Genomic DNA, 72089 nt, shown 5'->3' on the forward strand with positions numbered 1-72089 from the left:
GGCGCTCTGACCGCGCTAACCCGGGCAAAAGCATGGGTGCCTGATCTTGACCCGACGGACGTGGCTAAAGGCTACCCAAGCTTGAAAGAAGGCGGATCAGAATTTTGCACTGAAGATCTCCGCGCCATAAACCGGAAAGTACATCCACTGGCTTGTCAACTTGCTGAAGAGGCTGATCTTTCACATTATCAGGCGAGTTATGATATCAATAACAAGCGGGTTGCTGCACCAGCTCCTGAGGCTCAAAACCTGATCCCTCCAATCCGTAAGCACACTTATGCCCCTGATATTGAACCGTCCACCCTTATAAGCGACGAAGCTGTGTTCCAAGCTTTAACTGGGATCGATTGGACAATTGTTGACTTCCAGCCGCTGGGTAGGGACGAAGAAGAAGAACCGGTGCAAGATGACCCACAGCCGTCAGGTCAAGCTGCTCAGTGATCATAACCCGGGGGCCGGTTTAATCTTCTATACTGCAATGTTTATTGAGAAACAATTATTCCTTTGGGCACTGAAATGCCTTGTAATAGGATAGTTAAAACACTTGGTCTGTTATGCCTTCGTGCATATTTATCTGCAACTGATGCGTGTTAATCCGCCATGCTTGAGATATGATGTTCATAATCCATAGATATTTATTCCAGTTGTTCCTGCAGATAAAAAGCTTAAAGTGCCCTGGCGGTTTACCACCGGGCGGGTCATGATACCCAACTATATATATGCCCAAGCTTTATAACCAAGGTTGTAAAAGATAACCAAGTATGGAAATATATGATACCTGTGACCTTTAGGCATAGTGTTGGCTGACCAACCTTGTAATGAAGGTAATAACCTTAATCTGGAGTAAGTATCTCCTGTTATATAATGCCGGTTTACAACAAAACCGTTCCGGGTTGTGATAAACACCGGCTTATTCCATACTGGTGACTATGAGTCAAAACTAGACCGGGCTGATAGTCTCCAGATTATAACTTGGTCATATACTGACAACTTGTAGTTGACAGCCCAACCGGGTTGATAAACACTGGTTTGAAAACATCACCAATCTTAGCAAAAGAAAAAGAAACTTAGCAAAAGGCAAATAAAACCGTTGTAGTCGAGGCTTTTCACGGGCTGCCAGGCCCCAAATTTGATCAAGAGGTGTTGCTATGGTTCGGGTTCGACCAAGCCCCCATGTGATGCTGTGGCATTACGCCGATCAAAAGGCATTGCTATGGTTCAGGTTCGACCAAGCCCCCAAGTGATGCTGTGGCTTTATGCCGATCAAGAGGCGTAGCCATGGTTCGGGTTCGACCATGCTCCCAAGTGATGCTGTGGCATTACGCCGGTCAAGAGGCGTGGCTATGGTTCGGATACGACCAAGCCCCCAAGTGATGCTGTGGCATTGCGCCGATCAAGAGGCGTGGCTATGGTTCGGATACGACCAAGCCCCCAAGTGATGTTGTGGCATTGCGACGATCAAGAGGCGTGGCTATGGTTCGGATACGACCAAGCCCCCAAGTGATGTTGTGGCATTGCGCCGATCAAGAGGTGTAACTATGGTTCGGATACGACCAAGCCCCCAAGTGATATGATATCAAGCTTTAAGAAGCTAAATCAAGGGGTAAACCGGACGCCGCTTTGTAAGCTCCATGTAACCACACGTGATGTAAGAAAACAACAGATACCCCGCTTTAGCTGAGGTTCCGGTTTATTATATTGATCATAATATATACAATGTCATAATATGTACATAAGTAGAGCCTGTAGCTCAAGTATAGTAGGGCCGAAGATGAGCAATATTCCATGGCCGGTTGGTCTCCTCCTCCGATTTACGTGAGTCTTTGTGCTCTCAAACATTCATTAGGTAGTACGACCCATTCTGCAGATCCTTGCTGACCACAAAAGGTCCTTCCCAAGGGGGGGATAGCTTGTGCATATCTGTCTGATCTTGGATGAGTCGAAGCACCAAATCTCCTTCTTGAAAGGTTCTGGTTCTAACCCGGCGGCTATGATAACCACGTAGATCTTGCTGATAAATCGCCGAACGGGCTGCCGCCATGTCACGCTCCTCATCTAACAGGTCAAGAGCTTCCTGCCATGCCTTCTCGTTATCCGCTTCAACATATGCTGCTACACGAGGCGAGTCATGACGGATGTCACTAGGAAGAACCGCTTCCGCTCCATAAACCATGAAGAACGGGGTGCAGCCTGTCGATCTGTTGGGTGTGGTATTGATGCTCCATAACACTAAAGGTAACTCCTCAACCCAACAACCCGGCGTCCGTTGCAAAGGAACCATAAGCCGGGGTTTGATGCCTCTCAAGATCTCTTGATTGGCCCTCTCCGCTTGACCATTGGACTAGGGGTGAGCCACTGATGACACGTCAAGCCGTATGTGCTCACGTTGACAAAACTCCTTCATGGCACCCTTTGACAGATTGGTACCATTGTCTATTATAATGCTGTGTGGAAAGCCAAACCGGAAAATCACCTTTTTGATGAATTGAACCACCGTGGCCGCGTCACACTTACTAACTGGCTCTGCCTCTACCCATTTTGTGAACTTATCAACCGCCACCAAAAGGTGGGTGTTCTTGTCCTTGGACCTCTTGAAAGGCCCAACCATATCTAGCCCCCAAGTTGCAAACGGCCAGGTGATTGGAATCATCCTCAATTCTTGAGCTGGTACATGATCACGCCGTGAGAATTTCTGACAGCCATCACATCTTTTAACCAAGTCCTCGGCATCAGCATGAGTTGTCAACCAATAGAAACCATGACGAAATGCCTTGGCCACCAAAGATTTTGAACCGGCGTGGTGCCCACAATCTCCTTTGTGGATCTCACGCAAAAATTCACGGCCTTCCTCAGGAGATACACAGCGTTGAAACGCCCTTGTCACACTGCAATGATGTAACTCTCCATTGATAATAGTCATGGACTTGGACCGCTGGGTTATCTGTCTGGCCAAAGTTTCATCCTCTGGTAACTCGCCCCGGTTTATATACGCCAGATACGGAACCGTCCAATCCGGGATAACATGTAGAGCTGCCACCAACTGAGCCTCCAGATCAGGAACAGCCAAATCCTCTTCACCAGGGAGCTTGACGGACGGATTATGCAAAATATCCAGGAAGACATTAGGTGGAACCGGTTTACGTTGGGAACCCAGGTGGCTTAAAGCGTCTGCTGCTTCATTCTTCCGCTGGTCCACTTGATCCACCTGATAACCTTTGAAGTGACCTGCAACAATATCCACCTCACGACGATATGCTGCCATTAGTGGGTCCTTGGAATCCCAAGTGCCGGACACTTGTTGAGCCACCAGATCTGAGTCACCAAAGCACTTAACTCGGCTGAGATTCATCTCCTTAGCCATCCGAAGACCATGGAGTAAGGCCTCATATTCAGCTACATTATTAGTGCAAGGGAACATTAAACGGAGAACATAACAAAACTTATCACCTCGTGGAGAAGTTAACACGACTCCAGCCCCCGAGCCCTCCAATTGCCTGGACCCATCAAAATGAATAGTCCAATAAGTGTGATCCGGCTTCTCTTCTGGCGCTTGTAATTATGTCCAATCATTGATGAAATCCACAAGTGCTTGAGATTTGATCGCCGTTCGGGGTATGTATTTCAACCCGTGAGGCCCGAGCTCGATAGCCCACTTAGCAATTCGACCAGTTGCCTCCCTATTCTGGATTATATCCCCCAAAGGAGCAGAGCTGACCACCATGATGGGATGACCTTGGAAATACTGCTTAAGCTTCCGACTTGCCATGAAAACCCCATACACCAATTTTTGCCAATGCGGGTACCTCTGCTTGGATTCAATGAGTACCTCACTAATATAGTAAACCGGCCGCTGAACCGGATATTCCTTTCCTGCCTCCTTGCGCTCCACCACAATAGCCACACTAATAGCCCGAGCGTTAGCTGCCACATATAGCAGCAATGGCTCTTTGTCAATTGGAGCAACGGGAACCGGTGGGTTAGCTAGCTGCCGCTTTAAGTCCTCAAATGCTTCATTAGTGGTGTCACTCCAGACGAAGTTATCCGTTTTCTTTAGCATCTGATACAAAGGGATGGCCTTCTCGCTGAGGCGACTGACAAAACGGCTCAACGCGGCAATCCGGCATGCCAGGCGTTGAACATCATTGATACATTTCGGTTTAGCCAAGGAGGTGATGGCTTTGATTTTTTCCGGATTAGCTTCAATGCCCCTGTTAGACACCAAAAAACCCAAGAGCTTGCCTGCAGGTACACCAAAGACGCACTTGGCCGGATTAGCATCATTTTATAAACCCGCAGGTTATCAAAGGTTTCCTTCAAGTCATCAATCAATGTCTCCTTTTTCCTTGATTTCACCACATATTATCCACATAGGCGTGAACATTGCGGCCGATCTGTTTATGAAGACAATTCTGCACACACTGTTGATAAGTTGCCTGTGCACTCTTGAGCCCAAAGGGCATGGACACATAGCAGAAGGCTCCAAAGGGAGTTATGAAGGTCGTCTTCTCCTGGTCCTTAACTGCCATTTTGATCTGATGATAACCTGAATATGCATCCAAAAAACTTAACCGCTCACAACCCGCCGTAGCATCAATAATCTGATCAATACGGGGGAGGGCAAAAGGATCTGCTGGACAAGCTTTGTTGAGATATGTGTAGTCCACACACATACACCAAGTGCCATTCTTCTTGAGGACTAGCACCGGATTAGCCAACCACTCAGGATGGAATACTTCAACGATAAATCCAGCCGCCAAGAGCCTGGCTACTTCTTCTCCAATAACTTTGCGTCTTTCTTCATTGAACCGGCGAAGAAACTGCTTGACCGGTTTATACTTAGGATCAACATTGAGAGTGTGCTCAGCGAGTTCTCTCGGTACAACAGGCATGTCAGAAGGCTTCCATGCAAAGATGTCCCTATTCTCACGGATGAACTCGATGAGCGCGCTTTCCTATTTCAAATCCAAGTTAGCGCTGATGCTAAACTGCTTGGACGAATCGCCAGGCACGAAGTCAACAAGTTTAGTCTCATCAGCCGATTTAAACTTCAGGGCCGGATCATGCTCCGTAGTTGGTTTCTTCAATGAAGTCATATCTGCCGGATCAACATTGTCTTTGTAAAACTTCAACTCCTCTGTTGCACAAACCGACTCAGCATAAGCCGCATCACCTTCCTCACACTCTAGATCAATCTTGCGGCTTCCATGCACGGTTATAGTTCCCTTGTGACCCGGCATCTTGAGCCGTAGATAGACATAACAAGGCCGTGCCATAAACTTAGCATAAGCTGGCCGTCCAAATAGGGTATGATACGGGCTTTTGATTTTCACCACTTCAAAGGTCAAGGTTTCTGATCTCGAGTCATGCTCATCTCCAAAAGCCACCTCCAGAGCTATCTTACCAACAGGATATGCCGACTTACCAGGCACCACACCATGGAACACCGTATTGGACGGTCTAAGATTTTTATCTGTTAGCCCCATGCAACGGAAAGTTTCATAATAAAGGATATTGATACTACTCCCTCCATCCATGAGTACCTTAGTGAACTTATAACCTCCCACTTGAGGTGCCACCACCAGAGCCAGATGACCCGGATTGTCAACCCGGGGTGGATGATCATCTCTACTCCACACAATGGGCTGCTCGGACCAGCGCAAATAACGGGGCACCGCCGGTTCAATGGCATTCACCACCCTTTTATGAAGCTTCTGATCGCGCTTGTCCAAGCTAGTGGTGAAGACATGATACTGTCCGCTATTCAACTGCTTTGGGTTGCTCTGGTAACCCGACTGCTACTGTTGCTGCTGCTGATTGCCCTGATGATTATAGCCACCTTGGTTACCTTGATTATTTTGATTGTTATGTCCACCCTGATTGCCATGGAACCCTGAACCGGAATTTCCTCCGCCTGAACCGCCTCCTGATCCATGATCATACTGGAAAGAGTCAGAATTTTTGAACTCTTGCATGATGTAATAATCTTTCCAGACGTGTGTGGATGGTTCCTCCTTCGTCCCATGCTTTGGACAGGGCTGGTTTAACAGATACGACAAACGGTCCGGGTTAGGATTTGGCATTCCATTGCGCCGGGGCGGTTTACCCTTACGCCGCTGGCCCTTGTCATGTGTATTAGTGTTAGCCACAAAGTCTAAACCGTGGTCCGCTTTACGCTTGCCGCCGTTTCCATGACCCGCTGGGTTGTGGTGCTGCCCCTTGGCGTTGCCGCTCTTCTTTCCCTTCCCTGTCTTATCATCGTCAGACTCGGGATCCTTGGTACTATCAGAGTCGGCATACTTCACTAGTGAAGCCATGAGGGTTCCCATGTCATTACAATGACGTTTAAGCCGTCCCAACTTCAACTTCAATGGTTCAAACCGGCAATTGCCTTCCAATGTTAAAACTGCGGTGTCAGTGTTGATGCGGTCTGATGAATGCAAAATCTCCAAAACCCGGCGCACACAATGGGTTGTTGACTCTCCTTCCTCCTGGACACAGGCAACTAGGTCCTCAATTGACATGGGCTACTTGCAAGTATCCTTGAAATTCTGAATAAACCGGGCTCTCAACTCGGCCCATGACCTGATAGAATTAGCCGGTAAGCTCTTTAGCCAAGTGCGGGCCGTTCCTTCTAGCATCATGGTGAAGTACTTCGCACATGCCGCATCATCCATGTCCAGCATCTCCATGGCCATCTCATAGCTTTCGATCCATGTTTCAGGGGATAAATCGGCGGTGTAATTCGGCACCTTGCGCGGGCCCTTGAAATCTTTGGCCAGGCGCACATTGCGCAACGCCGGGACAAGACATGGCACTCCCAATGAACTAGAGGTAACTCCTGGTTCCACCGATATGGTTGGACGAACCGGAGTAAGCTGACGGGCCTCGTGCTGCGTCGCTAACTCGGACTCTCTGCGTGCCCGAGCCCGGTCCACCACCTCCTGAGCCTCACCGGCACCACCCGCCGGGTTATGGCCACGGGGCGGATCACGGTTCCACGCATTGCTTGATACTGCCGGTTCATCCATACGCCTGTTGTAACTCCGGCTTGGACGGGGAGTGGAATGAACCCGATCGCGACTATATGAATAAGCCTCCTGTTGAATCAAGGCTGTCTGAAGATTACTGGTTCCTGCTCCTGGGGTGCCTCTGGCCGGTTTACCACCGGCAGATTACTGGTTCCTGCTCCTGGGGTGTTAAAGAGATTTCTAGCCTCATAAACCGGCGGCAGGCGAGATCGGTGCCTCCTCTTCAGGACTTCGTTCAACGCACTCTGATCCAGCATAATGCGATAAGCTTGTGCATCCAAAGCGGCCCGCTCCACTGCTATCCTCGTATCCTCAGCTGCTAAGTCGGCTTTTGCCTGGGTGATCTGATCTTTCACTTTCGCGATTTCTGCATTGTGTGTATCCTGATCCGCCGGGTTAACCTCCACCATTAGCGTTGCCAACATGTCAAACAAATCAGATAAAACCTGAGCCGGCGGTCGCACAGGGCCTCCTACCCCAGCCGCTGCCGCCGCTGCTAATCCGGAAATCAACACCGATGCGGTCGAAGAGTGGAGCGCTGGTTGTGTGCCGGCCATGAAGATCGCCACCCGGCTTGGCAGATCATAGGGGTCCGGATTACTGTCGCCATCGGAACAGCCCCGAATCCGGCCATCTTGTAACTGATATAACGACTCGGTCTCTCCAGTCGATGACTCGTCGCCGGAATAAACGACGGTCTCACCACCAGATTCCGATCTATCCTCAGATTCCCCTCCATGGATAACTCCCACGAAGGCACGCTTCATGACAGGCTTGACCCGGGCAGATCTCGCACGCTGAGCCGTTTCGACAAGGTCGGTGCAGATGTCCGGCTCAGGGCCCGGTTCGCCGATCTTGCCAATGAAAACGTGTATGCTACCAAAGGGGACCCGGTACCCGTACTCGATTGTGCCGGCCTCGAGGCCCCAGCCTGCATCGTTGATGTAGAGCTTGCCACGACGACTCTTGGTCATCCAGCCCACAGCGTAACCCTTGATCCTTCGAAGTTGCCCTCCAAGAAATTGAAACCATCGTGCGATAGCACCACGGTGGGCGCCAACTATCGTGGTTTTGTCACGGCAGATGTCCTAGAGAAAGGACTTAGTCGTGGAGCCGTCGCTACAGGTTAGATTGAAGGGGTTAAAGCGGACAAGGGACGCAAGAGAGTTTTACACTTGTTCAGTCCCTTACGATGAAGGTAAAAGCCTACGTCTAGTTGTGATGGAATTGATGGGGTTTCGATGACCAGGGAGCGAATACGCTTTGCCTGAGTCTCGAGTTGTTGTCTGTTGTCCTTGAACCGCCGCCGGGTCGTCCCCTTATATACATGGGTTGACGCCCATCGGTTTACAGACTCCGAGGCCGGCTCATAATCGTGTCCGGCTCGGTCTCTGCTACGCATATCTTACAACACAAGTTTACATCTCGATACCGGTTTGTGTCTACATGCCTTAAACCGGCTTTGGGCCCTGGGCCTTCATGAAGCGTCACCGTCTGTCTTCATGGGCTTCAGATATAGATGAACTACTTATGAAGTTAACCCAGCCTCTCCTGGCCGGTTTACGCCTCGTGGTAATATCCCCAACAGTGCCCGAGTGCCTCCCTCATGACGTTGGCTAGATCAGAGGCCCTCCAGAGGAGAGCCCCCGAGCCCAGCTTGAGAGGGGCACTGGGCGCGCCTTCCTATGCGAGAGAGGGACGCGCCCCGTCAGTGGGCGCAGGTCCTGAGGCAGGGCCACCGGCTGCCCCATCCTCCTGAGGTCCATGGTGGAGCAACTGCTTCTTCTTCTTGGGGATGGCCTCAGGAGGATGGACAGCGCCCTCATCATCTGGATTCTCGACCGCCGCAGCCTAGTAGGCGCGCTCGAGAGAGCACACCGTGTCCTTCTCCTTCAAGCGACAGTGATGATGGCGTAGCTCCCTGGCATCTTGAGGACATTGTAGCCATGGTGGGTCACGGCCATGAACTTGGCCAGCGCGAGGTATCCGAAGATGGCTTTGTACGGGAGGTGAATGTGGGCGACGTCGAAGTCGATGAGCTCTGTGCGGTAGTTGTCGCACTTGCCAAAGGTAACAGGGAGGCAGATCTGCCCTATCGGGGTGGTGGAGCCGTTGGTCACTCCTGAGAAGGGCTTGGTAGGCTGGAGTTGGCTGTACGGCACCTGGAGCCTGTCGAACGTCTTGACACATAGAACATTGAGCCCCGCGCCGCCATCGATGAGCGTCTTGGTGACGAGGACGTTGTTGATGATGGGCGAGCAGAGCATCAGGAGGGCGCCTGCAGTGGCCGTACACTTGACCTGGTCTGAAGAGCCGAAGGTGATGGAGTACTTGGACCACCTGAGCGGACGCGTTGCCTCGAGCTTGGGGAGGGCCGCGTTCACCTCGCGAGCAAACTGCTTGAAGATGCGATGGGAGGCAGGGGCCTGAGCGACGCCTAGGATGCAAGCGATGGCACGAGGCTCTTGGAAGCCCCCAGCCCCCACGTCTTGGTGGTGGTTGTCGTTCCTTCTTCGTGGTGGCGGCAGCGGAGGAAGACCAGCGTTGCCCTGAGGGCGGTCCTCGCGAGGCTAATCCGTCCAGGGACCCTCGCGAGGCTAGCCCTGCCAGTGGTCCTCACGAGGCTGATTGCGCCATTCCTGGCGAGGGTCGCGGCCGCCCCAGCGTCCTCCACCTCGACCACCTCCACGGATGTAGCCTCGGTCATTGCACTCGGGGCGACGACCGAGGCGCCTGTCATGGATGGCCCTGAGCTCCTGGCAATCATTGTTGTTGTGGTTGTGCACGTTGTGGAAGACGTAGAAGGGGCGGCTGCCCTTGGATGACTCTGGGTGATCGCAGCCGCGCTTCATCTCTCATTCGGTCACGAGCATGGCCGGTCCCTTGCACTTCACGTCCCTGGCCTTGTCCTTCTTGTCTTCTGGGTCAGCCTCCAGAAGTTCCAGAAAGGAGAGGCGACCTTCCTCAGCTGTCGCACACTTGGTTACCATGTTGAACATTTCCAGAGCTGTGCACAGGTCCTCGTGTATGACGAGATCCTCCTTCATCTTGATGTCGCGGACGCCATCAGTGAACGCCGAGATGATGGCATCATCCGACACCTTGGGGATCTTGAGTCGAACACTGTTGAAGTGCTGGATGTACTTCTGCAAGGTCTCTCCTGGCTACTGCTTGATGCGCTGCAGGTCACCCCGCAGCTGGTGGACGATCGCAAGTGCCCTGGAAGTTGGCGACAAAACGCTCTCGCATCTCGTCCCAGGAGGAAATCGATCCCACGGCAGGTTCAGGAGCCACTAGCGCGTGCCGTCCTTGAGGGCCACGGGAAACCAGTTCGCCATAACCTTCTCGTCGCCGTTGGCCGCCTCGATGCTCAGCTCGTAGAGCTGCAAGAACTCGGCAGGGTCGGGGGTGCAGTCATAGCGTGGAGGCAGGTCAGGCTTGTACTTCCCCAGCCAGACGATGCTGCGCAAATCCGGAGTGAACGCGCGGCATCCAGCTGTGGTCACGGGAGCCCGCCGTAGAGGTGGAGCCTGGTCTTGGCGCTAGCGCACCAGCACCGCGGCCGGCGCGCGGTCTTGATGTGGCGGTGCTGGGAGCACACACGCCTCTCCTTGCGGCCGCTGCACCACCTGGCAGCTTGCCTCATCGTGCGCAGGTGCCCTGCGCTGCGGATCGCACCGAGGAACCTCCCGCCTTGGCTCAATGATGGAGTCCTGCCTAGGAGGTGGAGGAGATGCTCCGTGAGCTGCGTCACCGGGAGCAGACGGTGGGTGAGGTAGCAAGCGAGATGATGCAGGAGACTCTCCGACGGCGTTGACGAGCTCGGCGATGTGGTCCAGCCAATCCTCGTAGAGGTCATCGACCGAGCGGTAGCACAGGAGCTCGCATGCCATGAGCAGCGCAGCCTGCGCGTTCACCGGACCTCGACGAGCATGGGAAGACGAAGCAGCCGGAGTCAGCGGCGGAGTGGCGATGCGCCCGTCTCGCCGCACAGAAGGATGCAGCAATGAAGCTTGCTGCTCATGGCCCGCGGGACTGGTGGAAGCGTTCGCCACTTGTGATGGGGGTTGGCGAGGGCAGCCATGGCCCCTCGGCGCTGTCTGAGCGACGTGGGCGGCGAGGGCGGCCCGACGCTCAGCACGAGCTCGACGAGCGTCAGCCATGGGATCGGTGAAGCGGTGGAGAATCGATAGGCGGAAGAGAGGCTCTGACGCACCCCTACCTGGCGCGCCAAATGTCGGATTTCGGGTTCCGAAGACCCTTGAGAGGTTCGAACTCTAGGGTGCGTGCGAAGAACTCAACCTCCCCAGTCTGCCTACTCGCCAATCCCACGGCCTTGCTATTTCTTGAGAATCATGTGGGGAGGGTGACACTGCACTCTTGAACTCTGGGGTGACTGTCTCATCATAAGTGATTGATGAGGGATACAAAAGAGCATTAGTTTGATGTACGAACATGGTTAATAGACATATGTAGTATGTATCAAAAAGAGGAAGGCATGTCATTATCAAAGGTATAATGCGTAAAGTAAGTAGATGCAATTTAACCAAATTGGAAGCAATACAAGCTAGACACCATATGCAACATGTAACACATTTGACAGCGCGAAGTTAAAGCAAGCACCTGGGATGGTTGTGTGTGGCAATTGAGATCATCAACTATAGAGCTAGGTTTACTGTCTCCATTTGCTGACACTACACCCTTTAGAGCGCTAAAACGCTTAATGCTTATCTTCGAATTACACTGGAGCGACTTCTGTCTTTTCTTTTGTGTATTCATAGACACTGCGTCAGAGTTTGAAATACACATGCATAAAAAACAATAGTGTGAGTATGGGTGAAGTGTGTTCACAAGTAGTACAGTGTGAAAGTAGTAGATAGCAGGTCGGTGAGAAATAAATGACAGGAGACATATGATAGCTCTAGAACATGCATGGCACACGACATTACTAGATTCTAGGATTTTGAAATATGAGGACAGGGATTGCTAGGAAATGCAGATGCTCCTCCAGCACACCACAAGGTGTGGTCCTATGAAAATAACAGTCGACTGAAAACAAATAGGTTAGTCCATTTTTTCTGCATCGTCTGATGTACAAAGAACAGGCAGATCGCCTTCATCTACCTCCAGCCAGTCAGTGCTGACGATCTTCCTTGAAACACCAGCGACCACCAGCCCAGTCCCCTGCCTCCACCCTCCCCTGACCTCACCGCAATGCCGTGCTTGGCACCGCCCCGACCATCCCTTCAATCCCCGCCGACCTCCAGATCGGGCGCAACCGGCTCCTGTGCCCCACACCCCTATCATAGACACCGATGCGCCGCTTCCCCAGCGAACATGCTGACTAGATGCTCCGCGCAGCTAAGCGGGTGCTGCTTCTTTTAATTGCGAATCAACTGACCCTAAACTGAAATCTAGGCAGGCTACTGACCTCTAGCCAAGGTGAAATAGTAAATGGGAGGAAACCTTGTGCATTTAGTATCACGAAGAAGATGGAGTAAGAAGCGCTCAACTAGTTTCTTTCGTGGGATGAATACGATGTGAGCAGAGACGTAAGATTTGCACGAATAAGGGAAGAGGAGTATCTCTTTCTGCTGGTAGTGTTGTGTCCTCCTTCTGTTTTTCCAACGATCTTATTGTGGTTCGCTGGAAACGAGAAGTTGTGGAGGACGGTGGAGTCTTGGATGAACCCATGGCCAAGTTGTTGAGTGTGGTGCTGTGGCCGTCTGTCGGCGGCGGGGAACCAGATTCGAGGCGGCGAACAACGGCGTAGCGGGAACAGCTCCAGTGCGGTGGACGATTGTGATGGAGGAGCGGCAGCGGTGAGGCGCAGGACGACGTGGTCAAAGTGGTTCTGGTACGGCACATGTCGGCGTCGGCGTCGTGGAGGCAGCTATGCCTCGGCTTCAGCTGCTAAGTCCTTGAGGGCGTTACGGTTGCGGTTGCGTTGGACGACGACGTTGGGGTACCGGCTCCGGCGTGATGGAGGAAGGCAGTGGTGGATTGGGGCACGATGGGGTGGAGGACGAAGAAGGATGGGGTTTCGTGGCTAGTGGAGAGGGCGTTTTGGCGCCCACAGAGTATGAATGGGGAAATGGAGGGAGGGGGAACTAAGGGGGAATAATGTTTCGGTTTGGGACACGCTTGTTTGAAATTTGGGGGAAGTTACAAACTTTGCCCCATCTAAAATTTCAGACATATTGCGGATTGGGGGTAGGACAGTAATCTCAGGTGTCCCAAATGGTGGGCGGGATAGATTTCGGTCGAGCGCATGGGTGTTTAGGCGCCCATGGCGTATGAATGCTTCTTGGAGGTGGTTGAGACTGGCGTCTTGGTGAAGTTACAAACCTACCCCGGTTTAGACCTTTGGACATCGGGCTGATAGGCTAAACGTGCGAGAGCTAGGACAGTAATTTCCTACCACCAAACATTAGTCTCGCACGGTTTCGGGTGACCAGAGGCTTATTTGGCGCTTGGTTCACTATTTGGGAGTGGAAGCATTAACGTTTTCGGTTCTCTTGAATTGAACTTTCAGGATTTATCGAACTTCACAAATCTTGACTCTTGAAAATCCTAAAACTACGATTATTTATGAATGGAGGGGTACATTCGAATATACATTGTACACGAGTATATATTAAAAAATATGCAACTTACCTCAGTTCATGCATGGTTCTAGATATAATCTCCTTGGTTGCACAAAAATAGTTAGACATGCGTATGAATATATAGCATGTTCAAACGCACAACAAAGATTGATGCCCCCTTTTAGATCTGATTTACAAATGCCATTATCTTGGATTCAAATAGATGAATGCACTTCCTGTGAATTCAAATCTTCGAAACCCCCTATATGTTGAATTCAACATGTATTCTATTTCGTAGCTAGCAATTTGGAATGTATCCATGTAAGTGATAAATGTATAAAGTGCTTCACACTAACAACATGGAGTGCACTAATAAATGTTTATATATGAATTGCAAAAGCAATGCATTGTCTCGATTTCAAACCACTCTCACTCTATGGATCGATAATATGAAATAAACGCATGCACATGCTAGAATTCAATAGAGTATGAGTGTCTGATAGAACAATGTTCGTTCATACACAAATCGCAAAATTCATGATCTCATCCAAAAATAATAATGCTATTTATATTTTAATTTAATGCGTAGAACCGCCTTTTACATGTAGATGCACTATGCCTCGGCCCGTTCTCACACACGCGCTATATATCTCTCTATCTAACGCATAAGTGCACACACTTTATATACATCGGCATTTCTCTCTCACACATGCTCACAATCTCTCCCGGGGTGTCTCACGCACACACTCTCTATATATCTCCCTCTCTCTTTCTTACTACTATGTACCACTCTTTTCACTAATCTCAGTTGGAAAACACTATTTCTCTCACATGCATATATACACACGCACGGTCTCTACTAGCCCTCTATAGGCACATATATGTGTCTATGTGTCTCCCGCACGCACATTATCTTTAGGCCTCTCTCGCACACATTGCCCCCCCCCCACACACACCTCTCTCTTAGTAGTTGGCAGATATGATTCCATCAGATCATTCGGTATGATATCCCTGACTGTTAGGCTGGATGGTAATACGAGGCAAAGTTCTACCCAAGTCCAGGCCCTTGCAATTGAGGAAAAAGCCTACTCCTGGTACTATATATTTGTGATAGGGGCGAGTACAAAGTACATGTGAATACCACACATTGTGTGTGTGTGCATACTACCGACGAACTAGCCCCCGGGCTTCTATAACATACTCGGGGCCTAGGGTTGCAAATCATATATAGTCGGCTTATCATCAATGGGGATAGAGTCCTCCACGACCCTGGTAGCTTCGTCTTGTACGCCGAGTCCTCCACATGGGTCTTCGTATAATGCGTCTCGGTCCAACCTATGTGGCGCAGGATGGAACCGACCCATGAGTCCTCACGTTGACCCACCACAACTAGAAATGATGTGCCCACCACACCCCACACGCAATCGGCCACTAAGAAAATAAGCATATACAATAGTACAATGTTATACACGCAAGTTAATTGCATGGTGCATCCAATAATATTTGTTCTGCATTGTGAATGTTTATATTTTCTCCTAAAATATTAGTCACGGGAAAGAGAAACGAAGGGCATATCTCTCCTTGTCTCCACCAGACACCCCCTCTTTCTACACCACTTTCATGTACGCACACAAACTATCTCTCGGTCCTCTAAAAGTATGCATGCCCCTGACACATTCACGCGTCACGATCACTGTATTTCAAGTGAAAGCACTATATGGTCACTTGACTTCTGAATATGCCATTACGGCCACCGTATACATTCTCGTGGTGATCATACGGTATCTGGCTCACAATACGTCTCTGTATTTTGATGATGACACTGACGGACATTGTATTTGATGCGTGCTCTATATTTTGTCGATGACACTTGAGGTCATTGTATTTGAAGCGAAATCATGATATGGTCATTGGACTTCAGAATAAGCTCATCACGGTCACCATATACATTTTGTGGTACTAACCAACTTGTGGTTGGATGGTTAGGAGGACAGTGGTTTCCCCAGCCCACCAGGGTTAATGTCCTGGTGCTCGCATTTATCCTGGATTAGTTTCAGTATTTTCCGGCGATGTCCGTTCAATGGGAGACATTCCCCTCGACTACGAGGCACCTATGGTGACTTCGTAAAATCTCAAGATCATATGCTGGCTCACTCTCTCGAAGGTGCTCATAGCGGTGAGTGTTTGTGCGTATATATGAGCGCTTGCGTCTGTACTGTGTTAAAAAAATACATGTCGTGATTATACGGTCACTGGCTCACCCGTACAACTCCGTAATTTATTGATGACATGATCAATTGACCAGTCAAACATTCCACGTGGCGCTACTAGTGTTGCACCATCAGCGCGCGTAACCGTGGGGCCCACTTGTCAGCGCATATATAAAAGAAAGAAATGGTAGTTTGTGTATGTACTGTGTTAATAAAATACTTTTTATGGTGATCATACGGTCACTGGCTCACCATAAAGCTCCATAATTTGTTGATGACACGACCAATTGACCAGTCAAATGGTTCACATTCACTAGCGCACATTACCGTAAGGCTTACCCGTCAACGCGTATATGAAAGACAAAAATGGTAATAAATTAGTGGTCGATGGGGATTCAAAGTCGTGAGACCTCTGGTTGGCAGCCCGCGCCCCCTAACCAGAGCAGACAAGGATCACCTTGTGATGATATGCTGAGCCGGCCGTTTTAATTGCACGCACGCACGAGCCACTGTGGTGAATACAAACTCATTACACATGCGCACAAACACGCCCGCAACGCCCGCATGCATGCATGCATGCAGTACTCACACGTACCGATTTAGCTACACTTCAGTCGACTGGATCGACTTTTGGGTCTGTCGATTTTCAGGGGGGGCTCGCCGGAGTTAAGGAAGAACCAGCCGCAGCGGGGAGGGGCTCGCCTGAGAGGTACCCCACTATCTATCTTAGGGTTCGGGGTAGGGGCGGTGGGGGGCACGATGGTGGGGTGGTGGTGTGGGGATCGCCGGAAAAAAAGCTAGACACGGGGGGGGGGGGGTAGAGGGATGGTCGGGGCGGCGGCGGACCGGCGGTGGGGAGTTGTTTAGGGGAGGGCGGGGTGGTGGGGGCCGGCGGTTCGGCCGGTGGTGGCTGGCGGCTTAGGGGGTGGAGGTTGAAGATGAACTACACACCCTTGATTTCGTATCCAACGGCTGGAAAATCGACTGACAAGAGATGAACAAGTCAGTCGACTGACGTGCAGCCTCACCCTGCACGTACACATGCACGCACGCATGCTGGCGTGCAACACTAACACGTACAGATGCACTCACAAACACACGCACGCACACATGCATGCAACAATAAAACGTACACGTGCACGCATGCAACACTCGCACGCCTGCATGCACACAGCACACGACGCAAGACACACGCTCAACCTATACGTACATGCACCCTTTGTTAAGGACATGGATTGTTATAGGTATTAATCAATCTTATCTGTGATAATCAGAAAGTTGATGTTTGAAGCGGTCTTTATGAATCACAACGTATCGAATGGGCTGTCAACATATATATGAAGATTTTAAAATTCTCTTACATTATATAGTAGGCTTATCTACATGAAATAGATGACATCACACTCAATGAACAATCATCGATTTATGAAATGCCCGCTTCTGACCGCCCTGGCCCACCAAAAAGCTCATCTGTCGTGCGCTGCCTGCGTTGGGTCACTGACATGCAGGCCAGGTACCCAACGAGCCCACACGTCAGTGGAAGAACGGCGGGGTGTCGTATGTCAGAGTCGAGGGCGCCGTTCACTGCACGCCCGACTGAACACACCTCCTTGCCGCATTCAAACGCCTCCATGCAACCCGTGTGGAAGCTGAGAAACCCACTCTGGACACACGTTCGTTCATGACCGGGCCGGCATTAAACGCAACGCCGGCCGAGCTCCTCCCGTTTGCTGTCTATTTAATCTACTATTTAAACGAGGCCAGACGCCGTCCAAGAATCGCACACCTCCGCCGCTCCCCTATCTCCTCCTTCACCATTTTCTCCACTCTTACAATGGCTTATGAAGAGTAGTTATCCGGCATTCAAGTCGGCTGGTGGCCCACCGAGCCCGCGGGATACGAGCTATGCAGCTCGCTGATCCACCTCCCTCCCCTCGCACGACGGAGCCAGTTGTCGTCCCAAGCCGGCGCACAGTTCAACAACTCGCCGCTCCAGGCCAGCTCGACGTAGAGCGGTGAGCTGCTCCAAGCTAGCACAGGAGGGGGGAGCACGGGCGTCGTCGCTGCCGTCCACGCCGCCGCGTCATACCGCGCCTCCCGTGTCTGCGACCGCATCTCCCGTTTCTGTGGTCGAGACTCCCATGCCTGCGGCCGCGCCATGCAAGCAGAGATAGAAGCCGGTTGTGCGGAGAACAACGAGTCGGTGGCCAGCGCCTTTGCGTCCGCCGCCATCATCAAGGAGAAGTAGAACACGGGAGGCCGCCGCCGCTTGGGTCCCATGAAGGCCACCGCTGAGGCGACGCCGGCGTACACAGCAGGTGTCTTGCCGGATCCTTTGGTTGCGAGGACCTTCGTCGACCCCGCATGGGCTCCACGGAAGCGGAGAAGCCCCCTTCAAACTCCATGTTGGGCATCAGCCAACGATGTCAGTTGAGCGATGGGGAAGCGAGTCGTCCTTTGCGCTGATGCATATACCTATGGGGCTCCCGGCAGTCCGGTGATCATGCTGCCGGACATGAGGAAGACAAATGGATCGGCGGGCGACCATTTTTTCTAGGTATTATTATACCTGTGTTGTTCAGGACTAGCACCGTTTAGTTGATTTGAATGTAATGAGAATCCAGTATTTTATATGAATTCTGTCGTTGTCTATATGAAATATCGCCGTGTTTGCATGAATTTCGTCCAGTTGGTTGAGCTGACGTCAGAATGTGTGCGACTGCGGTTGGATGGCGTAATTTGCGTGTCGCTGGTCGGTCTGCGGCAGGCTTAGGCAGCGTGCGCGCACTGGAGGATGCATGAGCACCCGAGCTCTTCCTCGTTCATCGGTGGCAAAGGCACGGGTGGACAAATTGGCGACCACGGGCAAGATCCAAACAGCCCCTCCCAGCCCCACCCCTCCCTGCACATTCAAATCCCCCGGTTGCCGTGAAATTTTGCCATGTATTGTTTTCATGGATATTTTGCCGTGTGAAAACAAATTTAAATATAAACGAATAATCGGTGTCCGCGGTCTTCTACCGAGACACAGTTGGATGGCCTCATAGTAGTAGTAGTAGTGTACAGTACTACTAGTACTACTAGATAGTGAGTGTTTACTACTGTATCTACGTATTAATTGCAACGCATGCATGTTTTAGTAGTATAATGACTACGTATGGATTTGATGGTAAGATTTGTGTAAGTTGGATGTCATATTATTGCTCTAACATGTGGTCAAAGTTAGCCTCCAAAACGCATTTTATACCCTATATGGATTGAGGAAGTACATGCATTGTTGAGGTTTCTCTTAATCCTTGCGTGCAAAATTTTTATTGAGGCTTGAAATGTGAACATGTGAATGGGAGGTACTGCTACAACCTTTCCAAAAGAACTATAGTACTAATGGTATCGTACTCCCTCCGTTCACCAACTCACATGCTCAGTACTTTTGCGAACTATGGATGTAACAAACTTATTCTACCACTCAACATCTACTATGGGTGCATTGTGGATTTTAAATAGAGTCATATAGACCGGAAAGTAGGCACCTAGGGCATCCCACAATGTATGCTTTTTTGTTTCCTCTAAGCCCTTTCTCCTCTTAGAGGCAGGCCTCTATACATTGCATGAATGCCTCTAACAAAAAATTGGCTAGTGTCGCGTCTAACCTTAGATGCTGTCTGTAACAATGTAACAATCCATCTGGTTCCAATTGTCAGCCTTAGGAAGCATAAGAAAGTAGGAGTACAAGAGAAATAGTACTGATTGGACAAATGTGTTGCTAATCAATACTTTTTAAATTTCTGCTAGGGCCCACCTTAGAGGCTGGTTAGAGTCTCTATACATTGTGGTTTTTTCATTTGATAAGAGGCAAACCATGTGGGGCCTACCTTAGAGGCAAGGCTCTATACACTGGAATGCTCTGTACGTATTACTTTTGATGTGTCCCGTCAACTCGCAGAGTGAGGAGAAGCTTGCTTAGTACACCGTCTCCCCCACCCACGGGCGCGGTGGCTCGCAGAGTCGCAGGACGAGGAGAAGCTTGCTTACTACGCCTACGCCCGCTCCCTCGCCCACGCGCGCGGTGGCTCGCAGGACGAGGAGAAATTTTTTTTACTACTCCCTCCATTACTCCTCGTCCCTACCTTGGTTAGAGAGATTATCATATTGTTTGAAATATATGTCTTTTAGTAGTAGGAGTAGTACAGCGGTACATAGGAGTAGTACTACAACAATTTCCTTGGAGTTCGTGGTGCAGCAAGCTACCGTAGGCTATGTTACTACTCCCTCCATTCCGGTTTATGGCACAATTTTAAAGTCACTCCAACCAAGGTAGACGGTGAGTGGTGGAATTAATTTCATAGTTTGCACAAGTAATTAGTACGCTCGTTTTTTTCAACAAGTTATGTTTACCAATGCATTAATTACAACGAATGCATGCATGACCACTAAATTTCCATGAACTTCTACATGTATTGGTGAGTTTTCTCTTGATACTGCTTGCATCGGGTGATTTAATGCACCTCGAAATCCAAACATGTAATGGTACTACTAGTAGAATTGAGACTTATAAAACAGAAAAAAGAATTTTTTTAGATGAGCCCTATAAACTGGAAAGGAGGGAGTAGTAAGTAGTACTACCTCCATAGTGGGTACGTACTCTGTAAAATTAGATTTTCCCAAAACTAAGTCGCTCAACCTTTATTTGCTTGTTTCCCTTCCTGCGTCGTTGCCTCGAACAGACTATGCCAAACTCCCATGCCTGTCACGCGAGAAATGACTCGCCCTCGCCTTTTTTAGTCCGGGTTTGTATCGATGGATCACACAAAGCAGCAAAAACCAAGTCATGTCTTGTACTCCTCCGTCATACTAAAAGAGTGGAGACTCTCGCTTTCATGAATTCTGTACTTTCTCTCGCCAACATGTGGGACATATAGCAACCGGCTCGACGTGTGATGCACCAAATAACAGTGCAGAACAGCAGGGGGGACGCACCCCAGTCGTAGCGCCCCAGTAGTAGTAATGAGCAATGAGACGTCAAATCACAATGCCGCACCTTCCCTGACGGACGAAACAACCATTATTTCACACTTTGCTGAATCCGATTCGCCATCATCTCCTTCAAGAAAACCACGTATTGCTTCTGCCATTGTACCGCCTCAAGAGGGACGCGCATCGCCTTGGTACATCATGACACGTGGGACCGCATGACAGGCGATGCTCCCCGCCCACCGCTCGGTAAAATCACCTCATTTTTACTACTTCCTCTGTCTCAGTTTACAGGGCATGCATGTCGTTCTAGGTTGAGAATTTAACTAGCTATATATGTGATGAACAATATATGTTGAGAAACTACATCCGCTTAAGAATCCAATGATATACTTTTTGTGACATAGTAACTCATATTTAGTTAGTCAAATGAATGACCTAGAACTACGTGCAGACCCTATAAACTGAGACGGAGGGAGTAGTATCTTTTTAGATCATTATAGTCGGGATTCACCAAGGGCAAAACCAAGTGGTAGGCTGCTCCTGTCGTGTTGGCGTAGCAACTCAAGCAGGGTCAGTCCACACACTTAACAGGACCCTTTTGGCCAACATGTGGCTCATCCACCGTCTTGTTCCTCGTCCGATGCACCAAATTACAGTTCGGAGCAGCGGTTGGACTTGGAGGCGCCCTGGTCGTAGCACCGCAGTAGTAGTAAATGAGCGATGAGGGGTCAAATCACAAAGCCCCACCTTTCCCGCATTAAGCTGGACGGACGAAGCAACCATCATTTCACTCTAGGGCGCAAGCACATAAAGAAAAGATAAAACCAATGATGCGTGCGGCAGCTACCTAGGGCACCCTAGGGTAGGAGCCTCCACTACAAATCCGCTTCTCCCTTGTCCTCTTGGAGGAAACCGATGATGCGTGCAGCGGGTAGGGTATGTAGGGGTACTACCGCGTGCGGGGCCACGGCGTAGTAAACAGGAGAGAGATTGAGTTCGAGTCGACGCCTTAACACGGGTGGGCCGCTTGATTTTATGGGAACGAGGCAGCATTTTGGGTTCCGGGACCAGTGGAGATATACGTACTACAAAAAATGGATGTAGGTTCGACCGAAAGGCAATGACGCATAGGCCCCGCATTTTTATATACCCGTGGACGCGTGAAATTTTCTACTCAAAATAATGCATAAAAGTTCCTCCAAAAACATCTATAACTAATGGGAAGTGAATGTATGCTTAAAATGAAAATGTAATACAAAGAGAAAAAATGAATTGCAGTTAAAAGAATGACATTTCTAACAAAAAAGTGAATCTGAACTACATATGTGTGCACCTGACCAACACATACATTGTCAATACAAAATGTAATGCAAGAAATAACTTATGAGTAACATGCACGAATTGATGATATGGCGCTTGCATGCATGGAGTACAAAAACAATGTGATTTATGACTTGCATGCATGACGTGTTCTTGTGCCATAGTTGCATGTCCAGGAAAAAAGTTACTCGTGGCTTGGACTAGCTATTTAGGAATAGAAGATGTATACATGGAAGTTGTAGGGACAGAGATGGCATGTATCTCAATTCCTATGAGTAGGGATTGGAAAAGAGTTCATTTGGTTCACATCATAGGAACTTTTCTATTGAATCTAGAGATGACATGTATCTCAATTGCTATGAGGAGGGATTAGAAAAGATATGTCATTTGGTTCACATCATAGGAACTTTTCTATTGAATATATGCTAATGTTTATTTTCCTTTGAAATTGTGGGAGTATAGGAATCCATTCATATGAACCAAGTGGCTCTAAAGATATAAAATGATATCATGTTTATTTTCCTTTGAAATGTGGAGTATGTGAATCTATTCCTATGAACCAACTGGCTCTAAACAAAAAATCATATAAAAATCATATCATAGAGAGTTCCTATGATATTCCTCCACACCAAAGGATGGTTGAAATTGTTGCAGGTGATACGACGGTCTTTCTTTGTACACTCCTCCATCATCTTTATAGTTAACTCTCGAAGATGAATGAAATGATATATACTGGGTATTCTATATGCGCATGTTGGTATACGAAAACTCGGTAAAAGTTTGTGAGGTTCGAATTTTCAATAAAGCTATATGCATTGCATTTTGGAACGGAGGGAGGAGCATACGGCAGTTGCTAACACTCACGTGGAAGATTTGTGTGTCGAAGGAGTGGATGTTCTGTTAAACGGCTTTTGGCGAACGTTTGTCACATATGATTTACGGGCACATGCATTGCATTGATACGTGCCCCTCTCTCTCACCCACACACGCACCCTTACGAGTCAAGACTCTCCCGAGTCCTCTCGCACCAACCGTCTATCTGTAGGTAGACATCACATATATATGTGTTCATCACACCCTACCCTCAGAACTTCTAAAAAATAAAAGACGTCGCGCACCTTTTATTTTTAACTCACAGGACACACACTTATACTATTACTCTTGTGGCGAACGTTCTTTAGGCATAGTATATTGTACTCTCACAAAGAGAAGCGGTGCACGCACACACTAGTTCTCTCACACCCACTCGCCGGTACACGTAGGAGCGCATTTTTTTAAGCTAGGAGCGCATTCGTTTACAAAGAGGCATCCCAATTGACATTTTGACTAGTCTAGTTTTAAATTTGATGGAGGGTCGGGGACCGCATGTGAATGATACAGTATTGTGTGTCCAGGACGCGGTGGCACGTTATTGATCGAGTTTTATTTTTACTTGAACTTTAAATGAAAATAGTGGTTCACGTGTATTCAATTTAATAATGGCTGGTACAACAAAATCACTCCACTATATATATAAGCAGGAGCCTCGGTGCTTGCTTTACTAGGGTTCCTCTCTTTCACTCTCTCGTGCTTTCCAGATCTAAGCAAGACATAGGTGGCCACACTCTCTCTTTGCTCACGGCTGGTCATAAATCCGGCCGGACCACCTCGACCGGGGCAAGGGTGTAGGTGCATCGTTCACGCGGTCGTCGGAGGCGAGGGAGGAGACCAACAGTTGTCCGCGCGTCCCGATCGGCGGCCGAGCCATTCTCTCTGAGACAACGCCGGCTCGGGAGGGCCTCCAACCCCTTCTTCCTCCCTACGGTATTGTGGCCAAGATCCGGCCTCCCGACGCCGTCTTTGCCACATGCCGACGGCCCTCAGGTATATATTTCTTCGAAACCTAGCTTGCTCTACTACCCCAGCTCCCCACGTGGCTACGTGTGGCTCTTTTTCTACTTCCGCCGGATGTTCCAAAGCCACCAAGACTTTTACTATTATTAGAGGTAAAGCTAGTTCATACAGTCGAATCTAAGAGTTGGTTCAAACAAGGAAGAAAGTGGGAAAGTTGTAGCATGAATCTAAGACTTGGTTCTAAGAGGAAACAGGGGAAAATGTAGTAGATACTGGCTACCCAACCGGTCTCTTGGCTGAAAAGGCGAAGAAAGTGTGGTGGATGGCGAAGGGTGGGGAAAGTGGACCTGTCTCTTGGTCAAAAAGGAAAGAAAGTGAGGGGCGTTGGGAGACAACGCAAATGAGAACGAATAGGTCTAGATTTCCTGTGCTCACATAGGAAAATGTCGCGAGGAGATAAAAAATGGGACAAATGCAGACATGCTGCCTGAGTGTTTGCCGCTCTCGGCAACCACATCTGCCTCGCCACGTTATGCCCCTGCTGTCCCTATGCCCATATCGCTACCGTTAATGTAAAATCACATGAGGCATTAAGAAATGCCACCTAATGTCACTATTGAGTAATGGTCTAGTGCTGTCGATAAATTGAAGCAATGCCACCTAATGTCACTCTTAAGTAATGGTCTAGTGCCGTCGATAAATTAAAGCAATGCCACCACCATTTTATGAAGTGCTTACATATTGCTTTATTTCCCATGAATTGTGTTTTTGCAGTTACACTTAAATCTCACACCGCTAATGTTGCTTCATCCCAATGGAACTGCACAAATTTAATTGCACATTTACTGAGCATGTGCTACTCTCATGAAAATAATACTAAAGCTATTGTTCTGCATGTTAATCTAGTGGCAGTGTTGATGTGGTGTGATGCTACTTACTTAAGGGCACTTTCATACTGTCAATGTAGTGCCAATTATAACACAATAGATGCTGCTGTTAATTATATGCCACTACAAATAACTGTCATTGTTTAAATAACCATATTTCATATCTGCGCAAACAGGGATGTCTGTCTGCATATCATTTCTATCTACGCAATCAAAAGTACACACCTCAGTTTTAGTAGAACTGCACAAAATGAGATGCTTAAATTTAAAATGAGATGCTATTCCTAGCTGTTGTCGTCTAACCACCCGTCTTCCAGGTATTCCTACATTGGTAGTAACTAGGTAGAATGACCAACGCAATCTAAAAGAAGCTGAGTCGTACGTTTTACTTCCTGATTGCAGTGCAGGGACGAGCGAAAACAACTGCATTCTAGTGGGGAATGCACTTTCTCCCAGTTCATCCATGGACCGAGGACTAGCTGGCATGGTTGCACGGAGGTTTTTGGGACAGGTGCGCGTACAAGAGGCATTGTGGTCTGGTTATTTCTGCAAATAGCGGTGCTTAAATTTAATGGAACCGCACAAGAAGTTCAGATGGTCAGTGTCGGTGTCAAAACCGGCAGATCTCGGGTAGGGGGTCCCGGACTGTGCGTCTGAGGATCGAAGGTAACAGGAGACAGGGACACAATGTTTACTCAGGTTCGGGCCATCTCGATGGAGGTAATACCCTACTTCCTACTTGATTATCTTGGATGAATATGGGGTTACAAGAGTTGATCTACCTCGAGATCGTAATGGCTAAACCCTAGATGTCTAGCCTATATGATTATGATTGCCTCTACAGACTAAACCCTACGGTTTATATAGACACTAGAGGGACCTAGGGTTGTACAAAGTCAGTTTACAGAGAAAGGAATCTTCATATCCGAACGCCAAGCTTGCCTTCCACGCAAAGGAGAGTCCCATCCGGACATGGCAGGAAGTCTTCTGTCTTGTATCTTCATGACCCATTAGTCCGGCCCACATCACATAGCCCGGACGCCCGAGGACCCCTTAATCCAGGACTCCCTCAGTAGCCCCCGAACCAGGCTTCAATGACGATGTGTACGGCGCACAGATTGTCTTCGGCAATGCAAGGCGGGTTCTTTCTCCGAAAACTTCGAAACGTCTAACCAAAGAGCTATACTCGGCTTTTCATTTAATGTCATACCCTTTCGCTTCTGCGCCTCCGTTGCTTCCGCTTCCATGTGCCGAGCGAACAAAAAAGGTCAGGGTATCTTTTGCACATAACACCCTGGCCATATAAGGAAGGCGTCTATTTAAAGGGATTGGATCTCAGATGCCATCCCACACCAGGCGGAAAATCCTCAGAGCTTGCTAGGAGAAACCACTCAAACATGGCTAATGCTCCCAGTTCTTCCTCCCGCCCCCACGGATCCGAAAAAGGCGATTGGGAGAGATGTTCGGTATCCCACGACCAGCTGGTTAAGCTTCAAACGCAGGGATTCCTTCCCCCCGTGGATCTAGTCCCCGTTCGGGCAGGATTAACCTCTTTCACCGGCGAAGCCCTAGCAGAAAATTTCCCCAATCCAACCAGGGGGGAACGAGTGTGCTTCGTCTCATTTTTATTAAGAGGCGTCGGATTTCCAATCCACCCTTTCCTCCGAGGTCTCCTGGAGTACTACGGCCTCCAGCTGCATAATCTTACGTCGGCCTCTATCCTGCACATTGTGGGATTCGTCGCTCTTTGCGAGCTATTCCTGGGCTGCGAGGCCCATTTCGAGTTATGGAGGATGCTTTTCTGCCTCGTCCCTCGCACCCAAAAGGGTTCCGTGTTCGAGGTGGGCGGCGCTGAAATATGGCGCATAGCCGGGACCGGATACCTATCCGGCACGCCGAAGAAGGCGTCCGAAGGGTGGCCCTCGGAGTGGTTTTATATTGAAGATGTCGCTCTCCCCGACCCAGTCCGAATGGGCCTTCCCGAATTTTCCAGCGCTCTGTTGATGAAACGCCATAGCTGCGCCCAGTGTGGATTATCAATAATCGAGGTAATGGTGACCTCCATAGTGTGAGGTATTCAACCACTCCAATTCAGAGGGCTCCCTATGTGGCACTAAAATGGGGAAGATGACGCCTCACACTGCGGACGGAAGGGGCCGGACACCCTTGCCGCCCTGGCCACAATATTGGCCGATCTGTATAAAGGGGAGAAAGCGGAGTTTACTCATCTTAAACGCCGAGAGGGATTCTCCATGTACAATCCCCCTAGCTGTGTGAGTTTTAATCCCACCACCTTACTCAATCCTCTCCCTGACTCATGTTTAATTGACATTAACCCGTCCATTTTTAATAGGAATGGTGGAAGGCTATCACGGGGATTTATAGCCCCGCTCCACAGCCGTAGGACCATAACCGGGACCTCGATCCCGGATTCGAAGAGGATCCGGACATATTTGTAGAGCTCAAAGAGGGAGTCTTCTACTAGGTGAGCTATGATGGCACAGAAGTGGCCATCATGGCCGATTATCCTGGCCTCCTTCCTGCCTCATATGTAAGTAGCCCAGAGACATCTCCTTCAAAAGAGCTTCCTCATTATGCCTCACCCACCTCACTGTCTCATGCTCCAAAGGGGAGGCACTCGGCGTGTCATGCTGCACCAGAGGCGTCTCATAAGAGAGCGGCGCCTGCGCCGGGCGGGTCTTCGAAGAGGAAGGCAAATGACAACAAGGCCGAGCCTTCATCAAAGAGGTATGGCTTTAAATATGCCCCTGGTAGTCACATCAAACCATGACATTGTCCACTGTGTTTTATCAGGAAGAGTGTTCACCGGACTATGTCCGGGGATCCTGCCGGTCGCGCCTCCACCAATCAGGTTCCAGACCCTGCCTCCAGGGCGGGGGCTGACACGGGAGCGACGCCGGATTGTTCTCCTTCAGAGGATTCGGATAATGTATCTGTCACGAACTCTGAAGTGGAGAGCGCCATGAATCATCGGCACCGTAGGGCAGCTCTTCGCGACCCTGGCTTTACTAAAGAGGCGTTCAATGCATGGAGACCAGGCGTAGGGGTCATAGTTGCTTGAACAGCAAGTTGTATTCGACTAGTTATGTTATATTACTTATTGATTGTAAGAAACATCTTCCAGAGAGAATAGTTTCGTTAAGGGTTCCTTTCCCTGGGTGAACATGCGTTAGTATGCATGCCCAAACTGTGATTCGAAAATTTGAAGTATACATAATATCTGGGGGTTCATAGTGCAACACGGGTAAAACGTCTTTAGTCCGCCGACCGATTATTCCCTTAAGAACGCTAGCTTTCAGCTTCATCCAGTCTGAGGTACAAGTCCGGATGACCCGGCTGTAACAATCGCAGACGTGCTCCCTTTATGCCCTAGCCGAACAAACGGGAACGTAGGGCATAAGCACAGGAGCCGGGCAACCCAGCTTGGCAAAATCTTAAGTCATAAAGGTGCATATAATGGCGAAGAAAAGGTATATATGAGAAAAGGACACATATGTGGTGAGCTTGATGCTCGGAAAATGATAATAAGCTTCTGTAAAAGAAGCCCCCAGGTATTGTGGGCGTATACATTTAAGGATGTGTACCTCATAAGTGTGCGGTCTAGCCGTACAAGAGCTATAAAGCCAAAGAAAAAGTTAAAGACAGAGAAAATGGAAAAAGGAGAAAAAGAAAACGAACAATGAGTCCGGCTCTAGGCATAGAATCTTCGGAGTCCGGCGGCATTCCACGGGTTCGGCTCTAAGTGATTATCCGATGCATCACGCAGACGGTACACACCTCCAGTGAGAACTTCATCTATAATGAAGGGACATCCCACTTGGGCTTGAGTTTGTCCTTTTTCTTTTCTGGCAAGCGTAGAACGAGTACACCAACATTGTAAGTCTTGGCCCGCACTTCCCTGCTTTGGTATCTGCGAGCTTGTTGTTGATAGAATGAGGAACGGGCTTTTGCAATGTCACGCTCCTCCTCCAGGGCATCTAAACTATCCTGCCGATCAAGCTCGGCTTCTCTCTCTTCGTACATGCGCACTCGAGGTGAGTCATGAATGATGTCACAGGGCAAAACAACCTCCGCACCATACACCATGAAGAATGGTGTGTAACCGGTAGTGCGATTGGGCGTGGTCTGCAGCCCCCAGAGTACGGAGTCAAGCTCCTTGACCCAGTGTTTGTCTGATTCTTTTAAAGATCGAACTAGTCTAGGCTAAATGCCGCTCATGATAAGACCATTAGCTTATTCGACTTGGCCGTTTGTTTGGGGGTGATGGACGGAGGCATAATCGAGCTTGATGCCCAGGTTAGCACACCGGGTTTTCACTTTGTAGGCTGTAAAGTTGGAGCCGTTATCTGTGATTATGCTGTGTGGGACACCGTAACGGTGTACGACACCGGATATAAAGTCTATCATTGGTCCGGCTTCGGCCGTTTTAACTGGTTTGGCCTCTATCCACTTAGTGAATTTATCTACCATGACCAGCAGATATTTTTTATTATGGCTTCCCCCTTTAAGGGGTCTGACCATATCAAGCCCCCAAACCGCGAAAGGCCAAGTAATGGGGATTGTTTGTAGGGCGGTAGGCGGCATATGGCTTTGATTGGTGAAGAGCTGGCATCCCACACAACATTGGACAAGGTCATGTGCATCTGCTCAGGCCGTCGGCCAGAAGAAACCGGTACGGAAGGCTTTACTTACAAGAGCCCGAGCCGCGGCGTGGTGACCGCCGAGACCAGCATGGATTTCGGCCAGGAGCTGCTGTCCTTCTTCTTCGGAGATACATCTTTGAAGTATTCCTGTAGCGCTCTTCTTGTAGAGCTCTCCTTCATGAACCTTGTAGGCCTTTGAACATCGAACGATGCATCGAGCCTCATTCTGATCCTCAGGGAGTTCTCGCCTATTAAGGTAGGCGAAGAAGGATTCGGTCCATGGGGCAATTACTGCCATTATTAGATGGGCCGATGGTGTTATTTCGGTGGATGAGCCCCCGATGATATCAGTATTGTGTTCGGAATCTGGGGTATAATCGGATCCGGACTAGGGTTGCCGCTCTCATCCTGCCACACCACGGATGGCTTGAAGAGCCTTTCCAAAAAGATGTTGGGCGGGATGGGGTCACGCTTGGCACCCATACGAGCAAGGACATCTGCCGCTTGATTACTTTCTCGAGCCACATGATGAAACTCGAGACCCTCAAACCGAGCCGATATTTTGAGTATGGCATTACAATAGGCCACCATCCTCGGATCTTTGGCTTCGACGTCTCCATTTATTTGGGACATTGCGAGATTTGAATCCCCGCCCACCTCCAGGCGTTGTATGCCCATGGAGACAGCCATCCGAAGACCGTGTAATAAGGCCTCGTATTCGGCCGCGTTATTGGAGTTGGTGTATAATATTTGGAGTACGTACCGGACCGTGTCTCCTGTGGGGGACGTTAAGACAATGCCCGCTCCTAAACCGGCCAGCATTTTAGAGCCATCGAAGTGCATGATCCAGTTGGAATATGTGTCATACTCTTTAGGGAGTTCGGCCTCTGTCCATTCGGCGACGAAGTCGGCCAATACTTGGGATTTAACGGCTCGGCGTGGTTTGTATGTTATATCGAATGGCAAGAGCTTGATGGACCACTTGGAAATCCGGCCTGTAGCATCGCGGTTGTTTATCATGTCATTGAGTGGTACTTCGGAACCCACCGTGATCGAGCACTCTTGGAAGTAGTGTCGTAGCTTCTGGGATGCCATGAAAACCGCATATGCTATCTTTTGGTAATGAGGGTACCGGGATTTGCATGGTGTGAGGACAGTGGATACATACTATACCGGTTTTTGAAGTGGGAATTTATGTCCGTCCTCCTCTGATTCTACGACGAGCACCACACTCACCACCTGGTGTGTTGCGGAGATGTATAATAACATGGGTTCGCCGACGTTCGGCGCGGCCAGGATTGGGTTGCTCGCTAAAAGATCTTTTATTTCTTCCAGTCCGGCCGTTGCCGCGTCCGTCCACTCAAAGTGGTCGGTGCGTCGAAGCAGGCGATATAGTGGCAATGCCTTTTCTCCTAATCTGGAGATAAAGTGGCTTAAAGCTGCCACACATCCGGCTAGTTTTTGGACCTGTTTAAGGTCTGTTGGTGTAGCCAATTGTGAAAAAGCTCGGATTTTGGCTGGGTTTGCCTCAATTCCTCTATTGGAAACGATGAAGCCCAGCAGCTTCCCGGCGGGGATGCCGAAGACACACTTTTCCGGATTGAGCTTGATGTCATATGTACGGAGGTTGTCGAATGTGAGACGCAGGTCGTCTACTAGTGACTCGACGTGCTTAGTATTGATGACGACGTCATCCACATATGCTTTGACCGTCTTGCCGATTTGTTTCTCCACGCATGTTTGAATCATGCATTGGTAGGTGGCGCTGGCGTTTTTTAGCCCGAAGGGCATAGTGTTGAAACAGAAAGGCCTGTATGGGGTAATGAAGGCCGTTACGGCTTGATTAGACTCCTTCATTTTGATTTGATGGTATCCGGAGTATGCATCGAGGAAACATAGTGAGTCGTGTCCTACAATAGCATCAATGATCTGATCGATGCGGGGGAGGGGGAAGGGATCTCTAGGGCGGGCCTTGTTGAGGTCTTTGAAATTGACACACAGGCGCCAGGATTTATCCTTCTTTGGTACCATCACCAGGTTTGCTAGCCAGTCCGGGTGTTTTGTTTTCAGCGCGGAGTGCTATGTCCAGATCACTAGTGAGAGTGATAATACCGTTAGGCCCGGGCATCTTGAGCTTCATATACCCGTAACAAGGTATGGCTTGAAAATGCGTGAATGCATATCGCCCCAACAGGGTGTGATACCCACTGTTGAAAGGGGCCACTTGGAAGGTTATCTCTTCGGACCGATAGTTCTCCGGCGTGCCGAATACCACGTCGAGTTTAATCTTTCCTGCGCATCTTGCTTCCCGACTGGGAATGATTCCCCGAAAAGTCGTATTGCTTTGCTCGATGCGGCTTCTGTCTATTTGCATTTTATTGAGCGTGTCCTCATAGATGAGGTTCACTCCACTACCGCCGTCCATGAGCACTTTAGTGAGCCGAAAGCCATCCACAATTGGATTGAGGACTAAGGCGGCTGGTGCCCAGATTGACCGAAGTTTTGGTTTGTCATTGGCATTAAAAGTTATGGCCGTGTCATTCCAAGGATTTATTGCTGCAACTTGGCAGACTTCGGCGAGGTCACGAAGTGCCCTCTTGCGCCGACTGTTTGAGGCGAAAGTCTCAAAGACCGTCAATACACTGAGGTTGTCGTCTTCTGGAGAGTACTGCTCTCAGGATATCCTCGCCACTCTTGGCCACTTGCCGGAGTATCCAACATGCTCTAAGGTTGTGGGTTGGTTCGGAATCCAGTGTCGTGTGTATCTTGCATGGCTTATCGAGCCATCCCTCAAGAATGGTTCCACGTCCCGTAATGGGTTTAATTTTCTTGCCTACGGGGTCGGGTGCATCCTTTTTGCCCGCCAGGGACGTGGCATGGAGGCTGGTGGTTCCCAGCGAGCGGTCTGAGTTTTCCAGGCGCTTTCCATTGTGCAGTACTTTTGTATTATTGTTGCCAAGTCAGCGAAGTGTAGTATGCGACGACGGTTGAGGGCGTTGAGAATTCCTTAGTCCGTGCAATTATTGCAGAATACTGAAATCGCGTCCTCGTCGCGGCAATCTTTAATATTGTCCTCGACAAGGAGGAATCTGGCCCAGAAGTGATGGACTATTTCCTAAGACTGTTGACGTACGTACATGAGGTCGCATATATCCGGGGGAGCGGAATTGCTTGGCGAATATTGCTTGTGGTGGGTGGGTGGCCTTAAATCCGAACCCTGACCCCATGTGGAGTCCGGAGTTTGGAAAACTTCCGAGTTTATCAGTGGCTCCGTGATGTCCAATGATTCTTTAGGCTCAACACCCGGTTCTAAGTTTGGAGGATTGGGAGTGTCCCCTGGCAGACGGGTATCCGGCTCTCCGAGCTCGGAGATCCGAACATAGTTTGTTTTCAACATAGGGGAAGAGTCGTTGTTTCGCTCCTCTACGACCGCTATATGATGGGTGATTGGCGGAGATTTGATTTACCTCTGATCGGGTTTAAGCCCAATCTGATCATAGTCTGAAGCGACCCCTAGGGCGGCGATGCGATCCAGGAGTTCTTTTAAAGATGACAACCGCCGGATCCATCCGTTTGGAGTATTCGGGGTCAACACGGAGGCGATTTTCGATGACTTGAGAGGTCATCATCGGCTTAAAGGCCGAACGGGCGACCATGGTAAAGCTGCCCAGCCAGAGGGTTTAGCCTGAGGCCAGGGCTTCCCTGGAAGTGATACTGTCCTTGATAACAAGGCGAGCCATCAATCCTGTTGTCGACGCCACAGAGGAACTCTCAATGAAAGCACCAATGTCGGTGTCAAAACCGGCAGATCTCGGGTAGGGGGTCCCGAAATGTGTGTCTGAGGATCGAAGGTAACAGGAGACAGGGACACGACATTTACCCAGGTTTGGGCCCTCTCGATGGAGGTAATACCCTACTTCCTGCTTGATTATCTTGGATGGATATGGGGTTACAAGAGTTGATCTACCTCGAGATCGTAATGGCTAAACCCTAGATGTCTAGCCTGTATGATTATGATTGCCTCTACAGACTAAACCCTCTAGTTTATATAGACACCGGAGGGACCTAGGGTTGTACAAACTCGGTTTACAGAGAAAGAATCTTCATATCCGAACTCCAAGCTTGCCTTCCACGCAAAGGAGAGTCCCATCCGGACACGGGAGGAAGTCTTCTGTCTTGTATCTTCACGGCCCATTAGTCCGGCTCACATCACATAGCCCGGACGCCCGAGGACCGCTTAATCCAGGACTCCCTCAGTCAGTACACTACATGGTTCAGTTCAGCATTCCAACTGAGAACACAATTATAATTGGTTATTCTGGAATGAGAGAACCTAACCCTGGATGGTGGCAAAAAGAAAAACCAGAGTGAACTCCAGGAAATTAAAGCCTGCCTAGGGAGGCCCTTTGCTCAGAGAAGCCTTGCTTGATTTTTCCTGATTTGTAAACCTTCTCACAACTTTGTCTTTTGCTGTGAACTAGTATATGTTTCTTATGTTCTATGAATCATTGAGATGTATAAAATTGCTTAACTTATGCTTTGAAAGTATTTTATGAAGCAGAGTTTAATGTGAATGTTCCACATGAATGTTGGACTAGCGTGTGAACGTTTGGAATTTACATTGTGGCCTCATTTAACTACATGAACCACTGTAACAAGATACGTAGTTGCTTATATGTCAGACAATAGATTATTGATTTTTAGCTGGTCGATAGCTGACTTTTCTAGTGTTGAAGCGAGCTGAGCCAATGTGTCGTGTTTTGCACAACTGCTTACATGTGGGGTAGTACCAACAGTGTTTACAAGTACTTAACCAGCCTTATGTACCCTATGTATACGTCGGCGCACAGTTCTCAAATGAGTACTCTATTTCATCAAACACACACTGCTCGTATGATAAACCGTGACAACTTATGTCTTACATACCATGCCATATTACATGAAAAAATTAGTGAGGACGCATCTGTTTCGGCAACAATTAGGATGGTTCTCACATGATTCACGGGCACACAAAAGTAGCAACAGTTCCCATAGACGGATTCAAACAGAGCACTAGCCCAGAGGGCTCAATAATATGCAAGGTTCAAATAATTAGACACAATCCAAACTACTATTAAACACTAGCTCGGGAAACTATTTCATGCCTCGATCTAATTTGGGATGAACACAAGACGGACCTTGCCATGAACATCATCGAGGACCTCCGGCAACATCTCAATCCTGTGAACCTTCCTAAAGATAACCTTGTGGCCTTGCCACTCATAAACTTATTTGTGGAGGCAAGCCACGTCATCTTCCCGCGTAAGCTTGACAAGAACAATATGCCTCAAAAAGAAGGAGTAGCTTTGAACTTCTTGTCCTTCAGTACACTCTAGACCACACGCCTGACAACAGTGAGGCTAGAATACATCTCGACATTGGTATAACTGCAAATGGCTTCCAGGATCCAACAGTCTAAGAACTCTGTTTTCCTAGTGCGTATATTCAGGTCATCCGCCTCATAGCAAGTGACATGTACAACCACACAATCCTTGTCTGCATCGGGGCTCTAATTGAAAGAGAAACAAATTTTGAATTAATTTCCAATATAAGAAACACAAGTTATTTAAACCACTATGTAGAGTCAAAAGTATGCATGACAGGTAAGGTAGCATGACATCCAAGCTAATAAATTTTTCAATTATTTATCACCACATACTTACATAAAAAACCACAATCGAGATTGGCAAAGAAGAAAATCACCTTGAGCAGCTCAGCGGGGGGGGGGGGGGACACATCCTCGAAGGGGGAAAACTGCTCCTGCAGGGCCACGGGGGCTGTAACCTCAAACGGGGCGTTGACCATCTCAGTAGTGGTCGTGAGCGTATCTGGGGTTGGCTCGGTGGCTGCCTCCATCTTCTTGGAGCTCTCTGTCTCGTGGGGATCAGCCTCCCGCGTCTTCTCCAACATCGGCAGATCTTTGCCTACTTCTCCTTGGTCCATCATGAAACTGGCGAATACTAGGAGACCACTGAAAGGAAAAACAAATCGCAATGACAATGAAACAAAAAAGAGAGTGAGGATCGATTACTGCTTTGCAAAAGTTTTTTTTCTGAACGAAAATATACCAACATCACGGATCCGCTTACCTTCCCTTGGTTGTGAGAGAAGAACAGTGGCAGACGCAAGTGTTGGCTTTCTTGAAGACGGTGAGGGGGAAGGGGATTCAGCGAGGAGTGAAATGATGGTTGCTTCGTCTATCAAACTTAGACTGCGGGGAGGTGGGGTTTTGTGATACGACGGCTCGTTACTGCCGTGCTATGACCGGGGTGACTCTCCGCCTGCATACTGCCTTCTAATTTGGTGGATGGCATTTGGGCCTGCGCGCTGCATGGCCTGCATGTTGCTGAACAAAAGTAAAACGACATTCAGTAGAGGGAGACGTTTCGATGACCTCGGAGGAGCCAGAAGCGGTAGTGTATCCATTGTACTAGTAGTAATTGTTTTTCTGGGTAGCTGTCGAGTGTCTCCACTGTACTGCTAGTAGTAATTGTTTCTCTGGGTCCAAGACAAAACAGCCCATTCACCCTAGTAAATAATAAAATCAATTCAAAAGCCCATATATTTACATAGTGAGAAGCGCTACCCACACCCAGCACACCCGCCCCGCCCCCCAAAAAACCTGGGTGCTCTTCTTCCTCCTCACTCCCACCCACCTCACATGATCTCGCTCCACTCATACCCCAAACTCCTCACCTCACTCCTACAGAAAACCCCAGCTCCCCTTCTTCTTCACTCGCACTACAACTAGGCTCGTCAATCGTTACTCTGCTCAAATCCGTGAGCTCTACGCGACGCCCTCGAGGAAAATGGAGTCGGTTGACCTCAGCCCCAAGAAGATGAGGCTCCCGCTAGTGGCGACACCGGTTGTAGATCCCGCACCCGGTAGCGCGGGGAGAAGCGGCGAGCCCGCCCTCACCGGATCCCAGGAACCCGTAGAATCTCAGGTGGACTGCATCAGCGATCTCCCGAATGCCATCCTTGGGGAGATCATCTCACTTCTCCCCACCAAGGATTGTTGCCGCACCCATGTCCTCTCAATTCGGTGGCGCCCACTATGGCGCGACATGCCCCTTAATCTCGACTGTCGTCAGCTATCTCTCTTTAATGATTTTGAACTCCTAGAGCCATCATCTCCTCCCACCAGGGCTCCGTTCAAAGCCTCTGCATCCTGTCATGGTACCTGAGCAAGCATACCATGCCCTACATGATGGACGCCTAGCTGAAATCCTCTGAATTCACAGAACTACAACTGCTTGAGTTCTACTATTCCCTAGGAAATCACCTAACAGATACCGAACGCCATGTACAAGTGCCCTCAACACCGATGTCCATCTCGCGGTTTTCCTCCTCTCTCCACACCGCCGCCTTTGCGTTGTGCTACCTACCAGACAATCTGGTACTAAACCTTCAACTCCCATTTCTCAAAAATCTTTCACTTGTGCGGGTTCATATATCGGAGGCCTCATTGGACAGCATCATCCACTCGAGTTGTCCTGCCCTAGAGTGCTTGGTGCTTGTTTTCACAGTTAGAATCAGTTTTCTCCAAATAAAGTCACCTATGTAAGAATTGGAATTTCTTTTGTCGGAAGGCATCTCATCATCCAAGATGCCCCTTCACTTCAAAGGTTGATCCTTAATTCTAGTTATTCACCGTCGCAAATAACCGTCGTCTCTGCGCCTAAACTGGAGACCTTGGGTGTAATACATGATCTCTCTGCTCATTTCAAGATGGTGTTTAGCTCCATGGTTCTTCAGGTACTGTATATTATCATCTACACTTGTAACCATAAGCTGCATTTTAAATTTCTGCGCATAAGTTATATATCATCTTGGAGTACACATTTTGTACTAACATTATGTTCTATGCTCAATGAAGAGTTTCTCCATGGATAGCCTATCAATGGTCATGGATTCTGTCAAGATCTTATATATCCAATTGAATAGTTTTGATCTGAACAAGATTATTGGCTTGCTGCAATGCTTTCCATGTCTGGAGAAGTTGTATATAAAGGTGATAATTTCACGCACATTGGAAGCCCGCATATAGTGTACTAGAATTAACCGTTCAACTATTGCTCTTTCGACACTCTTTTTTTAGACCTTAACTGTTTTCAACCTTCATGTCTATTTAGGCAACAGGACGGGGTAAGAAATTTATAACCAATCGGTGGATTCGTAAGCACCAAGATTTTCTCACTTCTCATGACATTCGATTGAAGACAATAACGCTGGAACGATATGTAGCCAACCATGCAAACACTAGATTTGTCACATTCTTCCTGCTGAATGCAAGGTTACTATTGTCCATCACGCTTAAGTTTATCAGCAGCATGGTTTTGACGGATCGGTATGTCAAAGAGCAAAAAAAGGAGTTTCAGGTGGACAAAAGAGCTTCTGAACGTGTGGGGCTTCTATTTACAACATCTTGTGGTCATAATCCACTAAATTTTATGACCCAGTATGTTCATTATATGGACCTGACCGATCCATTTGACTGTGACAGCCGAAACAGTGCTCGAGTTAGATGTTGTTGCTCTTTTCAATCTGGGTTTTGTCTAAACTTGATGAACAATTAACTCTCGTGCTTTCGTACAGTTTGTAAGCTACAGTTAGATGTTGTTGCCCTTTTCAACTCGGCTGTGACTGTCATATTATCTTTGAAACAAGGAAAAATGGCTTGCCATTTGTTTAATTAAGAGTGAAATATTGTAAAAAATAACAACCAAGGGAACATCACTCTCGCCGGCTGCTTGAGCTCACTGTGCATTACAGAACCCAAGTGATTAGCCCCCACCAGCACCCACAAACTTATTTTGAACTAGCACACCAAATGGGCTGTAAATTTTCATAAGAAAGGCTGCATGACTGTGACAGATTTGGATTCGAAATTTGGGACCCACGAGGAAAAAGCCTATCGAAGGTGGTGTCGAGTTACTAGCTAGTCAACAAACGATTCTGCCTACCAGCCGTTCAATTGACATCCAACATCTGTCGTGTATCTTCTATATCTTGTCTTTGTCCTCCAGCCGCCCAAAGCAAACCACCCCATCGGTTCCGCCTGCTCCCACCTCCCACGGCTGGCTGCGCCTCCGCCACCCTACCGTACCGTCCAACATTGGCCAGCCCATCCCTCTATTCCCCCACACATCCTGTTATTCTCCGTCGACGTCAAACCCAACACGCACGCGAACCAGTCAACCCTCGTACTACCCTCCGCCTGCGACTGGACCGGCGCATCTTCCACGGCTCCTGTTTGTTCCGTTCGAGGCCTCGCCGTCATCCTCTGCCTTGGTTCGCTCGCCGTGTGCAGTGCGCCGCCCTCTTGCATTATCAGCGTCGTCAACAACCGAGAGGAACAAGGAGATGACTGTACATGGGGAGGATGACAGTAGGGACCCACCAGGGTCATGGCAGTACACAAGCAAGTGCCTCGTTATTACAAGCCCAAAAAAGGTTCCTCCTAATGGTTGGACATCTGGGGCCCACGCCATTGTCAACGTAGTCAATAAACGAGAGAATTACACAACGAGCGGCTGACACCAGGGACTCAGTAGGTCGTGCAGTTGTTATTTACTTTTTTTAGGAACAAGCAGTTGTTATTTATACTAGTTTTAGAGACGAATCAGGGTAACAACAGGGCTGTGCGGGGGCTGTGGCCCGTCTAGTCAGGGTTTTATTTATGTTTACCACATCATGAGCCTAGTTGTGTTTTTTCCTTGCTGAAAATGGCTAGCCTAGTTCTATTTTTTTAAGAAATACCGAACCGAGGCATACTTGCTTTGTCAGCCCTGCTGGGCTGCAAATCTATCAAGATGAGGAGAGTTTCATTCGGCTTGCCTAGAAAATGGGCTATCAATAATGAGAAATGGGATGTACATTTTTCAAACACATCAAACTGGGAATTAGTTTCATTTTTTTTCATTTCAAGATTTTAAATTCCATTGATTTTTATGCATGGAAAATTATTTGGATTTTATATTTATATAAATTTATTTTTCAAATTACTTTGAATGTGACTCTAAATTTTGGGATTAAAAATAGTTGACCGCACCAAAATATGCAAAATTTCATATAATTTTTAACCGTGGCCACAATATGGGCTGTAATGCTAACAATAAGAATATGGGCTCTGCTACATCTTGAGCATGTGTTAGTTTTCCCTTGAAGAGGAAAGGGTGATGCAACAAAGTAGCATAAGTATTTCCCTCAGTTTTTGAGAACCAAGGTATCAATCCAGTAGGAGACTACACACAAGTCACCTAGTACATACACAAACAATCAAGAACCTTGCAATCAATGTGATAAAGGGGTTGTCAATCCCTTCACGCCTACTTGCAAAAGTGAGATCTGATAAAGATAATAAGATAAATATTTTTGGTATTTTTGTTGTATAGATTGGAAAGTTAAGATTGCAAAATAAACAGTAAACTAGAATTGTAGATTGGAAACGTATATGATGTAAAGTAGACCCGGGGGCCATAGGTTTCACTAGTGGCTTCTCTCAAGATAGCTTATATTACGGTGGGTGAACAAATTACTGCCGAGCAATTGATAGAAAAGCGCATAGTTGTGAGAATATCTAGGCATGATCATGAACATATGCATCACGTTCGTGTCAAGTAGACCGAAACGATTCTGCATCTACTACTATTACTCCACACATCGACCGCTATCCAGCATGCATCTAAGTATTAAGTTCATAAGAACAGAGTAACGCATTAGGCAAGATGACAAGATGTAGAGGGATAAACTCAAGCAATATGATATAAACCCCATCTTTTTATCCTCGATGGCAACAATACAGTACGTGCCTTGCTGCCCCTGCTGTCACTGGGAACGGACACCGCAAGATTGAACCCAAAGCTAAGCACTTCTCCCATTGGAAGAAAGATCAATCTAGTAGGCCAAACCAAACTGATAATTCGAAGAGACTTGCAAAGATATTAAATCATGCATATAAGAATTCAGAGAAGAATCAAATATTGTACATAGATAATCTTGATCATAAACCCACAATTCATCAGATCTCAACAAACACACCGCAAAAATAATTACATCGAATAGATCTCCAAGAAGATCGAGGAGAACTTTGTATTGAGATCCAAAGAGAGAAAAGAAGCCATCTAGCTAATAATATGGACCCTAAGGTCTATGGTAAACTACTCACACATCATCAGAGAGGCTATGGTGTTGATGTAGAAGCCCTTCATGATCGAATCCCCCTCCGGCGGAGTGCCGGAAAAGGCCCCAAGATGGGATCTCACGGGTACAGAAGGTTGCGGTGGTGGAAAAGTGGTTTCATGGCTCCCTCCGATGTTTTCAGGGTATAAGAGTATATATAGGCGAAAGAAGTAGGTCGCTGGAGCTACGAGGGGCCCACAAGGGTGGGGGCGCGCCTACCCCCCGGCACGCCTTCCTACCTCGTGGCCGCCCTGTTGCTTCCTTGACGTCCACTCCAAGTCTCCTGGATTGTGTTTGTTCCAAAAAAGATCCTCGCGAAGGTTTCGTTCCGTTTGGACTCCGTTTGATATTCCTTTCTGTGAAACACTGAAATAGGCAAAAAAACAGCAATTTGCACTGGGCCTTCGGTTAATAGGTTAGTCCCAAAAATAATATAAAAAGGTATATTAAAGCCCATTAAACATCCAAAACAGATAATATAATAGCATGGAACAATAAAAAATTATCGATACGTTGGAGACGTATCAAGCATCCCCAAGCTTAATTCCTGCTCGTCCTCGAGTAAGTAAATGATAAAAATAGATTTTTTTGATGTGGAATGCTACCTAACATAATTTTCAATGTAATTTTCTTTATTGTGGCATGAATGTTCAGATCCGAAAGATTCAAGACAAAAGTTTAATATTGACATAAAAATAATAATACCTCAAGCATACTAACTAAGCAATTATGTCTTCTCAAAATAACATGGCCAAAGAAAGCTTATCCCTACAAAATCATATAGTTTGGCTATCCTTCATTGTCGTCACACAAAAATGCTCTCATCATGCACAACCCCGATGACAAGCCAAACAATTGTTTCATACTTTAGTATTCTCAAACTTTTTTCAACTTTCACGCAATACATGAGCGTGAGCCATGGACATAGCACTATGGGTGGAATAGAATATAATGATGGGGGTTGTGTGGAGAAGACAAAAAAGGAGAAAGTCTCACATTGACGCGGCTAATCAACGGGCTATGGAGATGCCCATCAATTGATGTCAATGCAAGGAGTAGGGATTTCCATGCAACGGATGCACTAGAGCTATAAATGTATGAAAGCTCAACAAAAGAAACTAAGTGGGTGTGCATCCAACTTGCTTGCTCACGAAGACCTAGGGCATTTGAGGAAGCCCATTGTTGGAATATACAAGCCAAGTTCTGTAATGAAAATTTTCCACTAGTATATGAAAGTGACAATATAAGAGACTCTCTATCATGAAGATCATGGTGCTACTTTGAAGCACAAGTGTGGAAAAAGGATAGCAGCATTATCCCTTTTATTTCTCTTTTTTTGGTCTTTCTTTTCTTTTTCCTTTTTTATTTGGCATTTTTCTCTCTTTTTTCGGGACAATGCTCTATTAATCATGATCATCACACTTCTATTTATTTACAAGTCAAAGATTACAACTCGATACTAGAACAAAGTATGACTCTATATGAATGCCTCCGGCGGTGTACCTGGATGGGCAATGAAACAAGAGTGACATGTATTAAAATATGCATGGTGGCTTTGCCACAAATACGATGTCAACTACATGATCATGCAAGGCAATGTGACAATGATGAAGCGTGTCATAATAAACGGAACGGTGGAAAGTTGCATGGCAATATATCTCAGAATGGCTATGGAAATGCCATAATAGGTAGGTATGGTGGCTGTTTTGAGGAAGATATAAGGAGATTTATGTGTGATAGAGAGTATCATATCACGGGGGTTGGATGCACTGGCGAAGTTTGCACCAACTCTCAAGGTGAGAAAGGGCAATGCACAGTACCGAAGAGGCTAGCAATGATGGAAAGGTGAGAGTGCGTATAATCCATGGACTCAACATTAGTCATAAAGAACTCACATACTTATTACAAAAATCTACAAGTCATCAAAAACCAAGCACTACGCACATGCTCCAAGGGGATGGATTGGTAGGAAAAGACCATCGCTCGTCCCCGACCGCCACTCATAAGGAGGACAGTCAAAGAAACACCACATGCTTCAAATTTGTCACACAACGTTTACCATACGTGCATGCTACGGGACTTGCAAACTCCAACACAAGTATTTCTCAAATTCACAATTACTCAACTAGCATGACTCTAATATTACCATATTCATATCTCAAAACAATCATCAAGTATCAAACTTCTCATAGTATTCAATGCACTCTATATGGAAGTTTTTATTATACCCATCTTGGATGACTATCATATTAAGACTAATTTTATAGCCAAAGAAAATTACCATGATGTTATAAGGGACTCTCAAAATAATATAAGTGAAGCATGAGAGATCAATAATTTCTATAAAATAAAACCACCACCGTGCTCTCAAAGATATAAGTGAAGCACTAGAGCAAAATTATCTAGCTCAAAAGATATAAGTGAAGCACATAGAGTATTCTAATAATCCCGATTCATGTGTGTCTCTCCAAAAGGTGTGTACAGCAAGGATGATTGTGGTAAACAAAAAATCTAAGACTCAAATCATACAAGACGCTCCAAGCAAAACACATATCATGTGGTGAATAAAAATATAGCCTCAAGTAAATTTACCGATAGACGAAGACGAAAGAGGGGATGCCTTCCGGGGCATCCCCAAGCTTAGGCTTTTGGTTGTCCTTAAATTTTACCTTGTGTTGCCTTGGGCATCCCCAAGCTTAGGCTCTTGCCAGTCCTTATTCCAAAGTCCATCAAATCTTTACCAAAAAACTTGAAAACTTCACAACACAAAATTCAACAGAAAATCTCATGAGCTCCGTTAGTATAAGAAAACAAACCACAACTTTAAGATACTGTAATGAACTTATTCTTTATTTATATTGGTGTTAAACCTACTGTATTCCAACTTCTCTATGGTTCATACCCCCCGATACTAGCCATAGATTCATTAAAATAAGCAAACAACACACGAAAAACAGAATCTGACAAAAACAGAACACTCTGTAGCAATATGATATGTTCGAATACTTCTGGAACTCCAAAAATTCTGAAAAACTAGGAAAACCTGGATAATTTGTATATTGATCTACTGCAAAAATAATTTGTATTTTATCACCTTCTGGTGAATTTTAACAATTATTTTCGTGAGCGCAAAGTTTCTGTCTTTTTCGGCAAGATCAAACAACTATCACCCAAGAAGATCCTATTGGTTCTACTTGGCACAAACACTAATTAAAACATAAAAACACATCTAAACAGAGGCTAGATGAATTATTTGTTACTAAAAAGGAACAAAAATCAAGGGAAAAAATAAAATCGGGTTGCCTCCCAACAAGCGCTATCGTTTAACGCCCCTAGCTAGGCATAGAAACAAGAATAGATCTAGGTATTGTCATCTTTGGTATGCAATTCTTCAATTGAACACTTATAAGCCTTAGGATTTTCCTTGTTTTTATTAATGATCAAACTCCTAGGCAAGAAATCAAGAAATTCATTTGTAGCAAAAGGTTCCTTAATGATAGCGAAAAAGTTGGGGTGAACACTTATTGATTTGAGATCCGCATTTTCCTTACTAGAAGATTCACCTTTATTTTTAGGAACATACATAAATTTGGCAACTTTAGTAGTAGAAGGATTTGAAGTGTTTCTCACGGCAGAAAAGGCAGACCCTAAGTTGGTAATAATATCCTCAAGTTTATGCATTCTCGTGGAATCTTGATCTATCTTTTCATTAACTATGGGTTCTTTTTCTCGAAAAAAATTTAGAGTAACTCCTACTTTAGATCCATATTGGGTAATTTGGTTGTGGATCTTTTTATCCAAGTTCTCAATCAACTCTACAGTGGCAACTTTATTTTCGATAATTTCAAGCCTTTGCATCACATGTTCCAAAGTTAAGATAGTTCCATTAACCAAAAGAGGTGCCCGACCAAACAAATCTATCATAGCATTATAAGAATCAAAAGTATGGCTACCGAAGAAATTTCCTCCGGTAATGGTGTCAAGAATATATCTGTTCCAAGGAGTGATGCCTACCTAAAAATTGCGAAGAAGAACGGAAGTAGATTGCTTCCTAGTGGATCTATTCTGAGCATTGCAAATTCTATACCAAGCATCTTTTAGATTTTCTCCCTCCCTTTGTTTAAAATTAAGAACTTCATGATCGGGAGTACTAACAATGATAGAAGGAATGGCCATAACGGCAAAACAAACGAACTAACACACGGACACAGAAGAAACAAGCGGACGGAAAAAGGGCAAATAAAACGGCAAGGGTGAAGTGGGGGAGAGGAAAACGAGAGGCAAATGGCAAATAGTGTAATGCGAGGGAGAAGAGTTTGTGATGGGTACTTGGTATGTCTTGACTTGTGCGTAGATCTCCCCGGCAACGGCGCTAGAAATGGCTAGTTGACGGGAGATCAAATCTTGACTTGACTTGGCGCAAATCTCCCCGGCAACGGCGCCAGAAATCCTTCTTGCTACCTCTTGAGCATGCGTTGGTTTTCCCTTGAAGAGGAAAGGGTGATGCAGCAAAGTAGCGTAAATATTTCCCTCAGTTTTTGAGAACCAAGGTATCAATCCAGTAGGAGACTACATGCAAGTCGCCTAGTACATGCACAAACAATCAAGAACCTAGCAACCAACGCGATAAAGGGGTTGTCAATCCCTTCATGGCCACTTGCAAAAGTGAGATCTGATAAAGATAATAAGATAAATATTTTGGTATTTTTTTTGTATAGATTGGAAAGTAAAGATTGCAAAATAAATAGTAAACTAGAATTGTAGATTGGAAACTTATATGATGTAAAGAAGACCCGGGGCCATAGGTTTCACTAGTGGCTTCTCTCAAGATAGCGTATATTACGGTGGGTGAACAAATTACTACCGAGCAATTGATAGAAAAGCGCATAGTTATGAGAATATCTAGGCATGATCATGAACATAGGCATCACGTCTGTGTCAAGTAGACCGAAACGATTCTGCATCTACTACTATTACTCCACACATCGACTGCTATCCAGCATGCATCTAGAGTATTAAGTTCATAAGAACAGAGTAACGCATTAGGCAAGATGACATGATGTAGAGGGATAAAGTCAAGCAATATGATATAAACCCCAACTTTTTATCCTTGATGGCAACAATACAATACGTGTCGTTTCCCTTTCTGTCGCTGGGATCGAGCACCGCAAGATTGAACCCAAAGCTAAGCACTTCTCCCATTGCAAGAAAGATCAATCTAGTAGGCCAAACCAAACTGATAATTCGAAGAGACTTGCTAAGGTATTAAATCATGCATAGATAATCTTGATCATAAACCCACAATTCATCGGATCTCGACAAACACACCGCAAAAAGAATTACATCGAACAGATCTCCTAGAAGATCGAGGAGAACTTTGTATTGAGATCCAAAGAGAGAGAAGAAGCCATCTAGCTAATAACTATGGACCCGAAGGTCTGTGGTAAACTACTCACACATCATCGGACAGGCTATGGTGTTGATGTAGAAGCCCTCCGTGATCGAATCCCCCTCCGGCGGAGCGCCAGAAAAGGCCCCAAGATGGGATCTTACAAGTACAGAAGGTTGCGGTGGTGGAAAAGTGGTTTCATTGCTCCCTCTGATGTTTTCAGGGTATAAGAGTATATATATGCGAAAGAAGTAGGTCGGTGGAGCTGCGAGGGGCCCACGAGGGTAGGGGGCGCGCCTACCCCTTGGGCGCGCCCACCTACCTCATGGCCACATCGTTGCTTCCTTGATGTCCACTCCAAGTCTCCTAGATTGCGTTTGTTCCAAGAAAGATCCTCGCGAAGGTTTCATTCCGTTTGGACTCCGTTTGATATTCCTTTTCTGCGAAACACTGACATAGGCAAAAAATAGCAATTTGCACTGGGCCTTCGGTTAATAGGTTAGTCCCAAAAATAATATAAAAAGGTATATTAAAGCCCATTAAACATCCAAAACAGATAATATAATAGCATGGAACAATCAAAAATTATAGATACGATGGAGACGTATCAGGATCCAAAACAATCCTTAAAAATTAACAAATGGGCTGTAAATTATTATAAATAATGGCAGATGAGTTGTATGCTGTTTTCCACACATTTGAGGTTGACTTGTGCGCCTACTATAGGTTGACGCCTATGCTTTCCTAAAAAAAGGTTGATGCAGACGGAACGCCGTGTCAACTTAGTCAGCACACGAGAGTAGTGATTGTTGGATGTCCATCCAATGGCCGTTATGCTTCTTCAATCTCTGCTCTTCCTGCTCCAGCCGCTCAAACAAGCGCCAGCGGGACTGCCTGCTCCCTCCTCCCGCGGCCAGCTGTGCTGCCACACAGGCCTCACCGCCCCACCGTACTCCCATTGCTGGCCTAGCCATCCCTCTACTCACCCACACTTGCTATTATTCTCCGGCGACGGCAGACTAACCAGTAAACCCTCGTACTCCCCTCCGCGTGGGAAACAACTGCCGAGTCTTCCCTGGCTCCGTGGCGTTCCCTTCCTAGGCCTCACCGTCCTCCACCGCCCTGGTGCTCTCAACACAGCGTGGTCAACGTGGTTAACGAACGACATCCATCAGAAGTGGACTGTATGTGGAGAGGCTGACAGCTGGGTCCACGGCCGCACGCAAGGAAATGCCTTCTTATTTACGCGCAAAATAATGATTTACCCACCTGACAGCTGGGACCCACCGGAAGGTCCTCTGTATTTCACGAAAAAATGTTCCCCCCGCTGACAGCTCAGACCCACCAGCTATACCTTCGCGCGCAAGGAAGTGCCTCCTTATTACGCACAAAAAAATGAATACTCCCCCGCTAGCTGCGACCCACCATAGTGCGAGGCTGACTTGTGGGCCTAATAAGTTGACGCGGACGAAGGGCTTTGTCAACTTAGTCAATATGAACGATTCTAGCTCTAGTGACCGTACGATGTCCATCCAACGACCGTAGTGCTTCTTCAACCTCTGGTCTTCTTGATCCAACCGCCCAAACCAGCGCCGGTCGTGCCGCCTGCTCCTGCCTCCCGTGGCCGGCTCTGCTGCTGTGCTGGCCTGACCGCCCTGCCCTAGTCCAACCTCTGGCCAGGCCATCCCTCTACTCACCCATAACCCATGTTATTCTGCGGCGACGGCAGCCTCACACCGCAGCCGAACCCGTCAACCCTCGTACTCCACTCTGCGTGGGTATCCACTGTCGCGTCTTCCCCGGCTCTGCGTCATCCCCTTCCTAGGCCTCGCCGTCGTCCACCGCCTTGTTGCTCTCGGTGCGGTGTCGTCAATGTGGTCAAGGAACGACTTCCATCGTAAGAGTACTGTACATGGAGAGGCTGACAGCTAGGTCCACGGCCGCAGCAAGGAAGTGTCTCCTTATTACGCGCAAAATAATGATTCCTCCACCTGACAGCAGGGACCCGCCAGACGGGCCACCGTATTTCGTGAAAAAACATTTCCCCCCTGACTGCTGGGACCCACCAGCTACATCTTTGCACGCAAGGAAGTGTGTCCATATTATGGGCAAAAAATATGATTCTCCCCCTGACAGCCGGGACCCACCAGCTATATCTTCACACGCAAGGAAGTGCCTCCTTACCTCCCTTATAGCTGGGACCCACCCGGTCGAATTGTACCTAGGGTTGTCTGTCTGGTCATGAACGTGTATGTACATACTGGTCGATTGGTCTGTCTGCAGGTTGCAGCGATGAACCATGGCCGAGTAAGGAAGGGCACACGTCGTAGTAGAGGCATGGACGTAGCATGTCACGCAGTCCCGTCTATATCGTGTACACGTACGTACAGCCAGGGTGCAAGAAAGTAAATACAGCCATGTACGTACATACGGGCGGGGTCTGGAATGCCTACTCGCACATACGTACGGCCAGGGCTCGTGTACATGGAGAGGCAGCGGAGAGCAGTGTCAGCGTCCTGTTCATAGGCAGCCAACCGGCTAGATCGGAATGAAGAAACTGCGTCGTGTTCATCGGGAGGCAACGGAATGTGTCATGTTCATCGGGAGCCAAACAGCTTGGATGGAATAGCCAAAACGAGGCCTGGCACACCGAAGGACGGAGGAAACGACCTTCTGTTCGACCCCCTATGGTCGAAACGGGATCCTGTTCACCCGGAGGGGTCTGGTGTACCGCAAAACGGTGGAAACGAACTTCTCTTTGACCTCCTACGGTCAAAACGGGGTCTTGTTGATCAGGAGGGGTGTGGCGTACCGCAAAATAGAAGAAACAGACTTCTCTTCAACCTCCTACGGTCGAAACGGGGTCCTGTTCATCGGGAGGGGTGTGGCGTACCGCAAAACAAGACTCCACGGGCTACTGTTCATCCACCGTCTACTGCCTCGCTCCAGCCTCCACAGGCTAATGTTCATCCACCGTTGACTTACTCCAGCCTCCACCTGCGACTGTTCATCCACGGAGTCCCCCTCCTGCCTCCACCTGCTACTATTCATCCAAGGGCTCATTTTCATCCAGCCTCCACCGGCTGCTGTTCAACCAGCCCTCCACGGGGTCCTATTCATCCAGCCTCCACTGGCTACTGTTCAACCAACCTTCCACGGGGTGCTGTTCATCCACCCCCAACCGGCTCGATCGTCATCCTATTCATCCAATGGCAACGACCTCTCCTACCACGGGGTCCTGTTCATCCAACCCCCACCGAGAACTGTTCATCCAACCCCCAACAATGTTCACTGTTCATCAAGAGGTAGCAGGTTCGATCGGCTTTAGTTAGCAGCAGTAGCGAAGGAATCGCTCGGGTTCAGTTAACAGCCAAGGGATCGATCGCTCGGGTTCAGTAACGTAGCTAGTGCAACCGCTCGAGTTCAGTAAGAGAACGCCTCGCTCGGGTTAAGTTAGAGCCCAACGCCTCGCACACATGCGCATACATGTACGAGAGAAACGCGGAAAACCTCTGTGCATCACTCGTCCCCGACCACCAACCGTAACCGGGAACTCCCGATATTTTCCTACCCCTCGCTTCTACCATGCTTTTTTCCGTCATGGACGGCCCAAAGAATGTCATGCGATTGCTTCTCCGGCCCGCCTAGGACGAAAAGCGCTGTCATGATTTTTTGTCATAGAAGTAGGAGCCCACCACATCTATGATGATACCGGGTTTTGTCACAATTATCATCATAGAAGTGTGATAAGCATAACAGAAAAAAAATTGTTCGGCCCAAAATGTCACGGATGTGTCCTTTTTTGTAGTGCACATTATGGGCATTCCGCTTCTTCTGTTGGAAATATGCCCTAGAGGCAATAATAAATGGTTATTATTATATTTCTGTGTTCATGATAATAGTCTTTTATTCATGCTATAATTGTATTGTCCGGAAATCGTAATACATGTGTGAATACATAGACCACAACCTGTCCCTAGTAAGCCTCTAGTTGACTAGCTCGTTGATCAACAGATAGTCATGGTTTCCTGACTATGGACATAGGATGTCATTGATAACGGGATCACATCATTAGGAGAATGATGTGATGGACAAGACCCAACTTAAGCATAGCATAAAAGATTGTGTAGTTTCGTTTGCTAGAGCTTTTCCAATGTCAAGTATCTTTTCCTTAGACCATGAGATCGTGCAACTCCCGGATACCGTAGGAGTGCTTTGGGTGTGCCAAACGTCACAACGTAACTGGGTGACTATAAAGGTGCATTACGGGTATCTTCGAAAGTGTCTGTTGGGTTGGCACGGATCGAGACTGGGATTTGTCACTCCGTGTAAACGGAGAGGTATCTCTGGGCCCACTCGGTAATGCATCATCATAATGAGCTCAATGTGACTAAGGCGTTAGTCACGGGATCATGCATTGCGGTACGAGTAAAGAGACTTGCCGGTAACGAGATTGAACAAGGTATTGGGATACCGACGATCGAATCTCGGGCAAGTAACATACCGATTGACAAAGGGAATTGCATACGGATTGATTGAATCCTCGACACCGTGGTTCACCCGATGATATCATCGTGGAACATGTGGGAGCCAACATGGGTATCCAGATCCCGCTGTTGGTTATTGACCGGAGAGGCGTCTCGGTCATGTCTGCATGTCTCCCGAACCCGTAGGGTCTACACACTTAAGGTCCGGTGACGCTAGGGTTGTAGAGATATATGTATGCGGAAACCCGAAAGTTGTTCGGAGTCCCGGATGAGATCCCGGACGTCACGAGAGGTTCCGGGATGGTCCGGAGGTGAAGAATTATATATAGGAAGTCCAGTTTTGGCCACCGGGAAAGTTTCGGGGGTTATCGGTATTGTACCGGGACCACCGGAAGGGTCCCGGGGGTCCACCGGGTGGGGCCACCTGTCCCGGAGGGCCCCGTGGGCTGAAAGTGGAGGGGAACCAGCCCCTAATGGGCTGGGGCGCCACTTTGGGCCTCCCCCCCATGCGCCTAGGGTTGGGAACCCTAGGGGGGGAGTTCCCCCTTGCCTTGGGGGGCAAGGCAACCCCTTCCCCCCTTGGCCGCCGCCCCCCCTTGGAGATCCCATCTCCAAGGGCTGCGCACCCCCCTTGGGGGCCTATATAAAGGGGGGGAGGGAGGGCAGCACACTACAGCCTTTGGCGCCTCCCTCCTCCCCTGCAACACCTCTCTCTCGCGCGCAGAAGCTCGGCGAAGCCTTGCCGGAGAGCCGCTACATCCACCACCACGCCGTCGTGCTGTTGGATCTCCATCAACCTCTCCTCCCCCCTTGCTGGATCAAGAAAGGAGGAGACGTCGCTGCACCGTACGTGTGTTGAACGCGGAGGTGCCGTCCGTTCGGCACTCGGTCATCGGTGATTTGGATCACGGCGAGTACGACTCCGTCATCCACGTTCATTGGAACGCTTCCGCTCGCGATCTACAAGGGTATGTAGATCCACTCCTTTCCCCTCGTTGCTAGTAGACTCCATAGATGCATCTTGGTGAGCGTAGGAAAATTTTAAAATTATGCTACGATTCCCAACAGTGGCATCATGAGCCAGGCCTATGCGTAGTTACTATGCACGAGTAGAACACAAAGAAGTTGTGGGCGTTGATGTTGCCAATTCTTCTTGCCGCTACTAGTCGTTTCTTGTTTCGGCGGCATTGTAGGATGAAGCGGCCCGGACCGACCTTACACGTACGCTTACGTGAGACAGGTTCCACCGACTGACATGCACTAGTTGCATAAGGTGGCTAGCGGGTGTCTGTCTCTCCTACTTTAGTCGGAACGGATTCGATGAAAAGGGTCCTTATGAAGGGTAAATAGAAATTGGCAAATCACGTTGTGGTCATACGTAGGTAAGAAATCGTTCTTGCTAGAAACCTACAAACCACGTAAAAACTTGCAACAACAATTAGAGGACGTCTAACTTGTTTTTGCAGCAAGTGATATATGTGATATGATATGGCCAGAAGATGTGATGAATGATATATGTGATGTATGAGATTGATCATATTCTTGTAATAGGAATCACGACTTGCATGTCGATGAGTATGACAACCGGCAGGAGCCATAGGAGTTGTCTTTATTATTTTGCATGACCTGCGTGTCATTGAATAACGCCATGTAATTTACTTTACTTTGTTGCTAAACGGTTAGCCATAGAAGTAGAAGTAATCGTTGGCGTGAAAACTTCATGAAGACACAATGATGGAGATCATGATGATGGAGATCATGGTGTCATGCCGGTGACGAAGATGATCATGGTGCCCCGAAGATGGAGATCAAAGGAGCATGATGATATTGGCCATATCATGTCACTATTTGATTGCATGTGATGTTTATCATGTTTTTGCATCTTATTTGCTTAGAACGACGGTAGCAAGTAGGATGATCCCTTATAATAATTTCAAGAAAGTGTTCACCCTAACTGTGCACCGTTGCGAAGGTTCGTCGTTTCGAAGCACCACGTGATGATCGGGTGTGATAGATTCTTACGTTCGCATACAACGGGTGTTGACGAGCCTAGCATGTACAGACATGGCCTCGGAACACACGCAATACACTTAGGTTGACTTGACGAGCCTAGCATGTACAGACATGGCCTCGGAACACGGAGGACCGAAAGGTCGAGCATGAGTCGTATAGAAGATACGATCAACATGGAGATGTTCACCGATCTTGACTAGTCCGTCTCACGTGATGATCGGACACGGCCTAGTTGAGTTCGGATCATGTTTCACTTAGATAACTAGAGGGATGTCTATCTGAGTGAGAGTTCATTAGATCATTTGATTATATGAACTTAATTATCATGAACTTAGTCTAAAAATCTTTACACTATGTATTGTAGATCAAATGGCCCACGTTGTCCTCAATTTCAACGCGTTCCTAGAGAAAACCAAGCTGAAAGATGATGGCAGCAACTATACGGACTGGGTCCGGAACCTGAGGCTCATCCTCATAGTTGCCAAGAAAGATTATGTCTTAGAAGCACCGCTAGGTGAAGCACCAATCCCTGAGAACCAAGACGTTATGAACGCTTGGCAGCAGCGTGCTGATGATTACTCCCTCGTTCAGTGCGGCATGCTTTACAGCTTAGAACCGGGTCTCCAAAAGCGTTTTGAGAAACATGGAGCATATGAGATGTTCGAGGAGCTGAAACTGGTTTTTCAAGCTCATGCCCGGGTCGAGAGATATGATGTCTCCGACAAGTTCTTCAGCTGTAAAATGGAGGAGAACAGTTCTGTTAGTGAGCACATACTCAGAATGTCTGGGTTGCACAACCGCTTGTCTCAGCTGGGAGTTAATCTCCCGGATGACGCGGTCATTGACAGAATCCTCCAGTCGCTTCCACCAAGCTACAAGAGCTTTGTGATGAACTACAATATGCAGGGGATGGAAAAGACCATTCCCGAGGTATATTCAATGCTAAAATCAGCGGAAGGGGAGATCAAAAAGGAACATCAAGTGTTGATGGTGAATAAAACCACTAAGTTCAAGAAGGGCAAGGGTAAGAAGAACTTCAAGAAGGACGGCAAGGGAATTGCCGCGCCCGGTAAGCCAGTTACCGGGAAGAAGTCAAAGAATGGACCCAAGCCCGAGACTGAGTGCTTTTATTGCAAGGGAAGTGGTCACTGGAAGCGGAACTGCCCCAAATATTTAGCGGACAAGAAGAAGGCCGGCAACACCCAAGGTATATGTGATATACAAGTAATTGATGTGTACCTTACCAGTACTCGTAGTAGCTCCTGGGTATTTGATACCGGTGCGGTTGCTCATATTTGTAACTCAAATCAGGAACTACGGAATAAACGGAGACTGGCAAAAGACGAGGTGACGATGCGCGTCGGGAATGGTTCCAAGGTCGATGTGATCGCCGTCGGCACGCTACCTCTGCATCTACCCACGGGATTAGTTATAAACCTCAATAATTGTTATTTAGTGCCAGCTTTGAGCATGAACATTGTATCTGGATCTCGTTTAATTCGAGATGGCTACTCATTTAAATCTGAGAATAATGGTTGTTCTATTTATTTGAGAGATATGTTTTATGGTCATGCCCCGCTGGTCAATGGTTTATTCTTGATGAATCTCGAACGTGATGCTACACATGTTCATAGTGTGAATACCAAAAGATGTAAAGTTGATAATGATAGTCCCACATACTTGTGGCACTGCCGCCTTGGTCACATTGGTGTCAAGCGCATGAAGAAGCTCCATGCAGATGGACTTTTGGAGTCTCTTGATTACGAATCATTTGACACGTGCGAACCATGCCTCATGGGTAAGATGACCAAGACTCCGTTCTCCGGAACAATGGAGCGAGCGACCAACTTATTGGAAATCATACATACCGATGTGTGCGGTCCAATGAGCGTTGAGGCTCGCGGAGGATATCGTTATGTTCTCACTCTCACTGATGATTTAAGTAGATATGGGTATGTCTACCTAATGAAACACAAGTCTGAAACCTTTGAAAAGTTCAAGGAATTTCAGAGTGAAGTCGAGAATCAACGTGACAGGAAAATAAAATTCTTACGATCAGATCGTGGTGGAGAATATTTAAGTCACGAATTTGGTACACACTTAAGGAAATGTGGAATAGTTTCACAACTCACGCCGCCTGGAACACCTCAGAGAAATGGTGTGTCCGAACGTCGTAATCGCACTCTATTGGATATGGTGCGATCTATGATGTCTCTTACCGATTTACCGCTCTCATTTTGGGGTTATGCTTTAGAGACTGCCGCATTCACTTTAAATAGGGCACCGTCTAAATCCGTTGAGACGACACCGTATGAATTATGGTTTGGGAAGAAACCTAAGCTGTCGTTTCTAAAAGTTTGGGGATGCGATGCTTATGTCAAGAAACTTCAACCTGAAAAGCTCGAACCCAAATCGGAAAAATGCGTCTTCATAGGATACCCTAAGAAACTATTGGGTACACCTTCTACCTCAGATCCGAAGGCAAGATCTTCGTTGCCAAGAACGGGTCCTTTCTAGAGAAGGAGTTTCTCTCGAAAGAATTGAGTGGGAGGAAAGTGGAACTTGATGAGGTGATAGTCACCCCTTCCGAGTCGGAAAATAGCGCAGCGCGGGAAAATGTTCCTGTGGTGCCTACACCGACGGGGGAGGAAGTTAATGATGATGATCATGAAGCTTCGGATCAAGTTGGCACTGAACTTCGTAGGTCCACAAGGACACGTTCCGCACCAGAGTGGTACGGCAACCCTGTCCTTGAAATCATGTTGTTAGACAACGGTGAACCTTCGAACTATGAAGAAGCGATGGCGGGCCCGGATTCCGACAAATGGCTAGAAGCCATGAAATCCGAGATAGAATCCATGTATGAAAACAAAGTATGGACTTTGACTGACTTGCCCGATGAGCGGCGAGCCATAGAAAACAAATGGATCTTTAAGAAGAAGACGGACGCAGATGGTAATGTGACCATCTACAAAGCTCGACTTGTCGCTAAGGGTTATCGACAAGTTCAAGGGGTTGACTACGATGAGACTTTCTCACCCGTAGCGAAGCTGAAGTCCGTCCGAATCATGTTAGCAATTGCCGCATACTATGATTATGAGATATGGCAGATGGACGTCAAAACGGCATTCCTTAACGGCTTCCTTAAGGAAGAGTTGTATATGATGCAGCCGGAAGGTTTTGTCGATCCTAAGAATGCTAACAAAGTATGCAAGCTCCAGCGCTCAATCTATGGGCTGGTGCAAGCATCTCGGAGTTGGAACATTCGCTTTGATGAGATGATCAAAGCGTTTGGGTTTACACAGACATATGGAGAAGCCTGTGTTTACAAGAAAGTGAGTGGGAGCTCTGTAGCATTTCTCATATTATATGTGGATGACATATTATTGATGGGAAATGATATAGAATTCTTGGAAAGTATAAAGGCCTATTTGAATAAATGTTTTTCAATGAAGGACCTTGGAGAAGCTGCTTATATATTAGGCATCAAGATCTATAGAGATAGATCAAGACGCCTCATTGGTCTTTCACAGAGTACATACCTTGACAAGATATTGAAGAAGTTCAGTATGGATCAGTCCAAGAAGGGGTTCTTGCCTGTATTGCAAGGTGTGCAATTGAGCACGGCTCAATGCCCGACCACGGCAGAAGATATAGAAGAGATGAGTGTCATCCCCTATGCCTCGGCCATAGGGTCTATTATGTATGCCATGCTGTGTACCAGACCTGATGTAAACCTTGCCGTAAGTTTGGTAGGAAGGTACCAAAGTAATCCCGGCAAGGAACACTGGACAGCGGTCAAGAATATCCTGAAGTACCTGAAGAGGACTAAGGATATGTTTCTCGTCTATGGAGGTGACGAAGAGCTCGTCGTAAAGGGTTACGTCGACGCTAGCTTCGACACAGATCCGGATGACTCAAAGTCACAGACCGGATACGTGTATATTTTGAATAGAGGAGCAGTAAGCTGGTGCAGTTGCAAGCAAAGCGTCGTGGCGGGATCTACATGTGAAGCGGAATACATGGCAGCCTCGGAGGCAGCACAGGAAGCAGTCTGGATGAAGGAGTTCATTACCGACCTAGGGGTGATTCCCAATGCGTCGGGCCCAATGACTCTCTTATGTGACAACACTGGAGCTATTGCCCTTGCGAAGGAGCCCAGGTTTCACAGGAAGACCAGGCATATCAAGCGTCGCTTCAACTCCATTCGTGAAAGTGTTCAAAATGGAGACATAGATATTTGTAAAGTACACACGGACCTGAACGTAGCAGATCCGTTGACTAAACCTCTCCCTAGGGCAAAACATGATCAACACCAGGACGCAATGGGTGTTCGATTCATCACAATGTAACTAGATTATTGACTCTAGTGCAAGTGGGAGACTGTTGGAAATATGCCCTAGAGGCAATAATAAATGGTTATTATTATATTTCTGTGTTCATGATAATAGTCTTTTATTCATGCTATAATTGTATTGTCCGGAAATCGTAATACATGTGTGAATACATAGACCACAACCTGTCCCTAGTAAGCCTCTAGTTGACTAGCTCGTTGATCAACAGATAGTCATGGTTTCCTGACTATGGACATAGGATGTCATTGATAACGGGATCACATCATTAGGAGAATGATGTGATGGACAAGACCCAACTTAAGCATAGCATAAAAGATCGTGTAGTTTCGTTTGCTAGAGCTTTTCCAATGTCAAGTATCTTTTCCTTAGACCATGAGATCGTGCAACTCCCGGATACCGTAGGAGTGCTTTGGGTGTGCCAAACGTCACAACGTAACTGGGTGACTATAAAGGTGCATTACGGGTATCTCCGAAAGTGTCTGTTGGGTTGGCACGGATCGAGACTGGGATTTGTCACTCCGTGTAAACGGAGAGGTATCTCTGGGCCCACTCGGTAATGCATCATCATAATGAGCTCAATGTGACTAAGGCGTTAGTCACGGGATCATGCATTGCGGTACGAGTAAAGAGACTTGCCGGTAACGAGATTGAACAAGGTATTGGGATACCGACGATCGAATCTCGGGCAAGTAACATACCGATTGACAAAGGGAATTGCATACGGATTGATTGAATCCTCGACACCGTGGTTCACCCGATGATATCATCGTGGAACATGTGGGAGCCAACATGGGTATCCAGATCCCGCTGTTGGTTATTGACCGGAGAGGCGTCTCGGTCATGTCTGCATGTCTCCCGAACCCGTAGGGTCTACACACTTAAGGTCCGGTGACGCTAGGGTTGTAGAGATATATGTATGCGGAAACCCGAAAGTTGTTCGGAGTCCCGGATGAGATCCCGGACGTCACGAGAGGTTCCGGAATGGTCCGGAGGTGAAGAATTATATATAGGAAGTCCAGTTTTGGCCACCGGGAAAGTTTCGGGGGTTATCGGTATTGTACCGGGACCACCGGAAGGGTCCCGGGGGTCCACCGGGTGGGGCCACCTGTCCCGGAGGGCCCCGTGGGCTGAAAGTGGAGGGGAACCAGCCCCTAATGGGCTGGGGCGCCACTTTGGGCCTCCCCCCCATGCGCCTAGGGTTGGGAACCCTAGGGGGGGGAGTTCCCCCTTGCCTTGGGGGGCAAGGCAACCCCTTCCCCCCTTGGCCGCCGCCCCCCCCCTTGGAGATCCCATCTCCAAGGGCTGCGCACCCCCCTTGGGGGCCTATATAAAGGGGGGGAGGGAGGGCAGCACACTACAGCCTTTGGCGCCTCCCTCCTCCCCTGCAACACCTCTCTCTCGCGCGCAGAAGCTCGGCGAAGCCTTGCCGGAGAGCCGCTACATCCACCACCACGCCGTCGTGCTGTTGGATCTCCATCAACCTCTCCTCCCCCCTTGCTGGATCAAGAAAGGAGGAGACGTCGCTGCACCGTACGTGTGTTGAACGCGGAGGTGCCGTCCGTTCGGCACTCGGTCATCGGTGATTTGGATCACGGCGAGTACGACTCCGTCATCCACGTTCATTGGAACGCTTCCGCTCGCGATCTACAAGGGTATGTAGATCCACTCCTTTCCCCTCGTTGCTAGTAGACTCCATAGATGCATCTTGGTGAGCGTAGGAAAATTTTAAAATTATGCTACGATTCCCAACATCTTCAACACCATCGGCAGTCAAAATGATTTACACTTGTATGTTCACCTTTACCGCCTCTAAATATTGTGGTTCATCATAGTTAATTGCTGTCTAATCCTATAATTACTGAACATATTGTACTGACAATTTTATTTATGGATTCACTGTTGAACCATTGTGCTGAGAATTTGAATTCTACGTTTCATATTTCAAAATTTCCAATTCGAATAATAAATTACAGGAAAAAATAAAATTATACAGGAGCGAATAAAATAATGTGCACACGGTTAGAAAGAAAACAACGTGTGCGATGAAAAATAGAGAACATATGGTTCTTTGACGTGAAATCTTTGCCATACCCGACGGACGCACACACAGTTTCATCTCATATACGGCAAACGTTCAAACCAGTGTGCGTGTGTGATAGGAATAGCAATCGCACATAGTTATGAAAATGGACACGTTGGCGTTAGTAGAGGCACCGCACACATTTTACTTTCTTGAAATATGTGCGATAACGTACCTATCGCAAACATATCAGTAGATTAAATGTTGATGTTCACCTTTTTCATACGACTATAGCGGCGTAATCGCTTGGGATGTCTCTCATATCAGAAATGTAACGTCAAGATGTAACATGTCAGACTGGGGCGGCTTCTCATACATTTATTCTATGGCGACCGTCAGTAGCCGCTCGCCTATACCCGACGGTTTCGAGGTCGTGCGGGGAGGAAAGGGGTTAAAAACCGTTTGTATAGCACCTTACAGTACCAGTGCAGGCTTGTGGGCCTCGTGGCACCTCTTGACGTAATTCTAGCTCTATAAATTCCCAAATATTACCAATACATCAGAGAGCCACCCAAAATACTTTTCTGCCGCCGCAAGTTTCATTTCTTCGGAGATCCCATCTGGAGACCTTTTCCGGTGCTCTGCCGGTGGGGGAATCAATCATGGAGGGCCTCTACATCAACCTTGCTGCCCTTCTGATGATGGGTGAGTAGTTTACCACAGACTTACAGGTCCATAGCTAGTAGCTAGATGGCTTCTTCTCTCTCTTTGATCTTCAATACAATGTTATCTTCGATGTTCCTGGAGATCTATTCGACGTAATCCTTTTTTGCAATGTGTTTGTTGGGATCCGATGAATTGTGGGTTTATGATCAAATTTTTCATCAATATTATTTGAGTTTTTTCTGAATTCTTATATGCATGATTGTTATAGCTTTGTATTCCTCTCCGATTGGTTTTTTTGGTTTGGCCAATTAGATTGATTTATCTTGCAATGGGAGAGGTGCTTTGTGATGGGTTCGATCTTGTGGTGCTCAATCCCAGTGACAAAAAGGGACATGACACATATTTGTATTGTTGCCATTAAGGATAAAAAGATGGGGTTTATTCATATTGATTGGGTTTACTTTGTCTACATCATGTCATGTTGCTTAAGGCGTTACTCCGTTCTTTATGAACTTAATATTATAGATGCATGCTGGATAGTGGTCGATGCGTGGAGTAATAGTAGTAGATATAGGCAGGAGTTGGTCTACTTGTCTCGGACGTGATGCCTATATACATGATCATTGCCTTGAATATTTTTATAACTATGCGCTTTTCTATCAATTGCCCAACAGTAATTTGTTCACCAACCATATGATATGTTCAGGAGAGAAGCATCTAGTGAAAACTTTGCCCCCGGGTCTATCTTTATCATATATTAAAATCCAAAAATACCTTGCTGCAATTTATCTACCGGTATCTTATTTTGTATTTTTGTATCTATCTGTCACTACGTGATTTGATCCTTACAAATTAACCTCCAGGGGATTGACAACCCGTTGTTTGTGTTGGGTGCAAGTATTTGTTTTTTTGTGTGTAGGTGTTATTCATGAGGTCTTGCGTGGTTCTCCTACTGGATTGATAACCTTTTTTCTTAATTGTGGGAAATACTTATCTCTATTGTACTGCATCATCCTCACCTCTTCGAGGAATTCCCAATGCAACTCACAAGTAGGAGGAAGAATTTTTGGCGCCGTTGCGAGGGAGACATCATCAAAACCTATCAAGTACCAACGCATAAACCTTCAGCTCCTTGCATTTACTTTCATTTTTCATTTGCCTTTTTGCTTGTCTACTTGCTTTGTCACAATGATTGAAGAAAATACAAAGTTGTGTGACTTTTCCAATACTAATAATAATGATTTTATTAGTACTCCAATTGCTCCGGCCGCCACTAGTGCGGAGTCGTGTGATATTAATGCCGCTTTGCTAAACCTTGTTATGAAAGAACAATTTTCTGGTAGTCTTAATGAAGATGTTGCATCCCATCTTAACACTTCCATTGAATTGTGTGATATGCAAAAGAAAAAAAATGTGGATAATGATATTGCCAAATTGAAATTATTTCCGTTCTCACTACTAGATCATGCTAAAACTTGGTTTTCATCCTTGCCACGAAATGGTATTGATTCTTGGGATAAGTGTAAGGATGCTTTTATTGCCAAGTATTTTCCTCCCACGAAAATTATTTCTCCTAGAAATGAAATTATGAATTTTAAGCAACTTGAGCATGAATATGTTGCCCAATCTTGGAAGGAGATGAAATTAATGATCAGAAATTGCCCCACTCATGGTTTAAGTTTATGGATGATCATACAAAAGTTTTATGTGGGATTTAACTTTTTTCAGAGAAATCCTTTAGATTCCGATGGGGGTGGTACCTTATGGAAATCACAATAGGAGAAGTTACAAAATTGCTTGATAATATTATGGCAAAATTATTCACAATGGCATACTGAAAGAAATTCTACTACTAAAAAGGTCAATTCTGTTGAAGAAATTAATACTTTTAGTGATAAAGTGGACGCGCTTATGAAAATGGTTCCTAGTAAGACTGCTCATATTGATCCTAATGATGTGCCATTGTCTACTTTGATTGAGCTAAATAATGATCCCTTGGATGTGATTTTTGTCTCGCGAAACTAGTTCAATAGTAATGCTTATAGAGGTTATTTTAATCCTAGGAAAACTTCCTGGAAATTCCTCTAATAATTGTGGAAATTCATATGGTAATTCTGATGGAAATATGCCCTAGAGGCAATGATAAAATGGTTATTATTATATTTCCCTAATCATGATAAAGGTTTATTATTCATGCTAGAATTGTATTGATCGAAAACCTAAATACATGTGTGAATACATAAACAAATACCGTGTCCCTAGTAAGCCTCTACTAGACTAGCTCGTTGATCAAAGATGGTTAAGGTTTTCTAACCATAGACATGTGTTGTCATTTGATAACAGGATCGCATCATTATGGCAATTCCTATAGTTGTAGAAGCAATAGTTGGCGAGACGACTCCAACGCAACGATGGAGATCAAGGTATCGAGCCGGTGATGATGGAGATCATGACGATGCTTTGGAGATGGAGATCAAAAGCACAAGATGATGATGGCCATATCATGTCACATATTTTGATTGCATGTGATGTTTATCCTTTATGCATCTTATTTTGCTTAGAACGGTGGTAGCATTATAAGATGATCCCTTCGGTAAATTTCAACATAAAAGTGTTCTCCCCAAATGCACCGTTGCCAAAGTTCGTCGTTTCGAAGCACCACATGATGATCGGGTGTGATAGACGCTACATTCACATACAATGGGTGTAAGACAGTTTTGCACATGCAGAATACTTGGGTTAAACTTGACAAGACTAGCATGTACAGACATGGTCTCGGAACACTGGAGACCGAAAGGTCGAACGTGAGTCATATAGTAGATATGATCAACATAGAGATGTTCACCATTGATGACTACCCCATCTCACATGATGATCAGACATGGGTTAGTTGATTTGTATCATGTATCACTTACATAACTTGAGCGATGTTTATTTAAGTGGGAGTTCATTAGTCATTTGATTAATGAACTTAAATTTATCATGAACTCAGTCTTATAGCTTTGCATATCTATGTTGTAGATCAATAGCTCGTGATTTAGCTCCCCTATTTTTGATATTTTCCTAGACAAAACTAAGTTGAAATATGATAATAGCAATGGTGTGGATAGGCTCCGTGATCTGAGGATTATCCTCATTGCTGCACAGAAGAATTGTGTCCTTGATGCACCGCTACGTGACAGAGCTGCTGCAGGAGCTGATGCAGACTTTATGAACGTTTGGCAAAGCTCGATCTGATGACTACTTGATAGTTTAGTGTGCCATGCTTTACGGCTTTGAATCTGATGACTACTTGATAGTTTAGCTTGATCTGATGGGCTCCAAAGACGTTTTGAACGCCATGGAACATATGAGATGTTCCAAGAGCTGAAATTGGTATTTTAGGCTCATGCCTGTGTTGAGAGGTATGAGACCTCTGACAAGTACTTTGCCTCCAAGATGGAATAGAATAGCTCAGCAGTGAGCATGTGCTCAAAATGTCTGGGGTACTACAATCGCTTGAATCAAGTGGAAGTTAATCTTCTAGATAAGATAGTGATTGACATAGTTCTCCAGTCACTATCACCGAGCCGCTAGAGCTTCGTGATGAACTATAATATGTAAGGAATGACTCAAACAATTTCCGAGCTCTTCGCGATACTAAAATCGGCGGTGGTAGAAATCAAGAAAGAGCATCAAGTGTTGATGGTCAATAAGACCACTAGTTTCAAGAAAAAAGGCAAGGGAAAGAAAGGGAACTTCAAGAAGAATGGCAAGCAAGTTGCCACTCCCATGAAGAAGCCCAAAGCTGGACCCAAGCCTGAAACTGAGTGCTTCTACTACAAAGGAAATGGTCACTGGAAGCGAAACTGCCCCAAATACTTGGTGGATAAGAAGGATGGCAATGTGAACAAAAGGTATATTTGATATACATGTTATTGGTTTGTACCTTAGTAGTGTTCATAGTAGCCCCTTGCTATTTGATACCGGTTCAGTAGCTAAGATTAGTAACTCGAAATAGGAGTTGCAGAATGAACATAGACTAGTTAAAGGCAAGGTGACGATGTGTGTTGGAAGTAATTCCAAGGTTGATACGATCACCATCGCACACTCCCTTAACCTTCGGGATTAGTGTTGAACCTAAATAAATGTTATTCAGTGTTTGCGTTAAGCATGAATAAGATTAGATCATGTTTATTGCAAATACGGTTATTCATTTCAGTCAGTGAATAATTGTTGTTCAGCTTACATGAATAAAACCTTCTATGGTCATACACCCAATGTAAATGGTTTATTGAATCTCGATCGTGGTGATACACATATTCATAATATTGATGCTAAAAGATGCAAAGTTGATAATGATAGTGCAACATGCCTGTGGCACTGCCGTCTATGTCATATTGGTGTAAAGCGCTTGAAGAAACTCCATATGGATGGACTTTTGGAATCACTTGATTATGAATCATTTGATACTTGCGAACCATGCCTCATGGGCAAGATGACTAAAACTCGGAACAATTGAGCGAGCTAATGGCCTATTGGAAATAATACATACCGATGTATGTGGTCCGATGAGTGTTGAGGCACACGGCGAGTATCACTATTTTCTGACCTTCACAGATGATTTGAGTAGGTATGGGTATATCTAGTTGATGAAACACAAGTCTGAAACATTTCAAAAGTTCAAAGAATTTTAGAGTGAAGTGCAGAATCATCGTAACAAGAAAACAAAGTTTCTACGATCTGATCGCGGAGGTGAATATTTGAGTTACGAGTTTGGCCTTCATTTAAAACAATGTGGAATTGTTTCACAACTGACGCCACCTGCAACACCACAGCGTAATGGTGTGTCCGAACATCGTAACCATACTTTATTAGATATGGTGCGTTCTATGATGTCTCTTACCGATTTACCACTATCGTTTTGGGGTTATGCATTAGAGACACCCGCATTCACGTTAAATAGGGCACCATCTAAATACGTTGAGACGACGCCGTATGAACTATGGTTTGGTAAGAAACCTAAGCTATCATTTCTTAAAGTTTGGGGTTGCGACACTTATGTCAAAAGACTTCAGGCTGATAAGCTCGAACCCAAATCGGAGATGCGTCCTCATAGGATACCCTAAGGAAACAATTGGGTGCACCTTCTACCACAGATCCAAAGGCAAAATCTTTGTTGCCAAGAATGGAACCTTTCTAGAGAAGGAGTTTCTCTCGAAAGAAGTGAGTGGGAGGAAAGTAGAACTTGATGAGGTAATTATACCTTCTCTCAAATTGGAAAGAAGCACATCAGAGAAATCCGTTCCCGTGATGCCTACACCAACTAGAGAGGAAGCTAATGATGATGATCATGAAACTTCAGATCAAGTTACAAATTGACATCGTAGCTCGAACAGAGCATGTTACGCACCAGAGTGGTATGGTAATCCTATCCTGGAAGTATTAGACCATGGCGAACCTATGAACTATGAAGAAGCTATGATGAGCCCAGAGTCCGATAAATGGCTTGAGGCCATGAAATCTGAGATAGGGTCCATGTATGAGAACAAAGTGTGGACTTTGGTGGACTTGCTCGATGATCGACAAGCCATTGAGAATAAATGGATCTTCAAGAAGAAGACACACGCTGATGGTAATGTCACTATCTACAAGGCCCGACTTGTCGCGAAAGATTTTCGACAAGTTCAAGGGGTTGACTATGATGAGACTTTCTCACCCGTAGCGATGCTTAAGTCAGTTCGAATCATGTTAGCAATTGCCGCATTTTATAATTATGAAATCTGGCAAATGGACGTCAAAACTGCATTCCTTAATGGATTTCTTAAAGAAGAGTTGTATATGATCCAACCAGAAGGTTTTGTCGATCTTAAAGGTGCTAACAAAGTGTGCAAGCTCCAGCGATCCATCCATGGACTAGTGCAAGCATCTCGGAGTTGGAATATACGCTTTGATGAGGTGATCAAAGCATATGGTTTTATACATACTTACGGTGAAGCCTGTATTTACAAGAAAGTGAGTGGGAGCTCTGTAGCATTTCTGATATTATATGTGGATGACATATTGTTGATTGGAAATGATATAGAATTTCTGGATAGCATAAAAGGATACTTGAATAAGATTTTTTTTAATGAAAGACCTCGGTGAAGCTGCTTATATATTGGGCATCAAGATCTATAGGGACAGATCAAGACACTTTATAGGAATTTTGCAAAGCACATACCTTGACAAAGTTTTGAAGAAGTTCAAAATGGATCAGTCAAAGAAAGGGTTCTTGCCTGTGTTGCAAGGTGTGATGTTGAGTAAGATTCAAAACCCGACCATGTCAGAAGATAGAAAGAGAGTGAAAGTCATTCCCTATGCCTCAGCCATAGGTTCTATAAAGTATGATATGCTGTGAGCCAGACCTGTTGTGTGCCTTGCCATGTGTTTGGCAAGGGGATACAATAGTGATCCAAGAGTTGACCCCTGGACAGCAGTCAAAATTATCCTTAAGTGCCTTCAAGAGGACCAAGGAAATGTTTCTCGATTATGGAGGTGATAAAGAGTTCGTCGTAAAGGGTTACGTCGATGCATGCTTAGACACCGATCCAGATGATTTTGAGTCTCAATCTGGATACGTATTGAACGTGGGAGCAATTAGCTAGAGTAGCTCCATGCAGAGCATTGTAGACATAAAAATTTGCAAAATACGCACGGACCTGAATGTTACAGGCCCATTGACTAAAACTCTCTCACAAGAAAAACATGATCACACCTTAGTACTCTTTGGGTGTTAGTCACATGGCGATGTGAATTATGAGTGTTAATCACATGGCAATGTGAACTAGATTATTGAATCTAGTGCAAGTGCGAGACTGGTGGAAATATGCCCTAGAGGCAATAATAAAATGGTTATTATTATATTTCCGTAATCATGATAAAGGTTTATTATTCATGCTAGAATTGTATTGATCGGAAACTTAAATACATGTGTGAATACAACCAAATACCGTGTCCCTAGTAAGCCTCTACTAGACTAGCTCGTAGATCAAAGATGGTTAAGGTTTCCTAGCAATAGACATGTGTTGTCATTTGATAACAGGATCACATCATTAGGAGAATGATGTGATGGACAAGACCCATCCGTTAGCTTAGCATATTGATCGTTCAGTTCATTGCTATTTGCTTTCTTAATGTCAAACACATATTCCTTCGACTATGAGATTATGCAACTCCCAGATACCGGAGGAATACCTTGTGTGCTATCAAACATCACAACGTAACTGGGTGGTCATAAAGATTCTCTACAAGTATCTCCGAAGGTGTTTGTTGAGTTGGCATAGATCGAGATTAGGATTTGTCACCCCGAGTATCGAAGATGTATCTCTGGGCCCTCTCGGTAATACACATCATAAGAAGCCTTGCAAGCAAAGTGAGTAATGAGTTAGTTACAAGATGATGTATTATGGAACGAGTAAAGAGACTTGCCGGTAACGAGATTGAACTAGGTATGAAGATACCGACGATCGAATCTCGGGCAAGTAACATACCGATGGACAAAGGGAATTACGTATGTTGTCATAAGCTTCGGCCGATAAAGATCTTCGTAGAATATGTAGGAGCCAGTATGGGCATCGAGGTTCCGCTATTGGTTATTGAACGGAGAGGTGTCTCGATCATGTCTACATAGTTCTCGAACCCGTAGGGTCCGCACGCTTAACGTTCGTTGACGATAAAGTGTTATATGAGTAATATGATTTGGTGACCGAATGTTGTTTGAAGTCCCGGGTGAGATTACGGACATGATGAGGAGTCTCGAAATGGTCGATAGGTAAAGATTGATTTATAGGATGATGGTATTCGTGAAGGAACTATGCCCTAGAGGCAATAATAAAGTTGTTATTTATATTTCCTTATATCATGATAAATGTCTATTATTCATGCTAGAATTGTAATAACCAGAAACTTGATACATGTGTGAATACATAGACAAAACAAAGTGTCCCTAGTATGCCTCTACTAGACTAGCTCGTTAATCAAAGATGGATAAGTTTCCTGACCATAGACATGTGTTGTCATTTGATGAACGGGATCACATCATTAGAGAATAATGTGATGGACAAGACCCATCTGTTAGCTTAGCATAATGATCGTATAGTTTTATTGCTAATGCTTTCATCATGACTTATACATGTTCCTCTGACTATGAGATTATGCAACTCCCGAATACCGGAGGAACACCTTGTGTGCTATCAAACGTCACAACGTAACTGGGTGATTATAAAGATGCTCTATAGGTGTCTCCTATGGTGTTTGTTGAGTTGGCATAGATCGAGATTAGGATTTGTCACTCCGGGTATCGGAGAGGTACTCTGGGCCCACTCGATAATGATCATCACTATAAGCCTTGCAAGCAATGTGACTAATGAGTTAGTTACGGGATGGTGCATTACAGAACGAGTAAAGAGACTTGCCGGCAACGAGATTGAACTAGGTATGATGATACCGACGATCGAATCTCGGCCCAGTAACATACCGATGACAAAGGGAACAACGTATGTTGTTATGCGGTTTGACCGATAAAGATCTTCGTAGAATATGTAGGAGCTAATATGAGCATCCAGGTTCCGCTATTGGTTATTGACTGGAGATATGTCTCGGTGATGTCTACATAGTTCTCGAACCCGTAGGGTCCGCACGCTTAACGTTCGATGACGATTTGTATTATATGAGTTATGTGATTTGGTGACCGAATGTTGTTCGGAGTCCCAGATGAGATCATGGACATGACAAGGAGTCCCGAAATGGTCGAGAGGTGAAGATTCATATATAGGACAATAGTATTCGGACACCGGAAGTATTCTGCGGGTACCGGGTACGTATCGGGTCACTAGAAGGGGTTTCGGGCACCCCCCCCCCCCCCGGCAAAGATATCGGCCTTATTGGGCCTAGGGTGGGACAGACCAGCCCCTTGTGGGCCGGTGCGCCCCCATATGGGCTGATCTAAGTGGAGAAAGGAAAAGGGGAGGAGGAAAGGAAATAGAGGGAATAGGATTCCCCCTTCCTTTCCCCTCTCCCCTCTTTTCTTCCCCCCTCCGAATAGGAATAGGAAAGGGGGAAGGCCGACTTGGGAGGCGCCCAAGTAGGATTCCTCCTACTTGGGGCGCCCCCTCGGCTGCCTCTCCTCCCCTCCAACCTATATATATGAAGGGGGGCACCGCTAGAACACACAACAAACATTAGCCGTGTGCGGCGCCCCCCTCCACAGTTTACGCCTATGGTCATATTCACGTAGTGCTTAGGCGAAGCCCCGCCCGGATCACTTCACCATCACCGCCACCATGCTGTCGTGCTGACGGAACTCTCCCTCGACACTTTGCTGGATCAAGAGTTCAAGGGACGTCATCGAGCTGAACGCGTGCAGAACTCGAAGGTGCCGTACGTTCGGTGCTTGATCGGGTGGATCGCGAAGACGTTCGACTACATCAACCGCGTTAAGCTAACGCTTCCGCTTTTGGTCTACGAGGGTACGTGGAGACACTCTCCCGTCTCGTTGCTATGCTTCTCCAAGATAGATCTTGCGTGATCGTAGGTAATTTTTTTGAAATACTACGTTCCCCTAGAGTGGCATCCGAGCCAGTTCTATGCGTAGATGTTATATGCATGAGTAGAACACAAAGAGTTGTGGGCGATAATAGTCATACTGCTTACCAGCATGCCATACTTTGATTCGGCGGTATTGTTGGATGAAGCGGCTCAGACCGACATTACATGTACGCTTACACGAGACTGGTTCTACCAACGTGCTTCACACACAGGTGGCTAGTGGGTGTCTGTTTCTCCAACTTTAGTTGAATCGAGTGTGACTACACCCGGTCCTTGTTGAAGGTTAAAACAGCAAACTTGACGAAAAATCGTTGTGGTTTTGATGCGTAGGTAAGAACGGTTCTTGCTAGAAGCCCATAGCAGCCACGTAAAACTTGCAACAACAAAGTAGAGGACGTCTAACCTGTTTTTGCAGGGCTTGCTGTGATGTGATATGGTCAAGACGTGATGTTATATAATTTGTTGTATGAGATGATCATGTTTTGTAACAGTTATCGGCAATTGGCAGGAGCCATATGGTTGTCGCTTTATTGTATGAAATGCAATCGCCATGTAATTGCTTTACTTTATCACTAAGCGATAGCGATAGTCATAGAAGCAATAGTTGGCGAGACGACAATGATGCTTCGATGGAGATCAAGGTGTCAAGCCGGTGACGATGGTGATCATGACGGTGCTTTGGAGATGAAGATCAAAGGCACAAGATGATGATGGCCATATCATATCACTTATTTGATTGCATGTGATGTTTATCTTTTATGCATCTTATTTTGCTTAGTTCGGCGGTAGCATTATAAGATGATCTCTCACTAAATTTCAAGGTACAAGTGTTCTCACTGAGTATGCACCGTTGCGACAGTTCGTCGTGCCGAGACACCAGGTGATGATCGGGTGTGATAAGCTCTACGTTCACATACAACGGGTGCAAGCCAGTTTTGCACACACAGAATACTCGGGTTAAACTTTACGAGCCTAGCATATGCAGATATGGCCTCAGAACACTGAGACCGAAAGGTCGAGCGTGAATCATATAGTAGACATGATCAACATAGTGATGTTCACCATTGAAAACTACTCCATCTTACGTGATGATCGGACATGGTTTGGTTGATATGGATCACGTGATCACTTAGATGATTAGAGGGATGTCTATCTAAGTGGGAGTTCTTAAGTAATATGATTAATTGAACTTTATGTTATCATGAACTTAGTCCTGGTAGTATTAGCATATCTATGTTGTAGATCAATAGCTCGCGATGTAGCTCCCCGTTTATTTTTGATATGTTCCTAGAGAAAACTAAGTTGAAAGTTGATAGTAGCAATGATGCGGACTAGGTCCGTGATCTGAGGATTATCCTCATTGCTGCACAGATGAATTATGTCCTTGATGCACCGCTAAGTGACAGAACTATTGCAGGAGCAGATGCATACGTTATGAACGTTTGACAAGCTCGGTATGATGACTACTTCATAGTTTAGTGCACCATGCTTTACGGCTTAGAACTGGCACTTCAAAAACGTTTTGAACGCCACAAAGCATATAAGATGTTCTAAGAGCTGAAATTGGTATTTCAGACTCATGCCCAGGTCGGGAGGTATGAGACGTCTGACAAGTACTTTGCCTACAAGATGGAGGAGAATCGCTCAATCATTGAGCATGTGCTCAGATTGTCTGAGTACTACAATCGCTTGAATCAAGTGGGAGTTAATCTTCCAGATAAAATAGTGATTGATAGAGTTCTCTAGTCACTATCACCATGTTACTGGAACTTCGTGATGAACTATAATATGCATGGGATGACGTAAACGATTCCCGAGCTCTTCGTGATGCTGAAATCGAGGAAGGTAGAAATCAAGAAAAGCATCAAACGTTGATGGTTGACAAGACCACTAGTTTCAAGTAAAAGGGCAAGGGAAAGAAAGGGAACTTCAAGAAGAATGGAAAGCAAGTTGCCACTCCCATGAAGAAGCCCAAAGCTAGACCCAAGCCTGAAATTGAGGGCTTCTACTGCAAAGGAAATGCTCACTGGAAGTGGAACTGCCCTAGATACTTGGCGGATAAGAAGGATGGCAAAGTGAACAAAGGTATATTTGATATACATGTTATTGATGTGTACTTTACTAGTGTTTATAGCAACCCTTCGGTATTTGATACTGGTTCAGTTGCTAAGAGTAGTAACTCAAAATGGGAGTTGCAAAATAAACGGAGACTAGTTAAGGACGAGGTGACGATGTGTATTGGTAATTATTCCAAGGTTGATAAGATCACCATCGCACACTCCTTTTTTACCTTCGGGATTAGTGTTAAACCTAAAATAAATGTTATTTTGTGTGTGCATTGAGCATGAATATGATTGGATCATGTTTATTGCAATACGATTATTCATTTAAGTCAAATAATAATTGTTGTTCTGTTTACATGAATAAAACCTTCTATGGTCATACACTTAATATAAATGTTTTATTGAATCTCGATCATAATGATACACATATCCATAATATTGATGCCAAAAGATGCAAAGTTGATAATGATAGTGCAACATATTTGTGGCACTGCCGTTTAGGTCATATTGGTGTAAAGCGCATGAAGAAATTCCATGCTGATGGGCTTTTGGAATCACTTGATTACGAATCACTTGATGCTTGCGAACCATGCCTCATGGGCAAGATGACTAAGACTCCGTTCTCCGGAACAATGGAGCGAGCAACAGACTTGTTGGAAATAATACATACTGATGTATGTGGTCAGATGAGTGTTGAGGCTCGCGACGGGTATTGTTAATTTCTAACCTTCACAGATGATTCGAGCATATATGGGTATATCTACTTGATGCAACATAAGTCTAAAACATTTGAAAAGTTCAAA

Source organism: Triticum aestivum, chromosome 2D, assembly GCF_018294505.1.
Source record: "Triticum aestivum cultivar Chinese Spring chromosome 2D, IWGSC CS RefSeq v2.1, whole genome shotgun sequence".
Lineage (NCBI taxonomy): Eukaryota > Viridiplantae > Streptophyta > Magnoliopsida > Poales > Poaceae > Triticum > Triticum aestivum.